General features: G+C 44.9%; 2 protein-coding genes across 3 annotated transcripts; one reads left to right on the forward strand and one right to left on the reverse strand.

Annotated features, from left to right (window-relative positions):
- Nucleotides 1-14,605: 14,605 nt before the first annotated feature.
- TSLIG1 (tRNA splicing ligase complex subunit 1) lies at nucleotides 14,606-39,204 on the forward strand. Of its 2 annotated transcripts, XM_088451216.1 has the most exons (8): nucleotides 14,606-14,781; nucleotides 14,950-14,974; nucleotides 24,525-24,646; nucleotides 25,369-25,451; nucleotides 25,526-25,578; nucleotides 25,671-25,707; nucleotides 36,409-36,481; nucleotides 38,883-39,204. In XM_088451216.1, the coding sequence occupies exons 1-8, from the start codon at nucleotides 14,700-14,702 to the stop codon at nucleotides 38,927-38,929; spliced, it is 522 nt and encodes a 173-aa protein (XP_088307342.1). In that variant the 5' UTR covers nucleotides 14,606-14,699; the 3' UTR covers nucleotides 38,930-39,204. The 2 variants fall into 2 exon arrangements, with proteins under 2 accessions (XP_088307342.1, XP_088307343.1); XM_088451217.1 differs by lacking the exon at nucleotides 36,409-36,481 and having other exon boundaries at nucleotides 14,609-14,781.
- ZBTB8A (zinc finger and BTB domain containing 8A) lies at nucleotides 38,040-54,926 on the reverse strand. The gene is made up of 4 exons (XM_088451215.1): nucleotides 54,791-54,926; nucleotides 48,212-49,172; nucleotides 41,514-41,683; nucleotides 38,040-40,031 (listed from the first exon to the last, which is right to left on the reverse strand). The coding sequence occupies exons 2-4, from the start codon at nucleotides 49,128-49,130 to the stop codon at nucleotides 39,714-39,716; spliced, it is 1,407 nt and encodes a 468-aa protein (XP_088307341.1). The 5' UTR covers nucleotides 49,131-49,172; nucleotides 54,791-54,926; the 3' UTR covers nucleotides 38,040-39,713.
- Between the last annotated feature and the right edge of the window lie 17,163 nt (nucleotides 54,927-72,089).

The raw sequence follows: 72,089 nt of genomic DNA on the forward strand, positions 1-72,089 counted from the left end.
TTAATATTCTGAATCAAGCAATTGAGAAAGCCATGAATATACCCAGGGTTGATCTTCTCAAAACAGGGAGAGTTAAAGAAAGGAAAATGAGCAAGTTACCATGGGTCAACCACTACCATACTCAAAGCAATGAGGTTAGGAATTTAACTAAAAAATTTGGGCCAATTGTAAGGACTGACCCAGAGTTAAATCTGCAGGACATTAATATCATGCCCTGTTATACTAGAGGTCGAAATCTTCGCAACTGGTTGGTAAAAACCGATATTAGCAACATGTGTAAGATTGATAGGGGATGTTTTTTGCGTCCTAAATTAGGATGTTTCAAATGTCTCAATTGCATGACCTGCCATTCGCTAACAGTAGGTAATAGTTTTTGCCATCCATGTAGTGGTTATAGGTATACCATTAGGCATCGTTTAACATGTACAACTAGGTTCATCGTATATGTAGTCACCTGCCCCTGTGGGCTTGTTTATGTCGGCAAAACCGATAGAACTTTGAGGGAGCGGATGGCGTTACACCGGTCGGCCATAAGGGCCGCCATTTCATCTGGTGGTAGTGACCACCTGTGGCCCGTCATTTCGCTGCAAGTGGTCACAGTGTTGCCTCATTAAAATATATGATCATAGATCACATACCGAAATCTTCAAGAGGAGGTGACAGGTCCCGCAGATTACTCAAATGTGAATCCTATTGGATTTTTACATTGGATGCTTTGGCACCTCGCGGGTTAAATGAAAACTTGGGGCTTCATTGCTTCCTCTAAAATTATGATTGATAGTATAGATAATGATTATATTATATATAACATCTATTGTAGTATATAGTTTAAATATTGCTGCTGTCTGGTATAATGATATAACGGAGTTTGTATGTTCTCCTCAAACTGTCAGTATGCTCTTAAAGTATGGTTAATGTTATTTTTTTCAACTTTCTCTGCACAGAATTATTCTGTTTATACCCTAATGTCTTGTTGATTACTAATTGGAATGATATTGCTATCCCTTTTGAGGTTTGGAGAATGATAGAAGGATAGTCATGTTGCTTCTCTGGGTCTATAAGGTCTTTTTGCAGTGCTTGTAAGGAGATAAATGATTGCTTTAAATTGCATATTTTTATGTAAGGTATTATGCTCTTTAATGGTATTTATATTGTAATATGGGGGTCATTCAGACCCACTCGCGAGCGGCAGTACGCTCGCAAGTGGGTCGATGTTCCCCACTGCGTATGCGCATGACGGAGGGAGCTCCGTCGTGCGCATGCGCGAGACCCGGCGAGCGACGGGCTTTCCATCGCTCGGGGTCTCGCACCAAAGGGGGCGTGCTGTCGATGTTGATTGACAGCACGCCCCCTTTGGTGGGCGTACCGGGGGCGTGCCTGCCAGACGGAGGCGTTCCCATGGGAACGCCTACCGTCTGAAGCCGGCCCCACTGACATCACTAGTGATGTCAGTGGGAGTGATTTTGGCTCTGATAGAGCCAAAATCACTCCAGGGCTTGTGGTTGGGAAACCCGACTGCAGGGTTTCCCTTGCAAGTCCGATGGTCGCGATGGTCATCGCGACCATCTTTTTGCACGCTCGTATATGCTGTGGGTGGTGACCCACAGCTATACGAGCGTCCAGGAGGACGCTCCATTTTAATGGAGGAGGGCCCTGATTCAGAGCGAGTGCTCTGGTCAGAGCGTCCGGCTCTGAATCAGGCCCTATATGTGCAATTGTATATGTCTTGGTGTTTGTACTGTGGTCCGGTAACTGCGCGTTGCCATGACAGCAGGGAACTAGGCTGTGGGCGTCTCCACTCTCTTAGGACTGACGATGTTGAAGCGCTGGTGTGGAGGAGAGGCAGGGGACCCGGCCATGGACAGCGTGCGGCACGGACCACACACGTGGGGCTCAGTGAGTATAAATGTTTGTATTCTTGGGTTGTACCTTGATGAAGGGGCTGCAATAAAGGCTCCGAAACATCGGTGATATTCATCACACCTCCTGTGTTGTCATTTTTAGAGGACAGAGTGCCGCCTGTGTGGACTTATATATGAGAGGTCATCTGTGGCTGACCTTTCCTGGAGGGCACCTGCTACATTACTTTTTGATTTATGGGAGTGCCACCCTAGAGGACATTATATATATATATATATATATATATATGTATACATACATACATACGGGTAAGTAGCACCTGCTTTTGTCTATAAAGAGCTTAATGTATAACATTAGTGGTTAATGTTGGATAAGGAGTACTGCTGCCCCCATCCTCAGTGCATACAGGGAAGCTGAGCAAATGGTCTCCAGGACCTGTGGCATTTTAAGAGAGGAGGGGGCCCGTGTGCAGACTCAGTGCGTACCCCCTCCTTTCTCTTGCGGTGCCGCAGCAGATGTTGCGGTAGTAGATTCTGACTTAGTGCCAGAGTCTACTGTGCATGCGCGGGTCTCCAGCAAAATGGCGCCCGTGCAGTTTTCCAAGGGACAGCAGTACTGCGCTACCATTTTCCCAGTGACTTTTGCTGCTCTGCAGCAGAGGTCCAGCGCTGCAGAGCAGCACTACTGGAGACAACGAACAGGTAAGTAGAAAGAGATAATGGGTGCAGGGTGTGCGGTGTGGGCCCCCCACCCTGCACCCATTATTGATACGCATGCACGGAGTCTCTGCACATCTTTCTTCCTGGTATTCATGCGGACTAGATGTGACTCCAAGCCTCTCCAACATTATAGTCCTGCAGAGCCTATACAAACACCACAAGTACACTATATCACCACCACTATAGTGTACGAGCATACTGCTAACAGCCACCAATGCATTTACCACTCAGACACCCAGCGCACTACAACGTCCAGTGATACCCTAAAGCTCCAGGCTACTTCTATATGCTACAGCTATACCTGTCTCATCCCTGAGTCTTATGCTACTTGTTGGTCTACCTGGCGCAATGAATCTAAGAACTGGTTAAGCTGTATCATGTTTACTAACCGCCACCAGCACCAAACAACTGCGCTACACACTCAACATTATATATACTTTGGCCAAGTGTATTCCCTCCTGGTGGATAAATTATTTAGGAAACGACTACATTCAGCATCACTGCTGTGCTCCGCACTGTAATACAGTTCTATAGGTAATTATTGGCCCAGAAGTCTCAAGCTAATAGTCTCTGGATCAACATACACCTACCAATACTCTGCTATTGGTTGAAAGCTACACCACACAAGCCAAGAACTTTCAGCTCCAGCAAAATAAAAAATATGAAAAGGTGTAACTGGGCTGTGCTAAGCAATCTCATGTTAGGGCATGCTGACAGATCTGCAGCCACAGAGTTGGTTGTAAGTGTAAAAATATGTCTGTTACCATTTACATTTTTTGCAACAAGTGTAGGCTGATGCGGATTGATGATGATTCTTAGAAAGCCAACCATACATCTGGCTACACCCATAGGCACCACTTGTAGCCAGGGCACTGAGTATCCCTACCCTCCAGACAGTGCCAGATTAAGGTCCATATAGGCTTGGAGCTGAGATTTATGATGGGCCTATTGTGTACCGCTCAGGGGCGCCGAGAGGGGGGGGAGCGGGTACAGTTTACCCTGGCTTCCAGAGGGGCCCGGGTCTGGCGCTGCCCCCCCTCACTTCCTCCCTCCCTCTGCAGCAGCCCAGCGTGTGCTGGGCTGCAGTGGGAGATTGCTTGCAGCCACAGCAATCTCCTATGCCTGAAGGGGGGAGTGATCACACTGATCGTGCCCCCCACTGGCTTTGCGCCAGGCTGAGGGGATCACAGCGCTGCAAAACACAACTTCTTTTTTCAAGGGGGCGTGGCCACGCCTTCTGCAATTAGGCCATGCCCCCCTCTTTACCGGGGCCCCGCGTATCTCTCTACGCCCCTGGTATCGCTGCAGAGGGCGTGACCAGTGCTCCGGTGGCGTGACTAGTGATGTGCTGTGTGTGTGGTCTGCATAGGGCTAGTTCTATTGAGGGTATAGATAGCGCCTACCTTCAACCACATAACCCTTTTTTTCTTTGTAAAAAGGTGTGAACTGTATTGTCTGCCTTTCCTTTCAGATATCTGCCGTGGTTCCTCCATTTCCGACCAGAAAGCAGCCCCTGTAAGTTTGTATGGGGGTTTGAAGAAGGATCCTCTTACCGTCTGCTCCTCATGATGCATGCTCAGGCTGATAGCGGCACATGCACAGTAAGCGCACAGATGGAGCCCATGTCCCGGAAAGAGATTCTTCCTAAATTTGCATGAAAAGTTTAATAGTCACATTGCTAATTTAGCCAATAATATTATATCCTATCCACTTTTAAAATATGGGATATGAAAAATTGTCCCCTTAGCTCGCAGTATGTCACTGCCAATTACAGATATTACGCCTGCACGGAGCTGCTCTGCCCCTGCGTGCTGTTCCCTGGGTGCGGTGGGGCAGGACATTACACAGTGCAGAGGAGGTGCTGAGGTGCTCTATACGGCGCAGGGAGGACTTGTGAAGCTTTCCATATTGCCCGCCGAAAGTCCCCTCTGTGACGAGCTTCAGTGCCCTTACGTGCGCCTCAAATACCTGTACCCTCCCAAGTTAGCACTGTACCCTTGGGGCACCATTATTATATTAAATAGCCCACCATCATATAAATATATGTTACTAAATAAGGTGAGTCGCCAGCTGATGTTCTTGTAATAAAGACATAACCTGAAACCAGTTATAACCCCAAACACACTTTTATGTCATCTTACAAGGAAACAGACAGTCTGAGACATACATAACGGCATGACAGGTATGTTCTTAAACATTACATTGGTTATGCCACCCTACGCAACTGTCATCATTAGTATCTGTACTTGCGCCAGGCCCATGCTTGCTGCAAGAGATCCATCAGAGGTGGGATTCCCATAGCTGTACGTATGACACAGAATCGCACAGGGCATTAGATACATGCCTACGACACTCTCACGTCAGGGTGATTACGTGCAATCTCATTGTTACCGCCCAGTTCCCACTTCATAATGGCCTACTTCATGGATAGGCAAATCGGGCAAAGATTCCGCTGATTCAGAATATGACGTAGATACTCAAAAGCGTAAATTTACATCTGTGCAACATGCCATCTCTGCTCATGAACAAAGATCTGCCTGTCTGAGAATCAGGCCCATTATATGGATGGATGGATAAATAGTTGATATGAATAAAAGTCCAAGGTATGATTCAAAAGGGTTTGATATATTAATTTTACAGTTACAATGACATTCATTATGTAATTCATTATGTCAGCATGTAAATTATGTCAGCTTGGACTATGTCGACGTTTAGCTTGTTGACGTGGATATTATGCCGATAATATGAGATATGGTAAGAACTTACCCTTGTTATCTCTATTTCTACGAAGTCCATAGGGTTCCACAGGATACCTTGGGTGGTATAGGTGATGACGTCAGTCTTCAGGCACCACAGAGTTAGTTTTCAGCCTCCCAGGATGCATCTGGGTCCCTCTCCTATACCCCGCCCCCGGGCCAAGGCATCTCAGTTACGTCACAAGCCATAGGCCGGAGGAGGAGAATAAAGAGAGAGAAGAAAAAATCTGGACACTCACAAGAATCACATTCTCACCATAGGGAGACGGAAAAAACGGTGACCAGAATAAAGCCCATCTGTAGTACAGGTGCGACAGGGCGGGAGTCCTGTGGAACCCTATGGACTTCGTAGAAATAGAGATAACAAGGGTAAGTTCTTACCATATCTCATATTTTCTACTTCAGGGTCCATAGGGTATCCACAGGATACCTTGGGGATGTCCCAAAGCAGTATCCTTTAAGGGTGGGGATGCTCCTGTGCTGAGAGGAGAATCCGCCGCCCGAAGGAAGCATCCTGGAGGCAAAGGTGTCAAAAGCATAATACCTCACAAAGGTATGGACAGAAGACTACGTAGCAGCCTTGCAGATCTGAACTGCAGAGGCACCACGTCTAGCTGCCCACGAAGGACCCACAGACCTAGTGGAATGAGCCCTCACCAAGGAGGGAACTGGAAGACCTTCATGAAGATAAGCTTCTGAAATTGCCATACTAATCCAGCCTGCCAAAGTCTACTTTGAAGCAGGCCAACCCTTTTTACGGAAGCCATAGAGGACAAACCAGGCGTCCGACTTCCTAAAAGAAGAAGTGCGGTGAACATAAATTCTCAATGCCCGCACAACATCCCAAGTGGCGTCACCCACTGAAAGTCCAGGTGAATTGAAAGCCGGCACAACAATTTCTTCATTGATGTGAAAACTGGATACCACTTCGGGAAGGAATCCCGGACGAGTGCGAAACACCGCCCTATTCCTACGAAAAATCAGAAAAGGGGGTCTACAAGAGAGAACCCCTAAATCCGAAACCCTTCTGGCCGAGGCAATGGCCAGAAGGAATATGGTTTTAGCTGTAAGCCATTTAAAGTCCACTGAGTCCAGTGGTTCAAACGCCGGTCCCTGGAGAACTCTCAAGACCACAGCCCAATTCCAAGGCACCACCGGTGGAACAAAAGGTGGCTGAATGCGAAGAACACCTCGCATAAAGGTGTGCACATCAGAGAGCGCAGCAATCCTACGATGAAACCAGACTGACAGGGCAGACACCTGCACTTTCAGAGAAGCCAGGCGAAGCCCATGATCCAGTCAAGCCTGTAGGAAAGCCAACACCCTAGACAGGCGGAACTCCCTAAGGGAATACCCTCTAGGTCTACACCACCGGAAAAAAGTATGCCACACACGATGGTAGATTCTTGCCGAGGAAGGTTTACGAGCTCTTAATATGGTTTGTACCACGGAGCTAGAAAAACCCTCTGGACCTTAGCATGACCGTTTCAACAGCCACACCGAGTCAGGTCCGGGTGAAGACAAGGACCCTGTGACAGCAGATTCGGTCGTAATGGTAACCTCAGAGGAACGTCTACTGACAGACTCTGGAGGTCGGAGAACCAGTGCCGTCTGGGCCACTCGGGAACTATCAACAGTAGCGTACCTCCTTCTTGATTTGAATTTCCGTATTACCCGCGGAAGGGAAAACGGAGAGAAAAGGTAGGCAAACTGGAACGTCTACTGGACGGACAGGGCATACACCAGAGACGCCTTTTCGTCTCTTGTTCGAGACCCGTACACCGGCAACTTGTTGTTGTGCCGGGACGCCATGAGGTCTATCTCTGGAAGACCCCACTTGTCCACCAGACTCCGAAAGACGTCCTGGTGTAAAGACCACTCTCCCGGATGCACATCCTGCCTGCTGAGAAAATCCGCTTCCCAGTTGAGGACTCCCGGGATGAACACTGCCGATAATGCTGGGAGATTGCGCTCCGCCCAGACCAGAATACGGAACACTTCTGCGAGTGCTGCTCGACTTTGAGTTCCTCCTTGCTGGTTTAAATAGGCCACCGTGGTGGCGTTGGCCGACGGGACCTGCACAGGGTGACCCTGGAGAACCGGCTGTGCCAGCTGGAGAGCTCTTGACACCGCATGGAGCTCCAAAATGTTTATTGGAAGCTCCGCTTCCACCCAAGTCCACCTGCCCTGAAACAAGTGTGGACCCGTGACAGCTCCCCAGCCCCGGAGACTGGCGTCCGTTGTTAACAGGACCCAGTTCGCCACCCAAAACGGGTGACCCTTGTTGAGGTGGGTCGTCTGCGAACACCAGGTTAGAGACAGGCGAACGTCTGGAGTGAGCCCCATCATCTGGGACTTGAGACACTTAGGCAATCCATTCCATCTGGACCGGATGAATAGCAGCAGAGGTCTGGAGTGAAATTGGGCGTACTCCACCATGTCGAATACCGACACCATTGAGCCCAATAACCTCATTGCCGAGTGTATCGACACTCGACGACACTGCAGACAACTGCGCACCCTCAACTACAAAGCAAGGATCTTTTCCTCCGTCACAAAGATCCACTGCTGCCTGGAGTCCAATAAGGCCCCGAGGTGCAGGATCCTCTGAGACGGGATGAGAGTGGACCTCTGCCAGTTTGTCAACCAGCCGTGACGTTGCAGTACCGCTATCGTCAGATCCAGATGGTGTAAAAGAAGCTCTGGAGACCCCACTATCAACAGGTCGTCCAGATAAGGCAACAGTCGGACTCCCTGCGTCCGCAGGAGAGCCGCCATGACCTTGGTGAATACCCGTGGAGCAGTCACCAGGCCAAAAGGCAGTGCCCGGAACTGGAAATGTTCGTTGCAGATTGCCAATCTGAGGAACTGCTGATGGCGCAAAAGAATAGGGACATGCAGGTAAGCGTCCTGGATGTCCAATGACACCATGTAGTCCCCAGGTTCCAGTACCAGAATAATGGACCGCAGGGTCTCCATCCGAAACAGAGGCACCCTCAAGGACTTGTTGAGGGCCTAACATGCACTGAAACTCCAGCCTGGAGTATAGTGTGCAAAACCTTCCGCAGTTCCGAGGCTTTGCTCCGGTCTAGCGGAAGGCCTGTGGTAAAGAACCGGGATGGAGGCCTGTGCCGAAAGGAGAGGACATACCCGTGAGAGACCACCTCCTGAACCCAAGTGTCTGTCGTAGTCCTCGACCAGCACTGGGTGAACCGAAGCAGGCGCCCCCCACTTTGGGGTCCCCCAAAGGGAGGCCCGGACCGTCAGGCCGCAGGTTTGTTATCTGACCTAGGAGCCGGACGTCTGGTACTCTAGACCTGTTTCTTGGGTTTGGACAATTTCTTGGTCCCAGCCTGCCGTGAAAAGGACTGTACTTTAGGCCTCCCTTGGGCCCTGTGAGGCCGAAAGGACGACCCACCAGCACTAGAAGGAATCGTAGCAGACGTAAGACATGCAGATTTTGCTGCTGCCAACGTAGCTACTATTTTGTCCAGATCTGGACCAAATAGTACCTGTCCAGACCTGCTAATCCCTTTTTGGAATCCGTGTCCGCTTTCCAAGAACGCAACCATAAGGTGCGACGAGCAGCCACGGCTGCAGAGGAGATCATGGAGGTGAGCATACAAATATCTAAGGCCGCTTCATTAATGTAAGTGGCCGAGTCTCGGAGATTGCCCACCAACTCGGTCTGTTCAGCCGAACAGTCAGAGTCCAAAGACGCCTCCAAATTATCCGCCCAGCGCTCCATAGCTCTGGCTACCCAACACACGGCCAGAGCCGGTCTGGATGCTTCCCTGCAAGGGAATAAACGGATTTGAGGCAGATCTCCACCTTGCGGTCAGTGACATCCTTCAAGGATGACATCGAAGGCATAGGCAACGTGGCACTTTGACTAGGCGTGTGACATGTGAATCCACTTGCGTAGTGGATTCCCACTTAGAAAAATAATTGACCGCAAACGGATAAGCCACGGCTAAGCGCCTCTGGGGCTGAAACCGTTTACCTGGATTTTTCCACGCCTCCTCTAAATGATCCACTAATTGATCAGAAAGAGGGAACACCGTAGCCTCACCCTTAAAAAGGCATATATGAATGTGGCCACCAAAGGATCAATATCCTCAATAACTAAAGCCGAGCGGACCGCTCGAATAAGACCAGGGATATACACCTTGGACTTAGCGTCCGGCTCTTTGGTACGGAGAGGTTCTTGGTCAAATAGATCCAGAATCTCCCCATCATCTGACGTCTCATCGTCATCCCCATAAGGAGCAGATAAAGACGCCAATAGCCGTTTATGAGGCCGCAACACAGACTCCCCCTGTAAAACATCGGACAAATGCTGAACCGATGTAGTTAGAGTATTAACCCACGCAGGCTCCGGAGAAACCTGGGAAGGGACAGGGAGACTGTGGGGTACCATCAATTGTCTCGGGAACTCCCGCATGGGTGACGACACCACTGACTGCTGGGTAAACCCGTCAGGGTAAACACAGGTGGCGGAGCTAGCTGGCCCACAAGGGTTGTAAGCGCCTTAGCGAAACAAGCCCAGGGAGGTTCCTGTACCGGGACCATAATCGGCCGTGACAGTGCCAGGCACTGGGGACATAACCCCTCCGCGTTACCCTCCCCCTCCGCTATTGGTACCTTACATTTAGTACACATGAGCTGGAGGAAAGTCAGTCTCAGACATGATGGTAAGTATGTGACACTCACACCTATACGTATTGGTATAGTGTGAATAACGCCCTGCACACCGCGCACCGCAAGGGCTTTGAGCAGAGCAAGATCAGGGACAGTAATAAGGCTGACAGTAGAAAGTGAAAGTACAGACAGCAGGCTAGCAGATTAGTCACATACAATGCAGAAGAAACAAATCCCTGCACTATTAGCGCTGGTTCTCAACTACTCAGACCCTCAGGCTGGTAGGACTCAGCGCTGCATACACTGACCTGTGACAAACAGAGGAGAGGTATGCTGGGGGACCCAGACCGCAATGCCACCGCTCACAGGCTTCCAGCAGCGTTCACCATGCTTCAAAGATGGCCACCGAGGAGCAGAGTATGAAGGAGGCCGGCCTGGGGGAGGAGCGCTGACACACTATGGCCAATCAGACAGAGCAGAGAGGCTGTGTGCAGCAGGGGAGGCGCCGGCTGTGAGACAGGGAAAGCGCGCTCCCCTGGCATGCATTTAACCCCTGGGATGCCGCAGTGCATGCCGCTCAGCAGCGGCCCGCTGTCCCAGGGGGTAGTGGAAGCGCAGGTTGGTCGCCTGGCTCCACGCTGCAGCCAGTCCCCTGGGAGCCCCCTGCCTGGGGACTCAGGACCATGTGATCAGCGGGGACCCACCGCGGGACCCCGCTGCTTACCTGCTATCCCCTGGGATCCGGCCATGGTCCAAGACATCTGGGGGCACCGCTAGCCATGACCCCAGATGTCTACCAGCATCCCCGGATCAGTACCGGCGTTCTGGTACCGGCGGGTTCAGGGGCTCTTCATAGCCCCCCTCTGCACAGTGCCTCCGACTAGGCACCGACGAAACTGAGATGCCTTGGCCCGGGGGCGAGGTATAGGAGAGGGACCCAGATGCATCCTGGGAGGCTGAAAACTTTAACTCTGTGGTGCCTGAAGACTGACGTCATCACCTATACCCCCCAAGGTATCCTGTGGATACCCTATGGACCCTGAAGTACGGCGCCATTCAGGTTTTCTTCTGCTTCTGTCCCTAACCTTCCCGGCAGCCCTAACTCTAACTGAGAACCTAACACCCTAATGCCGGGTACACAATAAACGTTGTGTCCACAGGGGCGTGGCCTAGAGTAACATGGATTAGGTTGTATTCTGGCTCTCCCTCGAAAATCCTGTTTTTTATCCTGATAACTTGGAAGTTCTTCCCCTGGTGTGACTATTTTGTTGGGGCATCCTCTCCTGTCTCCTCGGAGTCTGGTGCTGGGCGGTGTCTACTTGCTATTTCTCCGATAAATTGTCTGGCCGGGTCCTCTGCCTCTCTATTCCTGGTATCCTCGCCTCTGCGGCTGGGCGCTGAAGTCTCCTTACCTGCGAGTCTCCTTACCTGCAAGATTTGTCCGGGCTGTTGGCTGTCCTCTACGGTGCCCTGGGAGTGAGGGTAATTTAGAATAGTTTAAGTTAGGGGTGGTAACTTAGAGTAGTATATTTAGGGGGGGATCCAGGTACAGTGCATCCGGAAAGTATTCATAGCCCTTCATTTTTTCCACATTTTGTTGTTACAGCCTTATTCCAAAATGGAATAAATTCATTTTTGTCCTCAAAATTCTACACACAATACCCCATAATGACATGTAAAAAGGTTTTTTGAGATTTTTGCAAGTTTAATAAAAAAAAACCCATAAGAAATCACATGTACATAAGTATTCACAGCTTTTGCCCTGAAACTCAAAATTGAGCTCAGGTGCATCATGCTTCCACTAATCATACTTGAGATGTTCCTACAGCTTAATTGGAGTCCACCTGTGTTAAATTCAGTTGATTGGACATGATTTTGAAAGGCATACACCTGTCTATATAAGGTCCCACACTTGACAGTGCATGTCAGAGCACAAACCAAGCATGAAGTCCATGGAATTGTCTGTAGACCTCCGGATTGTCTCGAGGCACAAATCTGGGGACGGGTACAGAAAATTATATGCTGCTTTGAATTTCCAAATGAGCACAGTGGCCTCCATTATCTGTAAATGGAAGTTCGGAACCACCAGGACTCTTCCTAGAGTTGGCCGGCCGTCTAAACTGAGCGATCGGGGGAGTCAGGGAGGTGACCAAGAAGGCGCTGATGTGGACACTGGTGCGCCCATGACTCCACTAGATCACTGGGGCATTAATATACTGGCGTAGGGATTGTTAGAGGCCAGGGGACCCGGTGGTTAATGTCAGCACGGGGAGAAGGCGCTCTCCCTGCAGCCCCTCCCCCAGCTCAGGGCACCAATTCCACTGCGGTCTAGCCGTTCCAAGCTGCTCCTCCCTCACCCTCCGTGACGCGCAGCAGCCATTTTCTGCTTCACAGGTCCCTGGGAAACGCTGGGTCCGGTCTCCCTGTATAACTCTGCCACAGGCCAGGTTATACAGCGCTATATCCTTCCAGCCACTCCGGTATGTGTAGTTGATTGTAGTGCCAATTTATAGTGTTTTTTTTCTGCGTTTGTATGTGACTTAAGCTAGCGCTGAGCTCTACTTTCTGTACTGTCCAGCTTATACCTTTGCATTTATTCTACTATACCCTGACATACTAAAGTATAGGGGGTTAATTGTATCTACCATCTATATAATTGTGAGGGCTATCACATACTATATAGCACGGTTGCACACTACACTGTGCCATATTACACGTACTGCAGGGTGCACACTGCACTGTAACATACTGTGTATTTTATTCTTGTGGCTATGTCTGGCAGAGGAAAAAATAACAAGCAGGCTGATGCTGCTGCTCCTACTCTGGTATCTTGCAAGTCCTGCTCAGTGGGCTTAGCCCCAGAGGACCTCAAACAGGATAGTCTTTGTACTAATTGTTACAGAGCCCCAGGCCCCTCAGCCCAGGTGCCTCTCCATCAGGACCCATCCTGGACTGCCTTTTCACAGGTGCTAAAAATATTGCGGACCACTTAGCAGTCCCTGTAGTAGCTCTCCCTGTGGGATGGCCACAGCAGGTACTCTGCAAATCCTTTGCCTCCCCCATGGGTAGACATACTGTCTTCCTCAGTACAGAGTTTGGGAAATGCAGGTAAGTCCATCCTCATTTTACCACCTTTGAGCCACCACTATCGAATGATCAGGCGAGGTGCTTGCATGGTGTCCAAAGAGTAAAAAATATCTAGGGACAAAGGAAAGCAGCATTGTCATTTTTGAGTTTCATGCAGAGCCGGAGTAACAAATAATGGTGCTAACTAAGGGCCTGATTCAGACCCACTCGCGAGCGGCTGTCCGCTCGCAAGTGGGTCGATGGTCTGCACTGAGCATGCGCACGACGGAGGGAGCTCCGTCGTGCGCATGCGCCAGACACGACGAGCGAAGGACTTTCCTTCGCTCGTTGTGTCCGATCAAAGGGGGCGTGCTGTCAATGTTGATTGACAGCACGCCCCCTTTGGTGGGCGTGCCTCCCTGACGGGGGCGTTCCCACGGGAACGCCTCCCGTCAGAAGCCGGCCCACTGACATCACTAGTGATGTCAGTGGGAGTGATTTTGGCTCTGATAGAGCCAAAATCACTCCGGAGCTTGCGGTTGAAAACCTCAACCGCAGGCTCCGGCTCGCAATTTCGATGGTCGCGATGGTCACGACCATCGCGGCCATCAAAATGCACGCTCGTATAGCCTGTGGGTGGTGACCCACAGCTATACGAGCGTCCAGGAGGACGCTCCATGAAAATGGAGCCCGGCCCTCATTCAGAGCGTACGGCTCTGAATGAGGGCCTAATACAGCTACGTCATATGTCTTGCCAATACACTGGCAGATAGTTAACAAAAATGCCATGCAACTGGATCTATGTCCAATTTAATGAGACCCAAGCTTTTTCCTCTGCTTCAATCTTCACTAACATGTTCCATTGTATTGAGCAGTGCCACCAGTTTTGTTTTTGCATTATATGGTGCCATGGCCCTGATAAAGCTAATCTAGGTACACTATCGTGTAAAGCAAAGTGCATAGCAAGTACGCTACATTTTGTCAATCTAAGGATGGTGGACGCCTATAGAGGATGTTGATGGTTACTGTAGACACATCTAGCATGAGCTGTAAAGCAGTTTCTCAAATTTTACAGCTAGAGATAAGTGTATGTTCCACTGTATACTTGTCCGAACTATTCATATCATTGGGCTAATTGTTATATCTTCGCTGAATTGATCTGTGAATTCTTTGTTACTGGTTCAAATTGAAAAATGTATTTAAAACGTAATCTGCAAGTAAAAATAAGTTCCTTATATCACAAATCTGTTTGATTGGTATTGCTGCAGACCCATTTAGCCCCACAAAGAGCACGACGCCAAAAATATCAGATATAAAAATAGTCGTTATCAGGCACACCAGCATTGGCCACCTAGAGTACTGGGGGCGCCAGGAGGGTAGCATGGGAGGGCATGCCAATATTCCTCTGCCCCTAGAGACACAAATGTAGGACTTTCCACAGCTGTCAATGCACATTGGAAGAGATGGCGAATTCATCAACAAAATTGTCTCGTAGGTGGAGACTGACTACTATACGCACATCATTCATGACAGAGGAAGATGATAATAGGACGAATGAGCCTGAGGGAGAGATCGGCATCTGGACATCCGGTCACATGACAGGAAATGAGAGTGGTAACCCGGAAGACGCCATTGACAGGCCAGTCGTTTCAAAGCAATGGATGAGCGCTATTACACCGTCACGGATGAGCAGGCCGCCGTGAAAGCGAAGTACCCTGCTGTAATTAAAAAACATGAGTGTACGTACCTGTTACCGGGGCTGTGTATGTGGGCTCTGGGACTTGGTAACCTAGCAGCGCGTTCCTAGGGTTGTTGTGTAGAGACACGTAGTACGGTAGTGGGCAGCAGCGTGTGTGTGGGGAGCCGGGAGTGAGCATCCTATGGTAATGCTACGTTTTGTCTTTCAGATCTGGATCACACTGCGGATGTCCAGTATGTACTTCTCAGTATTTGCTATGTCTGCGGGTGTAAAGTTGTTGTTTCATCTCTCTGTTACATGGGAACTAAACACTAAAAATATCTGTATTTAGTTGAGAGTGATGCATTGCAATGTATTCCCATTCGTTGCAAGCTACACTATTTATGAAACCTACTATGTCTAAAAATCATGCAATATATGCCATTTACACTTGATCTAGATATCACGGCTATGTAGCAAGTGTCTGGCGTGAGAAATACTGTTAGTATTAGCCTTTATATGGTGCCACAAGTGTGTTTTTTTTTTTTTTTTTGTTCAAGGGGGTGTGGCGTTGCCTCCCATGATTAGACCATGCATCCTCTTTACCAGGGCCCGGCGGCGCTCTCTACGCCCCTGAGTACAAGAACATGGTTAATACAAATATTAGAGAGATCTCCTGTCTTAGGCCAACTAACTGGGCCAGGGGTGTAACCCATAATTTCTGAATAATTGCACTATAAAATAAATAAGTACCTATAATGTCTCCCCAGCCAGCCCCCATGTTTTATCCGCCAGCAACTCCATCTGTCTCTCCAGCCCCTAGCCACTCGTGTACAGTCCCCACAGCCCACACACATACTAAACATGCATATCTTCTGGGTTGTGTATAGATCTCCTTCAGTCAGTGGCTGACTCCAGTGAAGCAATGCGGAGCGCGTGTGATGTCTTGTGCGCTTGTGTAAAAAAACCAAAAAACTTTATTAATTGTACATGCCAGGCAGCTGCCGGCAAGCGCCAGCGGCTATCTGGCCCTGGACATCTAGTCCGGGTATGAGCCAGGGGTGTACCCGGGACTGCAGTCCTGGTAGTCCCGGCCTGATTCTACCCCTTGGCCACTGGTGGCACCGCCAGACGGCACCCCTGGCGAGTGATATCCTGGCCAATGAGTAGATACGCCTCTGAACTGGGCAGATTTCTACATTATTCATAATGGGGACTGCAGTACGGCTCTATTTATCAACCATGGCTTGGTGCCATAGGCTAAGGTCACCAGAAGATGGCGTCAGCCTTTTTGCCCCTATGCAGGCATTAATGCAGGATCTTACAATCCCTCTATAGCAATTCTCCATACACTGATGCAAATATTTTCAAAAAGTAGCTGTGCGCATGCAGACTTTATGACCATGCATGTGCAGTGTTTTCATAGCTATCGCTTCACTGTTAACTTCATCGGGATGGCCTCCGATCGGAGCTGCTGTCCTGGAGCAAAATGGTTGATAAATAACAATCCAGAAGTTAACGTAATGCAGATATTTTTGTAAAAGCCCGTAGAAGTACACCTGACATGAATGAATAATGTGTATCCAAGACTAGTTGCTCAGAGGCATCGAAAATAGACTATGTATTTTTTATGGGGCACACTTAAATGATTGCAGTTCTGAGTGAGTCTATGGTCCCAGAGAATGACTGCGGGATCTGAGACACCGGAGCCATGTTTCTGTATCGCAGATATATATATACCAAATCAGCAGGCGGCACTCAGAGACTTCCATAAACAAGTAGCAGATTTATTTGTTTATGGAAGTCTCTGAGTGCCGCCTGCCGATTTGGTTCTTATGTACTTGGAGGAACGTCGATTCCAGTGGGAACCTTTTTCAAGACCGGCAAACAATGCAAAAATTCACCATGTGTATAAAATTCAAATTACATCTAAAGATAAAAATACAAAAAGAACAAACAAGCATAATCAGTATACATACTACACAATATCACAAATACCAATCGAGCAGAAAATATAATGCAAAGTGACAGTCTCTCAGGCTCCATGTCCAATCCTTAAAAATCCAAATATATACTAGAGATACAGAGTCATTTAATGTATATATACATCCATACATACCCAGTAATTTGTCAACGAAGGAGGCTATAAGTAATCTTAGAACTTCACAAGTTTCAACCACCTGTACACTGGGGTTATACTGCATAATGGTCTCAATGTGAATGCACCACAGATACCTATGTAATGACATATCAGTAAAATAAGCACCTTCTAGTGTCAGAAGTTGTGCTATAAAAAAATATATATACCCAGCTGTAATAACCTACAACAGGTTCATAATCAGCCTCACATAATATCCTACTAAAAATACAGGCACATAAAATAGACAGGCAGCGCTTACCAGATTAGTGTGGCAGACAACTTCATATATCAAAGCCTCACATCGAAGCAGAGCTACACCCCACATGTGTCCTAATAGGCATACATCACAGATACCTGTGCAAAAATATCAGTGGTATGAGCACACTGTACAGAGGACCAGCGTTGCAGCCATACTTATTCATATATAATAATAAAGGCAATCAGCGGTCACAGTTAACTACAAAATGGCTGCAGGACGATCTAAAATAGCCATATAGGACTGACCATAAATATGCTACATATGCGCTTACCAGGTCCATGAGTACACCACACTGACAAATACTCTGGAAGACGGCTGAGCTCCGGGACAGCGGGCTGCTCAAATACCCGTCCTAACGGAAGTGGTCACAGAGCAACAATGGGTCACATGATCTTAGCCGGGCAGGAGTATAAACAACCCCGTCAGACTCACCGCGTTCAGCAGGTTACCATGGAAACATGGTACACAATTAACGCAGTCCATGCAATATTGTTAACCCGTTCAAAGACATGGTTATCCAAATAGTGGGACACCTTGGGAGTGTAGCTCTGTATGAATTCTAGATATATATAACTGGATCAAATGAAATAATGTAAAAATGGATTGCTAGAGCCTGTATAGACGCAGTAATAAGTACAAACCAATATTGCAAATAAACAACCATATAAAGAAACACAATGTAAACAAACTGGACAATAATAGAAAACAATTGTAATAAGCTCAAATCAAATAGAGGAAGTATTCGATAATAGATGAATATCAAAGATTGCATGCACAGATAGATAAGATGTTGGAGTTCTATCCAAACTATAGTGTGCATACCCATATGTGAGCCTCAGCGTATTCCCACAAGTATAGGTCCAAAACTCCTATGCTGGACAAAACCTACCAGTGAGATGTTATTATAAAAATAGATCGTGGGGATACCATATGTGCAGTGCTGGTATAAGTGCCATATCCCAATATGGAAAAAGCATTCCGACAGTACCATACATGAAAGTGGGCACAAACAGGAGATATGAAACCCAATGTTTATCCACAAGCCACCCGGATACAAGTGATGATATATTACATATATCACCATAAAATTCAAGCCGTGTGATCAAAAGCCATAACCACCAACCACCAAATGTGAATTAACCCACATCAGCACTAAAATTTACAGAAACACATTAAGATGATTATTCTCATTGAGTCCACGTGGAGCTACCGTATCCAACGTACGGATCCAAAAGCTTTCTCGCTTCTTGAGAGCTGCGATCCCATCACCCCCAAGGGTGGATGGTGGTATCCAGTCAATTAGCCGACACTTGAGACTCGCCACTTGGTGGCCTCGTGACAAAAAATGTCTGGCAACCGGTTTATCTGTGTGTCCAGTCGACAGGGCCGAGCGAATAGATGCCCTGTGATTGGCCATTCTATTTCTGAATTTTCTAGACGTAAGGCCCACATAATATAATCCACAAGGACATGTAAGATAGTAGATTATAAAATCCATTATACAATGTAATTTATATCTAATGTGGATCTTTTTACCAGTGTGGGGATGGGGGAACATCGGTCCAGTTAACATAGACGCACATGCAATGCAGCTCCCACAAGAATAACAGCCAGGTTTCTGTTTCATGAGTTCAGGTAAAGTTTTACCTTCTCTAGGATACACAGTAGGTCTCATTAATAGTTGTTTGAGGTTTGGTCCAAGTTTATAAGCCATCATTGGTGGATCATAGTTCTTAAATGGAAGCATGTTGTCAGAGGCTACGATGTGCCAATGGTCTTTTAAAGCTTTTGATGTTTTATAGGCACCCTTATCAAATTTCGTTGTAAAAATGAGACGTTGTTTATTTTTACGCTGCAGTATATCTTTATCCATTTGCTTTTGGTAGATACACCGTGCTTTAGCTAGGCATCTGTTCAATTTCATCCGACTATATCCCCTTTCAAGGAATCTAACAGACATTTTATCTAGTTGTTCTTCCCTAGTGTTTAAGTTGGAGTTTATCCGCATAACACGTAGAAATTGTGAAATTGGTAAGTTGTCCTTAAGTGCTGGTGGATGGTGACTAGTCGTCAATAAAGCCATATTCCGGTCAGTATCTTTTCGATACAACGATGTATTGATGGTCCCCTCAGTGTTCTTTATTGTCACATCAAGAAAATGCATAACTCTATCGTTAACCTGATGAGTAAATTTAATTGGACTCTGTAGTGCATTGAGCTGGATCACCATATCCTCAAACATCTCTGGGGTCCCTTTCCACATTAGAAAGATGTCATCTATAATCTATAAAACGCCGATAGAAAACTATCCATTGACCATAATTCGGAAAAATATGCGTTTCTTCATATCTGGCCATATATAGATTGGCGTAAGATGGTGCCAGATTCAAACCCATTGCGGTTCCTGTTAATTGGATGTAAAACGCATCTTTATAATGGAAGTGATTGTTATAAAGGACCAAAGCAGCCAGTTCTAACACAAATTCTGAAGGGGTATCACCACTTGGACCATGCTCAATAAGTACCTAGTTTACCAACCATTAGGGAAGATTAAAGCACCAACTGGCTTGATTGTCTACAAAGTCAAGTAGAAACATATAAGAGAGATCTAACTTCCTTTAAGAGAAAAACATTGGTGACTGTCACAGCTGACTATCAACAGGTAATAATATGCCTGGTAGAACAACCTCCCACACTGGCAGGTTTCAACGTAGACGTGCACCGGTATTCCCTATGGAGTCAGGCTCTTCTATATCCACATCAGAAACAGAGGCTATTGAAGGTACCCAAATTAGTAAAGATTTTTTAGATCAAGGTATAGACCAGGACTCTACTCACCAAGAGGTTGGGGATCGAAGGGGGAGACACTCGAAAACGCGGCCGAAGGAGACGAGTTTAAACTCTGTGTTTAACCTTTCTGATACTCATCTTGACCAATCGGACTTAAATCTTTTGTCAAAAGGTTTGACATTTGTACCGACGTGTAGGAATAGTAAGTTTGAGAAATCGATTGATATATATCGTTTTGGCAGGTCTATGAGGCTTAAAGAATTTTTTAAGAGTGCTTCGACTACATCTGGGCATAAGTCCTTCAAGAAACCTTCATTCGATCCACCATCCTCAAATGCCAGCATAAAAACATACTTAAGGTTAATTAATACTGACATCAATGTTTGTGATAATGTTAAGGTCTATGATAATCTACCACCGGACGAGAAGAAGGCATTACAAAAGCTAAGGGACAACCCGCATATTGTACTCAGGCCCGCCGATAAGGGTGGGGCCATTGTTGTCCAGAATTGGACTGATTACGATTATGAAATAATGAAACAACTCTCAGACACAAATTATACAAAAGGTCTGATAGTAATCCTATCCCTGAGATTAAGACCAAGATTGATTGTGTTGAACACGGCCTTGATGCATAGGTGGATTGATGAAGATCTATACAATTATCTGTCGGTTGATAAACCACGATGTCCTATCCTGTACACTCTCCCGAAGTTCCATAAAACCTTAATAAGACCCCCTGGGAGACCAATAATCTCGGCCCAAGGTTCCCTTCTACAACCCCTTGCGATTTATATCGATAGCATCTTACAACCAAGCGTGCTGGAAGGAAGAAGTTATATTCGTGACACTGGAGACTTTTTACAACAATTGAATGACCTAGGTCCAATTGATGTTGTCATGGCAACAATGGACGTTAGCTCATTATGCACGGTGATTCCACATGGCGAATGTCTGGACACGTTAAGAAAGATACTTATTGAGCATGGTCCAAGTGGTGATACCCCTTCAGAATTTGTGTTAGAACTGGCTGCTTTGGTCCTTTATAACAATCACTTCCATTATAAAGATGCGTTTTACATCCGATTAACAGGAACCGCAATGGGTTTGAATCTGGCACCATCTTACGCCAATCTATATATGGCCAGATATGAAGAAACGCATATTTTTCCGAATTACGGTCAATGGATAGTTTTCTATCTGCGTTTTTATAGATGACATCTTTCTAATGTGGAAAGGGACCCCAGAGATGTTTGAGGATATGGTGATCCAGCTCAATGCACTACAGAGTCCAATTAAATTTACTCATCAGGTTAACGATAGAGTTATAAATTTTCTTGATGTGACAATAAGAACACTGAGGGGACCATCAATACATCGTTGTATCGAAAAGATACTGACCGGAATATGGCTTTATTGACGACTAGTCACCATCCACCAGCACTTAAGGACAACTTACCAATTTCATAATTTCTACGTGTTATGCGGATAAACTCCAACTTAAACACTAGGGAAGAACAACTAGATAAAATGTCTGTTAGATTCCTTGAAAGGGGATATAGTCGGATGAAATTGAACAGATGCCTAGCTAAAGCACGGTGTATCTACCAAAAGCAAATGGATAAAGATATACTGCAACGTAAAAATAAACAACGCCTCATTTTTACAACGAAATTTGATAAGGGTGCCTCTGACAACATGCTTCCATTTAAGAACTATGATCCACCAATGATGGCTTATAAACGTGGACCAAACCTCAAACAACTATGAATGAGACCTACTGTGTATCCTAGAGAAGGTAAAACTTTACCTGAACTCATGAAACAGAAACCTGGCTGTTATTCTTGTGGGAGCTGCATTGCATGTGCGTCTATGTTAACTGGACCGATGTTCCCCCATCCCCACACTGGTAAAAAGATCCACATTAGATATAAATTACATTGTATGATGGATTTTATAATCTACTATCTTACATGTCCTTGTGGATTATATTATGTGGGCCTTACGTCTAGAAAATTCAGAGATAGAATGGCCAATCACAGGGCATCTATTCGCTCGGCCCTGTCGACTGGACACACAGATAAACCGGTTGCCAGACATTTTTTGTCACGAGGCCACCAAGTGGCGAGTCTCAAGTGTCGGCTAATTGACTGGATACCACCATCCACCCTTGGGGGTGATGGGATCGCAGCTCTCAAGAAGCGAGAAAGCTTTTGGATCCGTACATTGGATACGGTAGCTCCACGTGGACTCAATGAGAATAATCCTCTTAATGTGTTTCTGTAAATTTTAGTGCTGATGTGGGTTAATTTACATTTGGTGGTTATGGCTTTGATCACATGGCTTGAATTTTATGGTGATATATGTAATATACTATCATCACTTGTATCCGGGTGGCTTGTGGATGAACATTGGGTTTCATATCTCCTGTTTGTGCCCACTTTCATGTATGGTACTGTCGGAATGCTTTTTCCATATTGGGATATGGCACTTATACCAGCACTGCACATATGGGATCCCCACGATCTATTTTTATAATAACATCTCACTGGTAGGTTTTGTCCAGCATAGGAGTTTTGGACCTATACTTGTGGGAATACGCAGAGGCGCACATATGGGTATGCACACTATCGTTTGGATAGAACTCCAACATCTTATCTATCTGTGCATGCAATCTTTGATATTCATCTATTATCGAATACTTCCTCTATTTGATTTGAGCTTATTACAATTGTTTTCTATTATTGTCCAGTTTGTTTACATTGTGTTTCTTTATATGGTTGTTTATTTGCAATATTGGTTTGTACTTATTACTGCATCTATACAGGCTCTAGCAATCCATTTTTACATTATTTCATTTGATCCAGTTATATATATCTAGAATTCATACAGAGCTACACTCCTAAGGTGTCCCACTATTTGGATAACCATGTCTTTGAACGGGTTAACAATATTGCATGGACTGCGTTAATTGTGTACCATGTTTCCATGGTAACCTGCTGAACGCGGTGAGTCTGACGGGGTTGTTTATGCTCCAGCCCGGCTAAGATCATGTGACCCATTGTTGCTCTGTGACCACTTCCGTTAGGACGGGTATTTGAGCAGCCCGCTGTCCCGGAGCTCAGCCGTCTTCCAGAGTATTTGTCAGTGTGGTGTACTCACGGACCTGGTAAGCGCATATGTAGCATATTTATGGTCAGTCCTATATGGCTATTTTAGATCGTCCTGCAGCCATTTTGTAGTTAACTGTGACCGCTGATTGCCTTTATTATTATATATGAATAAGCATGGCTGCAACGCAGGTCCTCTGTATAGTGTGCTCATACCACTGATATTTTTGCACAGGTATCTGTGATGTATGCCTATTGGGACACATGTGGGGTGTAGCTCTGCTTCGATGTGAGGCTTTGATATATGAAGTTGTCTGCCACACTAATCTGGTAAGCGCTGCCTGTCTATTTTATGTGCCTGTATTTTTAGTAGGATATTATGTGAGGCTGATTATGAACCTGTTGTAGGTTATTACAGCTGGATATATATTTTTTTATAGCACAACTTCTGACACTAGAAGGTGCTTATTTTACTGATATGTCATTACATAGGTATCTGTGGTGCATTCACATTGAGACCATTATGCAGTATAAGCCCAGTGTACAGGTGGTTGAAACTTTTGAAGTTCTAAGATTACTTATAGCCTCCTTCATTGACAAATTACTGGGTATGTATGGATGTATATATACATTAAATGACTCTGTATCTCTAGTATATATTTGGAATTTTAAGGATTGGACATGGAGCCTGAGAGACTGTCACTTTGCATTATATTTTCTGCTCTATTGGTATTTGTGATATTGTCTAGTATGTATACTGATTATGCTTGTTTGTTCTTTTTGTATTTTTATCTTTAGATGTAATTTGAATTTTATACACATGGTGCATTTTTGCATTGTTTGCCGGTCTTGAAAAGGTTCCCATTGGAATCGAAACGTCGACAATCATTTATGTGGCAACTCAATTTATTTGATTAAACGATATTATCCCTGAATTGAACAAAGACTTTTTTGATGTATTGGAGAGTGCTTCTATCCAGGTGACTGGAGATTGTGTAGGAGTATATATATATATATATATATATATATATATATATATATATATATATATATATATATATATATATCTCTATCTCTATCTCTCTCTAGTTTGTTGAAAGCACGTGTCCTTTAATGATTTATGACAGAATATTATGACTTTGGGGAACTTTCATAGACTAAAACAGTGGTTCCCAAACTTTTTTGAATCATGGCGCCCTAGAGTAACAGTATTGTTTTCACATCACCCCTATGTTTATTTTGTCACTGAGAGATTCAGAAAAAAAAATTGTGAAGTATATTGTGCTTACCTGTATTTCTTAGGTTCAGTTATGTGGTGGTGGAAAGGTTTGCGCTTCTGTTTGTCCACATATTTACATTACAATTACCATAAATAATTTGATTTGGTGCTGGACCACCCACCTGAGGCACCCCTACAAGGTGTCCCAAGGCACCCCAGGGTGCCACGGCGCACAGTTTGGGAACCACTGGACTAATAGATGGCTTCTTGTGTATTGCTTACGCAGGCTACATGCTTGGGGTGACACTTTGGAAGAAGCTTTTGAGCAATGTGTCATGGCAATGTTCGGTTACATGACTGATATTGAGACAGTTGAACCTATCGATACAGTGGAGGTGACATCTGAAGGTGAGTGTTTTGTAAATCATACACTATATTATCAAGAAAGAATAAAGCTGTTGGTTTGTAAAACATTCTGTCAACAGTGTATTAAGTATCTTATCTATCCCTAACCTTTCCCCCCTAACCCTCCCTTAGGGGTGCCTAAACCTAACCCTCCCGGGGGGGGGGGTGTCTAGACCTAACCTCCCCCAGGGATGCCTAACCCCTCCTTCCCCTAGCCTAACCCTAAGTTTCCCCCCAGGAGCCCCTAACCCTCCAAACCCCCCAGCCCTCACGGCTGTCCGCTGCCCGGCTTACCTTTGTTCGGTATGCCAGGAGTCTGTTTTGCAGCGTAGGGCTAATAGGCGTTGGGATTTCAACATCTATCATTAGTACCTTGCCTGTAAATGACAGTTGGGAAGGCGGCGGACGGCATTTTGATCGTCGGCTTCCTGACTGTATACCGTTGGTCGCAGCTTAGAACCTCTGTGAGACTGAAGGAGTGCTATTTCAACACATGGAGAAAGCAGTCTCAGACATCGCTATCCCGTTGTGTTATAATGCCACCTCTGGAGATACCTAAAGGGATAGTAGATCCATTTGGCAACTTAAGTTGGCTGATAGGTTTTAGAATTCTTTATAATTGTTTTCTACCTTTTGTTTTAAACCTTCTATATACTTGGCTGAAGTGTTAAACTGTTTGCCTGATTTTCAGTGTCTAACTGTTTTTTGTTTTTTTTTCCCCTAAGGGCATGATATGCTTTCCCTGCTCTATAATTTCCTGGATGAATGGCTGTATAAGTTCAGTGCTGACCAGTACTTTGTACCCCGGGTAAGTGTTTACGAATACTGTACTTGATTTGCTGTGGAACATCCTGGAGAGTAATCGCTTTTGCTTTTATGCAGGAGGTGAAAGTGCTGCAAATAGATCGAATGAGGTTCAACATCCGTTCTATTGGGTAAGAGCGGCCATCTTAGCTTACATTTTTTGTGAACTTCATGGAATCGCTATAAGATATTGAGAAGCTAGTAAAAAATGTTTACTTTTTAGATGGGGAGAAGAATTCAATTTACACAAACACCCCCAGGTAAGCAGTATCTATATAAAAATCGAGAAAGCCAGCCTGTGTGTCTGTCTGCCTGTCTGTTCTTTATGCACGGCCAGAGTTTTGGACCTAGCTCCACCAAATTTGGCATGGTGGTGTAGTTTGACCAGGATTAGGTTTTTGCCTAGCTTTGACCTTCGTCAGGGCCACACACTGTCACACAATCCCCGAAAATGGGGACACACTTAAATTACACAGGTTCTGGGGCTGGCTCTAGTGGAAATTGGCAGTCTTCCAAAAACCTGTGAGATAGCTACAAAAACAAGAGATATGGTAAGAACTTACCTTTGTTATCTCTATTTCTACGAAGTCTATAGGGTCCACTGGGTTGGCCTTAGGCTAAAGCTGGATCTGGATCCACGGGCACCACGCAGTTAAAGCTTTTGCTACTCCCAGGATGCACTGGGTCCATCCTCCTCTATACCCAGCCACAGGCACCTCAGTTGGTAAGTAGCCAAGGCCGGGGGAGGAAAAAACAGATAAGGAAGACTGGAACACACAAGAACCATACTCACAGAAAGGGAGACGGAAAACCGGTGACCAGCCACATAGCCCATATGAAGCCAGGTGCGTAAGGCCGGGCATCCTGTGGACTTCAGGGTCCATAGGGGTTCCACAGGGTTGACCTTGAGGATGTCCCAAAGCAGTACAACTAAAGGCGGGGACGCTCCTGCGCTGAAAGGAGAATCCGGCGCCCGAAGGATGCATCTTGAGAGGCGAATGTGTCAAATGCATAGAACCTTAGTAAAGTCTGTATGGAAGACCAGGTGGCCATCTTACACAGCTGTACAGCTGAGGCGCCACGGCCAGCAGCCCACGAGGGACCCACAGACCGAGTGGAATGAACCTTAACAGAGGCCGGAACAGGTAAACCTTCCTCTGAATAAGCCTCACAAATAACCAAACGAAGCCAACGGGCCAAAGTTTGTTTGTTGGCAGGCCAACCCCTCTTGTGAAAACCAAAGAGGACAAACAAAGAATCAGACTTCCGAATAGAACTAGTCCGGTCTACATAAACTTTGAGAGCACGGACAACATCTAAGGAAGCCTCACCAGCCGAGAGATCAGGTGACTGAATTGCCGGCACAACTATTTCCTGATTAATGTGGAACTTAGAGACCACCTTAGGAAGAAAACCCGGACGGGTGCGAAGCACTTTCCTGGTGAAAAATCAGAAAAGGAGAACAGCAAGAAAGGGCGCCTAATTCTGACACTCTTCTGGCCGAAGCAATTGCCAGGAGAAAAACAGTCTTAAGTGTCATCCACTTGAGTTCCACCGACTCAAGAGGTTCAAATGGAGGACCCTGTAGGGCCTGAAGCACCACTGCCAAAGCGATCCTACAATGCAACCACACAAAGTGCAGACACATGAACTTTCAAAGAAGCTAGGCATAAGCCAAGGTCCAACCCAGACTGCAGGAATGCCAAAATCCTAGAAACACGGAACGCTTGAGGATCGTAGTTTCTGGACTCACACCATTGAAAATAGGTATGCCACACTCTGTGATAAATCCTAGCGGAAGCAGGCTTGTGCGCCTGTAGCATTGTGCTGATGACTGAGCTGGAAAAACCCCGGGACCTTAAGACGGAAGTCTCAAGAGCCACGCCGTCAAGACAGCCTACCCAGATCCGGGTAAAGGCAGGGCCCCTGAGACAACAGGTCCCGACGTTGAGGCAGAAGAAACGGAACGTCGATGGATAGGCCCCGAAGAGTACCAAGGACGTCTGGGCCAAGCCAGAGTCACCAGCAGAAGCGTGCCTCCGTCCTATTTGAATTTCCGAAGGACCCGAGGCAGCAGGGCTATCGGAGGGAATAGATATGCCAGCTGAAATGTCCATTTTCACTGACAGCGCGTTCACCAGGCTTGCGCCGGCGTCTCTTGTCCTGGACCCGTACACAGGCAGCTTCCGATTGTGACGGGAGGCCATGAGGTACACCTTCGGCAGTCCCCACCTGTCCACGAGTAGTTGAAACACCTCTGGGTGAAGGGACCATTCCCTGGGATGCACGTCGTCCGCTTCCCAATTGAGAACTCCTGGAATGAAGACTGCCGAGATGGCCGGAAGGTGGCACTCCGCCTAAGACGGGATGCGTGACACCTCTGACATTGCTGCCCGACTGCGAGTCCCCCCTTGACGGTTGATGTACGCTACCGTGGTGGCATTGTCGGACTGAACTTGCACTGCCCTTCCTTGAAGAGGGAACACGGACAACTGGAAGGCCCTGTGCACGGCCCGAAGTTCCAGAATATTGATAGGAAGAACTGCTTCTTCCGCCGTCCAACGGCCCTGAAGTGAAAGTGGACCCGACACTGCCCCCCAACCCCGGAGACTGGCATCTGTCGTGAGCAGAACCCAGTCCTGGTTCCAAAAGGGGCAAGCCTTGGTGAGATGTCTGAAGCCACCAAGCAAGCGACAGGCGCACCTCCGGAGACGACAACACCAGCATCTGAGTCCTGATCCGGTGTGGTAACCCGTTCCATTTGGATAGAATCCGCCCCTGAAGGGGCCAGGAATGAAACTGGGCATACTCCACCATGTGGAATGTCGACACCATGGACCCCAGGACTCTCATTGCCAAGTGAACCGACACCTGGGAAATCATCAGACAACTGCTCACTTGTAGTTGTAGGGAGAAAATCTTGTCTGGAGTCAGAAAGATCCTTTGCTGACAAGAGTCCAGAAGGGCTCCCAAATGAACCATCCTCTGTGACGGAATGAGGGAGGACTTCTTCCAGTTTATCAGCCACCCATGCGCTTGCAGACAAGCGAGCGTCTGGTGCAGATGTTGCAAAAGTACCTCTGGAGAACCTGCCAGCAATAGGAGGTCGTATACCCTGGCTGCACAGATGGGCAGCCATGACAGCCATAATTTTGGTGGAAAAGGCCAAAGGGCAGAGCCTGAAACTGGAAGTGAAGCTGGCATATAGCAAACCTCAGATACCGCTGGTGTGAAGGTGCTATAGGAACATGGAGGTAGGCGTCCTGGATGTCCAGGGAGACCATATAATCCCCCAGTTCCATAGCCAGAATGATGAAACGCAAAGTTTCCATCATGAAAGTGGTCACTCTGAGGAACTTTGAGGCTAGGTCGATAAGACCCATTGGTTTTCGGAACCAGAAATAGAGAAGAGTAGTAACCCGTCACGCGTTGAGAAAGCTGAACGGGAACAACAACCCCTGCTTTCAGCAAGGACTCTATGGCTTCCTGAATCTGCAAGGCCTTGGTCTTGTGCTGAGAGACTCGTGCAGAAGAACTGTTGGGGGGGGGGGGGGGGCTGTGACGGAAGGACAGGGCGTACCCCTGAGAGACCACTTCTCGTACCCAAGCATCCGTGGTGGTATTGAACCAGCACTGGGCGAATTGAAGAAGTCGGCCTCCGACTCTGGGATCCCCCCGTCCCATCAGGCTGAAGGCTTCTCCTCTGGCTTGGAAGCAGGGCGTCTAGTGCTCCAGGCCTGCTTCTTTGGTTTAGGGGCCTCGGGAAGGACTGACCCTTGGACTTACCCTGAGTTACCGAAAGGCTGAGGTCCTAGCCTTAGAAGGCGCAGCTGCTGAAGGCAGAAACGCCAACTTAGACTTTGCCAAGGTATCCACAATCTTGTCCAGGTCAGGACCGAACAAAATCTACCCATTAAAGGGTAAGGCCTCCATGCCCTTCTTGGAATCCACATCCGCTCTCCAAGAATGAAGCCACAAAGACCGGTGAGCAGAGACCGCTGCCGCCGAAACTCTGGAAGTCAGAAGACTGGCATCCAAAGACGCTTCTCCAATATAGGAAGCGGCAGCCCTCATATGTCCAACCAAAGCTCTCCTGAACCTCCGGAGCTTCCTCAGGAAAAGTACATTGGCCCAGCTATCAATGGCTTTAGCCACCCAAGAGATGGCCATGGATGGACAGGCCATCGCCCCACAGAGAGAATAAATGGATTTAAACAAGTCTCCACTTTTCTGTCCGTGGGATCCTTTAGGGATGAAATGGACGGCATAGGCAAGGTAGCACTCTTAATCAAGCGAGTGACATGAGAATCCACTGCAGGCGGAGTTTCCCACTTTTTGCAATGATTTGCAGGAAACGGATAACTAGATGCTAAAAGTTTTTGCGGCTGGAATCTCTTACTAGGCGACTGCCAGGCCTCTGACATATGATCAGTCAGCTGGTCAGAGAGAGGAAAAAACAGCCGAAGTCACTTTTGCCTGCTTAAAATTTGGATACTTGGACTTAGGGGCCGGGGCGTCATCCTCTATATCAAGAATGGACGGCACCGCCCACACCAATGCCGGCACATTAATGGAAGATTTCTTCTCCACTTCCCGGGCAGGGGAATCCGAATCAGAGTCCTCAGGCAATTCACCCTCATCCGAGGGTGCATCTGAGTCTGATAGCTGCGCAGACTGGGATGACATAAGTGCGTTTTGACACCTCCTGAGGCTTGTCACTACACAACATAGTTTGAAAGGCTGAAGATGAGGCCGCCAAACTCTGGACTGAACTGGAGACACATCCACCCATGGTGGTTGACCTGCCTGCGCAAGACCCTGGAAGGGAATGATGGACTGCTGCGTCACCGGAGGAGACTGAATATACATAGGGAACCCCGTATATGGATTAACAGTCTGAGGCCCAGGGGGATAATTGCGGTATACCCAGAGAAGGGGGGGATGGCTGTTTGGGGTAACCCCCTATGGGGGAGAGCAGTTGGGACCGCCAGACAGTCCGCGATAGAAGCCAGTACCTGAGAAAACGCCGCCCAAGGAGGATCCCGTCCCGAAGTTGGGAGGTTAGAGGGACCAGGTAACTGACGGCGCCTCACACACAGCCCATCCTGTGATATATCCTCCATATTCGCCCCTGCAGCACAGCGTCTGCAGGAGAGCAGAGTGGGAGCCGTAGAACGCTCAACTTCCTCATCAGACATGATAAAATATGTATACAGAGAGATATAAAATATATATATATATATATATATATATATATATATATATATATATATATATAGCAACACAACAGGAAAGCTCAGTATATACTCTTGGCGCACCCACAAGCATGCAGCACACAAGCCCACAAATATGGTACCCTAAAGCACACAACAGTATGTGACTGACCTCACAAATACATTAATTTATATGTGAGATCCAAGAAAAGCCCTTCCCACACACACCTGTCAGGGCTGTAGGAGAAGGAAAGGGATAGTCATAGACTGACAGTAAGTAGAAATAAAGCACAGTCAATCAGCACTAGCAAAAGTCAGCACTAGCAAAAGTCACATACAAAGTTAATACTCACTGCACCTTGTCACTACAATCAACCGCCCAGATTCAGAGTCTGGGAGGGCTATAGTGCTGTGTACGCTGTCCTTTAGCAGGGGAGAGGTACACTGCCTGCGAGATCTGCACTGCCACCGGATAGAAGTTGGGCGCCGGAGACCTCAGAGGAGGAGTGGCCGCAGGAGGAAGCAGCTCAGCGTCGCCAGACCTAAGCAAAAATGCGCGCTGAGCTTGAGGGGAGGAGCCGCTAAACAGGGAAGGCTGCCTCCCCTGGCTAGCAATTAACCCCATGAATGCTGGCTCCCGCTGTCGCATAATACCCTGGTGGCCTAGTGGTCCCACGGGGTATGCCTCCGGAGAGGGGAAGCCCGCCGCCAATGCTACCGCCTCCTGTCCGTCCCCAGAGACCGGAGGCATGCGACTGCAGTGACCCGCGTCTTACTTTATCCCTGGCTCTCTAGTAGCAGTCGTGGGAGAGCCCAGAGCCCGTACTAGTACAGACTCTGGGGTCCCGCCGCGATCCCCAGATCTGTACTGGCGTTGCGACGCCAGCGGGGTGTAGGAGCGGCAGCTTGGACGTCCAATGGACAGTCTGATGCTGCCGCTATGATTGAAAACTCTACAAATAAGCTTAGCAGCCCCCCTGCGCTAAGGTGACCCGACTCCGGCCGGGCACCAACTAAAACTGAGGTGGCTGGGGCGGGGTATAGAGGATGGACCCAGTGCATCCTAGGAGCAGCAAAAGCTTTTAACTGCGTGGTGCCCGTGGATCCAGATCCAGCTATACCACAAGGTCAACCCTGTGGACCCTGAAGTAGAAAGTATCCTTTTAACCGCAGTCTGAGCAAACTTGATGACTCATCCGGAGCCTCTGTGTTTGCATGCAAGGGAGTACCTAGAACTTTGTGGGCCACAGAGCAAGATCTTAAAAGGACTTCCCCGAGGTAAAAAAACACACATTTGCCCCCATTCAGGTAATGCCACACAGAGCCCATTCTGGTTATGCCATACAGTAGTACCCCGTATACACATTATGCCACGCAGTAGGGCCCTTTATACATTATGCCAAACAGTAATGCCCCTTACACAGTAATGCCCTTTACAGATTATGCCACATAGTAGTAGTGCCCTATATAAAACATGATTCCACACAATAATAGTGCACCTTACTCATTATGCCCCCAGTAACTCCCTTCCTCGTGACCCTCCAGCAGCCTCTTGCTTCCCCCTGTGTGCCATCAGCAGCCAGCAGGTGTGGATTCGGGGCCCGACCGCCAGCTAATTACAGACGGCATACATGGACAGACAGGGCTGATGTAATTTTATGCTGGCACCGGTTGTAAGCCAATCAGGAGCCGTCACTGCTGATTGGCTGCAGGTCTGCGAGCTCTGATTAACTCGCGACTGGCGGCGCTTTATCTCCATGACTGCCTGCCAGTGCGCTAGCTGTAATCAGCTGGTGGGCCGGTACCAAATAAACATCGCTGACACCCTGGCACCCCTCGATGGCCCTGACTGGACCAGCACACCTTGTGTGCAAGACTGGGTGCAAGGGGAGCGGCAGGTTACAGAGGCAGCTCAGGCACCATAGCAGCCTCGCCCTTTGCCCCCACGGTAGTTATGCCACTGTTTGCATGCATGTTAGCAAACAGTGGGGTCCTTTTCAGGATCAATGCTGACAATGAGACACTGCTCCAGTCACTAATAGCGGGGGGTACAACATTTGGCAAGGTTGTCATTTTTGAGGCTGATAACTACTCTGAAATTGATTGATGTTACTGCTAGCATTCTAAAGGGCAAAATGTGGTCTAGAACCTGTTTTTTGTTTGTTTTTTAGTTTTGTTTAAAAACGTTAGCAACATTATAAAAGAGAGAAAGTAAAACAATATTACAGTAGACAAAGTTGTTGAGTTATCTCTTGTAACAATAGAGCAGGTAGTAAAATACAGTAATAAGTGTGAGAGTGCGGTAACATGGTAACCTCTTCATGTATCCAGGTTTTACATACCACTTGACAAATCAATACATAACATAACATACTGCAATGTAAAGTGAGGAATAGAAGTATAGCTATGACAGATATATATAGGATTAGCCTGGCGCTAGCGAGGACCAGCAGAGAGACACTAAAATCATACGAATATTCTAGCCATCTAGAGCACATTCGGTCAAATTTGAACATAGTGTTTCCATTAAGTTTTACATAATTTTAACATCAAACCATAGTGTTAACCAGGCACCTTTATTCTGAAAAACCTATGTGAGCCTTCCAAGTCCTGACGATAAATACTTTGGCCTACATTAAACTAGCTAAGACCTACTGCATGATAGATCTAGCTAAAAGCTTTTTCTCAAAACCACCCAGTAACCGTGTCATCAGAGGAAGGGACTCTCCCGGGGAAGTCATGGTGTTCACCAATCTATGCCAGAATTTGCTAACATTATCACATTCCCAAATAAGGTACTAGAAAGAACCCCTGGGGTGCATACATTTAAGACACTGGGAAGTGAGACCCCCCCCCTAAATTTGTGAAGATGTTCGGCTGTTAAATTCTATGAAGAAGGAACAAATGGATTTGCTGGGAACAAATTGAAGCAGTGGACTCTTGTGGGTGGCTATCCATTGACGTCCCTCACACCTTGTTCTGACCTGATAAGCTTTCAGCACTGTCTAAAGGTGGGTACACACCTGGCAGATATATCTGTAGATGATGGTCATTCATACACACTGAACGACCATCATCTGGCCTCCCCGCGACCGCCCATACACACTGTTCAGCACAGCCAATGCGATATGTCTGTACACATCGTCTGTATACGCTCGCCAACTGGCAGCAAATATATTGGCCGATCAAATGATCGGCCAATATATCAGCCAGTGTGTACCAAGCATAAGATGTGATGGGGCATCTGACTGATAAGAACCCAGGATAAGAGTGTGTGTGGGCTCATTATCAATCAGGCGGCAGCGATCAGGGGGTCGCAGTGGCATCACGGCGCATGTGCAGTCCACCTATCGTCTGACTTGGATGCAAACCATTGGGTTTCAGTGCAGGCATCAGACATTGTACTGTATATAGAGCAGGGAGGTTGATTTCTTTTCCTTTATGCTTTTCAAGTCATTCATTTTTATCCTGATCTCAGTGTACAGTGCTATTTAATTTTGTCAGTTTAGAAATAAAAGATACTTAATTTGGATGTATGGAAGGCAGTGATGTGCGGTCAGGTGAGGTAGATCCTTTCTTACTTAGCTATACTTAGTTTTGACAATAAAAATTCCAAGAAAAATATAAAGAAAATATTATAAATATCTTCTTTGTATTATTCTAATCATTTTTATAGTCCTAACTCTGGAGTAAAAAGTGTTTGACAGGTGAGGCACTGCCTCCCCTGTCTACATTTTCCACACATCACTGATCAAAAATACACTAAATTTCCAGCATTATACACCTTTGTATAATGCCCACATGAACCATTGGGTTCATATATGTATCTATAAATCTGGCTCTGATACTAGCCAGTGCCTCCCCAGCCATTTACCTCACGTCGCTGATGGAAGGTTTAGATTAGTTATTTATTTCAATGTAGAGCCAATCCTAATATTTATCATTTACATCCTACATGCTGTTAGCACTACAGCATTAGTGTACAGGGGAGATAAACCAGATATTATTCTCTAAAAGATTTTTCACATAAGAAAGAAAGAACCTGAAGGACAGTTTGGTCTAAAATGAACTAATATAGCATATACAATTCATAGGATGTGTAACAAATATAGCTTGGGCATGATATAATGCAAAAGAAAAAAGTTTTGAACATAATTGTCTATGTAAGTAAAAGCCTGCAAATGATACATGTATGACACTTTTTACATGCTTTGATTCAAGTTTCCTTCGTCCTGCACTGAAGAATAGAATAATGCCACCAGGAGGCACTAGAGGATTTTATTGACTGACATCCATGGGGTCCATTCCTGTCCCAGTACACACTGTGCTACGCCTTCCCTCATAGAGGAATCATTTTTAGCGTGCTTTGGGCCTGATTCAGATGTGGACGCTATTTTGATCACACAGTTGAGTGATTTACGGTGGACTGTGCATACGTCTTAGCCGTGCGGTGATTGAATTGCAACTGGGGCCGTTTTGTGGGAGTTAACATTGAGTAGCAGCAAAAACGCAGGCATGTCGGGACTGTTTTCAGGGCGTGTATCTGCCTACCTCTGTGATCCCGTACACAGAAAATATGGCGTCAGCGTCTTCGTTCCCACGGCCATTCTGCGCGATTATAGGATTACTCAGACGGTTGATTATCAAAGGATCTCCAGCCACTGCGCATATTTGTATGAATTTGCTTGGTTCGGTGAGGCCGCCTGTGGGCATCTCAATAGGTTTCCAGGTGGCTGTAGCAATAGCATATTTTTGCATGACCACTGCGTACAAAATTGGAGCTGCTAATGCATTAGAGTCCACATCTGAATCGGGCCCTAGCTCTTCTACAAACAGAATAACTCAAGCGTGGCCTGAATACCCAGTGAAGCCTTTGGTGAATGAAACCTGACATTGTTAGTCCTGTTCCCAGTTGAGTAAAGCTGGCCACACATCTAAAGATTATCTGTCCAACCAGCCAACTAGTTGATTGGTTGGAATGAAAATCTGGTAATGTATTAAAACAAATGACAATCAGCAATTTGCTTCCAAACACCTGAAAATGGACAAAAACTGTTTGAACAAATTGTTTAGATCAAACATTTAACAAACTTGTCTGACGACCATTTTCATCTGTTTTCTGGCATTTAGGAGCAAATTGCTGAACAACATTTACTCCCATACATTACCAGATTTTCATTCCAACCAATCAACTAGTTGGCTGGTTGGATGTAGGTTGGTCTAGTGTGTGGCCAGCTTAACAGTATAAAATTCTCAAGCGTTTCTTCATCTCCAGACTACATGACATCAACCTAATAAGTTGCGCAATCAAGCTTTAAAAAAAGAAGACAGGGAAGCCACTAACCTTTTTTTATTACTTTTGTAAATGTAACGATGGTGATAATCTGGAAATGTTTTTGGGCTTGTAAAGTTGAATGTCTGACACCCAAAAGGGGGGAAAAAAAACCAACCACATTGCCTACCCCTGGCTTAATGTATGCATTCCCCCATCCTAACCGCAATTAAGCACAGAACATGTGACAATAATGTTGATTTAGTAGAAGCTGTGACTGTCTGCCAAGCTTTATGTGAATACATAAGGCTAGATACGGAGGTCCCAAACAAACCACATTAACACATGGCTTAAGATCACAAGTAAATAGATTAACAGCACCATTAAAATAGACCTGCCCCCTATACAGCATAGAGGCATCCATCCAGCTAGTAACTCAGGCAGATTCTAAAGGATTATCACTGGTTCCTTACTAGATCAGCCCAAGAAGGGGATGGCTCCACTTTGTGGAATGGATCTCTCACCTACAAAGTATCTTGCTATGTTCAGGTAACCTTTATATATTGGCTCCTATATGCCACCCTGCTACTTTTAATAAATCAGTGGTTCTCAAACTCTGTCCTCGGTACCCCACATAGGTCACCCAGCAGGTGCACTGATTACTCACTGATGCATTTGAAAAGATTCACAGGTGGAGCTAATTATCTCACTTGCGTTTCTGTGAGGAGACCTGGAAAACATGCAGTTTGGGATCCTGAGGACCGAGTTTGAGAACCTGTGTACTAAATATATTGATTTTTCTTTCTAGCTTCCTTCTGTGCTTTTAACCCAGAGGTTCTCAAACTCTGTCCTCAGGACCCCACACAGTTCATGGTCTCCAGGTCACCTAGCAGGTGCACATGTGTAGTCATTACTCACGGACACTTTTTAAAAGTTCCACTGGTGGAGCTTCTTATTTCACTTGTGATTCTGTAAGGAGACATGGAAAACATGCACTGTTTGGAATCCTGAGGACAGAGTTTGAGAACCTGTGTTTTAACCAATTCTTCAGTGGTTTAATTGCATTGTCCTGGGATAAAATGGAAATCTGCTTCCTGGTTTGCACTGGATACAACACACCTGTGCTGAGCTTTCTGCATTTAATATAGGTGCACTACATACAACTGTGTCTGTTTGTATAAATGCATAGCAAAAACGTTAATATGAGAAGGCACTACAAAGAAAAAGCTTACCATTTATTAAAAGTGGCACGAGGGCCTTAATTAGATTTTAAATTATAGTTGTCTTATGGCACAGGTTCTCAAACTCGGTCCCCAAACAGTGCATGTATTCCAGGTCTCCTCACAGCATCGCAAATTAAATAATTAGCTCCACCTGTGGATCTTTTAAATGTCAGTGTGTAATTAGTGCACCTGTAGGTGACTTGTGAACTGTGTGGGGTCCTGCGGACTGAAGGTCCCCATACATCAGACATTGATGGCAGAAATCGTGCAATTTGCAATCGATTGTTTATAAAAGTCTTTCCCTTTTTCAATCGAATGCAGAATTGCCACAATCGATTGAAAAAGAGAGAGATTTTTATAGGCAATTGATTGTGGCAATTCTGCATTCGATTGAAAAAGGGGAAAGATTGTGTATAAAAATCGATTGATTGCAGCAATCGTGCAATTGATTGCAATCGATTGTCTATAAAACTCTTTCCCTTTTTCAATCGATTGCAATCAATTGCACGATTGCTGCAATCAATCGATTTTTATACACAATCTTTCCCCTTTTTCAATCGAATGCAGAATTGCCACAATCAATTGCCTATAAAAATCTCTCTCTTTTTCAATCGATTGTGGCAATTCTGCATTCGATTGAAAAAGGGAAAGTTTTATAGACAAATCGATTGATTGCAATCAATTGAAAAGTGCACGATTGCTGCAAAGGGAAAGATTTTTATACACAATCGATTGATTGCAGCAATCGTGCAATTGATTGTCTATAAAACTCTTTCCCTTTTTCAATCAATTGCACGATTGCTGCAATCAATCGATTGTGTATAAAAATCTTTCCCTTTGCAGCAATCGTGCACTTTTCAATTGATTGCAATCAATCGATTTGTCTATAAAACTTTCCCTTTTTCAATCGATTGCAGCAATCGTGCACTTTGCAGCCTCTGATGTATAGGGGCCTTCAGTTTGAGAACCACTGTCTTATGGTGAGAGCATGTGGATAATTCCTCAATTGACAGTAATATATATTTTGCAGTTGATGGGATTTACAAGCAAGACCGAATTGATATTTGTATGTGTACTTGAAACAAAATATCTAATAAAAATAAAAAACCTAACTGATCAACATTTACTGTCCTTACCCTATGTTACCTTCTTCAGCTGTTGGTCTTGACTGTACAGCAGCTCAGAGAAACCAGCTTTCACTTAAAACAGTGGATCACAAACTTTTTTGAATCATGGTGCCCTGTAGTATCAGCATTTTTTTAAGTGGCCTCTGAGCAGCAAGCAGTGTTAGGGGGAAGATGGAGACTGTATGGGTGACCAGCATCTGAACACATGCTGATCAGGGTAAGTATTCTGTTCTTAATACAGAGGTTTTCAACTCCAGTCCTCAAGCATCCCAAATAGGTCATGTTTTCTGGATTTCTTTACCCAGGTACAGTAAGTTATTCTATGTTGCTGTGTCAATAGTAAGTATCCCACAGGCAGCAATCCTGACCTGTTAGGGGTACTTCAGGATTGGAGTTGAAAACTATTTATAAATTTGTCTAATCTGTTGGGGGCATGATATTTTTTAAGTTACTTTTACACAGATACCAAAACAGGATTGACTTCTAGTGCATACATTTCTGCTGTACCTGCTACTAATAATGAACTGCATGGTCACAATATATGCCAGCCTTATCTTTGTAACTAGCACAGCCTTTGTCCTCATTGTGCTCTTTTGGCAGGGCACAGAGGTGAAAGCCATTACTTACTCAGCCATGCAGATCTGTGAGGAGGAAAAGCCTGAAGTTTTTGTCATCATTGATATTTAACTTGTTACTACCCGAATAAACATCAGTGATTCTCTCCCATAAGTCTCAGCAACATCTCCGCTTTAGGATGAATGATCTTTTAGTGAAAGACTGTTTATGCCTTACCTTATGCACTTAACATGAGTGAAACACACACTACAAACTTGTTCTGTACTATGAAACAGAATTTTCTTTTAGCATTGTTTTGCTAGCACTGAAATGAAGATGTATATTTGTAATAAATTATTTTTGGGCACTGTGTTGTGTTTTATTTACAATTATGACTTTAGTTTTAAATTAAACATAATGACTACATGTACCACCCTTACAACATGGATCAATGGATGGTTGAATATACTTTTGTTTCAATGAGAAATTACAGCACATAAATTATGTAAAGGTATAACTTCATTACAGTAAAACTTTCAGCATTATTTGCCACCTCCAATAACAGAGTGGCAGATGCTTTTTTTTTTCTTCTCATTACATTGATTACTGCAGATTAATTTTTTTTCTGCATGATGATTTGGGCATGTATTTACAGATGAGGTGCTATAATGGGCATTGTACCAGCAAGCTGCAGCAGCCATAATGAAGCGTCATTCTTGGACATGACTACTATTAAAAAGAGCAATGGTGCACAATTAATCATTCTAATGAATAAAACAGCCATGTACATAAATAAGATGCTAAAAGTGTTATCACAATAACCCTCAGTGTGGTTTGAAAAAAGTATTTTACAGGGAAAAGCGTTTGCCCAAATATTCATTTGATTTGGGATTTCGAGTCTTCCTCATCACTGTCTTCTACTTCTTGCACAATAAGGTCTGATTCTGGGCGGTCCCCATCATTATCTTCTCTTGCATCATCCTTGAAGTGCCAGCTCTGCTCCCGCTCATTTTCAGGTGGTAGCACAAGGGGCTGATCATCACCAAAATCAAAGCTGACATTATCCAAACCAGCTTCGGAGAGACATGGGTGACAGAGACGATATCTTCTCGTCCCATCTTGAATTACACGGCCTGTCATCTCTGTGACTGGTAGCTTGCACCGTCTGCAGATGAGTTTGCCAGCTTCATGTATCTAGTTTTTAAAGGAACAAAGCATAAAAAATAAATAGTTAACATTAATAGTTTAAAAAAAAAAAAAAAAAAATTTAAGTAAGACTTCATTATTTTTGTCAGGTCAATAAATATCAAAATTAACATAATATCTAGCATAAACAGACTTAATATTAAAAGAATTGGGGTTTTCTAGCTGTTCATGAAGAGGCACTTTACAGCTATAAGTAATTAAAAGTACCTTCTCTATTAAATATTCAAATAGTACAGAAGTTTTTTTTTTTTTCTCCCGCTGGGCTTCATATGATTCGTATAAATATCAGAATAAAGAAAAACAAAGCGGCGCTATCCAGGGGTCAAAGTGTTCATTTAAAAATCTGATACTAAGATTTTTTTTCTTTATTCACTAATGAAATTACAAGGAATGCATCACTCGTATGCTCCTGTTGAAAATTCAGGTAGTGGCCACAACTGCAACAACGCTAATAGAAAAGGAATAGTGTGAATACTCATACTAAAAGATATTCTGTTAACGGTGTGATTACATATTGTGCTGTGGGTATATGTGCGTGTAGGTAAGATTGCAAGTTAGGCTGAGTTGAGCATACCCAGAGAGCAGTCTGATTCCAGACTATCACCTGTACCAGGAATAGATCTGGTTGTAATGACTGCACATTTCACAAGCAGATTAATAGGAGAGGTGGGGGCTGTAACCCTGCATACGGATTAATAGATCTGCATTTATTGCCGTGCATGCAATGCACCCACATTTGTGTGCAACTGTGAAACAGCACTATAGTGGGGGGTCTTGATTTTTATTGGTAACTATAATTCTCCAGAATTATTATTTCTGTTTCTGCATTCCATATAGAGAAATATTCCCTCTTCACACAAGGCCTCGTATAGCCAGCTAGATATTACTGTTAAAAAAAAAAAAACAGCACTTTTTAACCATACAAATGAGGCATGCAGTATCAGAAGCACTGAATTGGAAATTGAGCAGAAGGAAACAAAAGGACAATTATTACCATAGAAATTATTCTGTTTGGTTTCAATTTAACAATGTAAGAGTAAATACAGTGTGATCATTGGATACTTAATATACATTTAAAAGGGGTATATTTTCTATGCTGTGGTTTGTCAAACCTGATGATCATTGATGCCTTTGACAAAATCGTTAAACAAGCCTGGTTTTAGCATTCATTGCTACTTTAGAGCTATTGGTCAAAGCAGCCGATGATAGGGCCGTATTTAATTAGCGGCAAAAACAGCCGTTTTTCACCAAATAAACTGCAAAATTTTTGCCAAGAAAATGGAAAACAGGCGGAAAAAAAACTGGAGAAGTTCTCCATCCCAGACCAGGAGAGAAAATAAAAAATCCCCCACCCCCCCACCCCTACTGATAAATTACCCAGCACATGTTCTCACTTGACATTTGATTATTTCACTATCTACTGAATGACAAATCTAACATTGTATAACCGACCCAGTGTTCAGTACATACAGTCTGGAAATGGTTCCGCAGGTGTTCCAGCCGAGTGAATCTCTTTCCACATGCTTCGCAGGGGTATGGCCGCTCTCCTGTGTGGCAGCGCAGGTGCCGCTTAAGATCTGCTTTGCGTTTGACAGTGTGTGTACAAAAGGGACATTTAAACCGCACAGGACTCAGGTCATCTAGGAAAACAAGGAGTTGCTTATGGAGTATGCATATGAATAACAGTCAGGTACAACTCTTGCTTCAGAAACACAAAATGTATAAAACACACTAAAATATTTATATTATATATATATTACACGCACACATACATACGCGTAAAATAAGTATTGAACACATCAACTTTTTCTCAGTAAATATATTTGTAATGGGGCTATTGTAATGACATTTTCACCGCATGTCAGCAACAACCCATACAATCTACACAAGCGAAGAGATCAAACAATAGATGTCCATAAATAAGTTGTGTAATAATGTGAAATGGCACAGGGAAAAAGTATTTAACACATGAAGGGAGGTGCAAAAAGGCATGGAAAGCCAAGATACCAGCTGAAATCTATCAGTAATTAGAAAGCAATCCTGCCCCTTATCAGTGCAAATTAATATAAGCTGGTTCAGTCCCAACGGATGGCCTATAAAAAGGTGTCTCAATACCAAGGTGTCACACAAGAAACATCTCATGATGGGTAAAAGCAAAGAGCTCTCTCAAGACCTTTGCAACCTTATTGTTGCAAAACATACTGATGGCATTGGTTACAGAAGGATTTCAAAACTTTTGAATTTTCCAGTGAGCATTGTTGGAGCCATAATACGGAAGTGGAAAAAAACATTATTTCACCATAAGCCGGCCACGACCAGGTGCTCCTCGCAAGATTTCTAACAGAGGAGTGAAAATAATTATCAGAAGAGTTGTCCAAGAGCCAATGATCACTTGTTGAGAGCTTCAGAAAGACCTGGAATTAGCAGGTATAATTGGTCAAAGAAAACAAGTAATGCACTCAACTGCCATGGTATGCACGCTCACCACACAAGACTCCGTTGCTGAAGAAAAAGCAAGTTGAAGCTCATTTAAAGTTAGCTGCACAACATTTGGACAAGCCTATGAAATACTGGGAGTATATAGTCTGGTCAGATGAGACCAAAATTTAATTCTTTGTATGCCATAATACACACCATGTTTGGAGTAGAAATGGCACTGCACATCACCATACCAACAGTGACGTTTGGAGGTGGGAACATGGTGTGGGGCTGTTTTTCAGTAGACAGTACTGGCATACTTCACATAATTGAAGGAAGGATGAATGGAAAAATGTACCGAGACATTCTTGAAAAAACATCTGCTGCCATCTACCAGGATGCTGAAGATGAAACGAGGGTGCACATTTCAGCAAGACAATGATCCCAAAAACACACAGCCAGGGACACACTCAATTGGTTTCAGAGAAAGAAAATAAAGCTGCTGGAATGGCCCAGCCAATCACCTGACTTGAATCCAACAGAAAATCTATGGAAAGACCTAAAGATCAGAGTTCATAGAAGAGGCGCACGGAATCTTCAAGACTTGAAGACTGTTTGTGTGGAAGAATGGGCCACAATCACACCTAAGCAATGCATTTGACTAGTTTCTCCATACAGGAGGTGTCTTGGAGCTGTCATTACCAACAAAGGCTTTTGTACGAAGTATTAAATACATTTCATTAAGCGTGTTCAATACATTTTCCCTGTGTAATTTCATATTATTACACATAACGTAAATTTATGGACATCTATGGTTTGATTTCTTTGTATGTGTGAATTGCATGGGTTGTTACTGACATTTCATGAAAATTTCATTACAATAGCCCCATTACAAATATATTTACTCAGAAAAACACACACACACACACACACACACACACACAACCAGTCCAAAGTTTCAGAACACCACCATTTTTCCAGTTTCATTGAAATTTAAGCAATTAATGTCCAGTGAAAAACCTGAAATGGTAAAAAAGGTAAGCAGTAAACTGCTAGGGGGTTTGTTTTTCACCTTTTTTTAGTTATAAATAAAAGGCCTTTTTCAGAGAACAAGTAATGTGTTAAGAACTCATAGCTATGACACAGACATGCCTGGTCTATGAAGCAATGACAGTGCACTACCGAAGACTGCAAGAAGGTCTTTTGGACCGAAAAATCAAAATTTTAAATAGTTTATTCATCACACAGGGTTTTTGTACATCGTAGAGTAGGTACAGATGTGTCCTTACACATCTTTGTTGCAGTCACACTAAAAAGCTCCCATTGGCGCTCCAGGTCCTGTAAGACTCTGCTAGCGCCGGGCATCTTTTTTTTGCTGAAAATGTGTCTAAGTAGCAATGCAATGCGATGCAATTAGGTCGCACATGCAGACTGCCAATTAATTTGATATGCGACACTTGTATATTTTTTGGCAAAAAAGGAAGCCCGACACTAGCATGGGACCTGGCAACTCATTCACACCAGGCAAGTTGCACTCACAACGTATTGAGTACGTATTGGCGTATTGAGGCTACCTGTATGAGGACACATCTGTAAAAGAATGGATTTTCTGTGTGAAATCAACTGTCAAACATGGAGGAGGAAGTGTAATGGTCTGGGGCTCTTTTGCTGGCTCTCAAACCAAACGGGCTACCACAGCATTTTAAACCCCTTTGGTTTATCCCAGGTCGATCAAGGGTTCATTCTACAGCATGCTAATGACCCAAAACATACCTCCACACTATTTCAAAACTACCTTTGAGAAAAAGAAGACAGACTTGGAATGGCCAGGACAGTCTGAAAACCCTTCAAGCTGGTTTGGGATGAACTGGACAGAAGAATTAAAGCAAAACAGCTTACAAATGCAACACATGCATGAACTTTTGCAATAGTGTTGGGATGGGATCGGTATGAAAGACCCCCAGACCTATGTCCGACAGTTGAAATCTCAACAGCGGAAGACCAGCAGCCCTGAACATCCCGAAAGTAAGTATTTTAACTATTGCTAACCCTCCCACCCCAACCCTCCTTTAGGGGTGCCTAACCTCCCCCCTAGTGCCTAACCTCCCTGTAAGAGCCCTGAAACCTAAGCGCGGCTGTCCGAGCCCTGCTTACCTTCATTCGGAATGCCGGGCTCCCGGCGTAGGTCTAATAACAGGCGTCGGGATTTCGACCGTCGGCATCCCGACTGCATACCGTTGGGAAGACTGTCCCGAACAATAGTTGATTTGTGTTTTAGGAGGTTATAATTGCAAAAGGTGGTTCATTATATATATCTCAAATTGTTTATTTGATCTGTGATGTAATATCAGGATACACAGACATTAAACTAAATGAGTAAATGTAATTGAAAACTGGAAAAAAAAAATAGTGGTCTTCTAAAACTCTTGACTGGTGGTCTGTAGATATCTCAATAAGAGTGACAGGGTTGACCACATAAATTTCTATAATATCCTACATTGCAATTGTTCGGAAAGTCAGTTCTAATGATAATTTAGCAGATCAACATTTTTTTTTTTTTAAATATACTGGCTTTGTGGACCCTCCAAAGTTACATTGTAATCCGTAAAGCAATTGTTTTTCTTGTACATCTCTCAGTAACCAGTGTTAATTACTGTAAAAAGGCCTTTAATTTATTTTGCTGGGTGCCGCGGCACTTTCACGGAGTAGAGGTGCGGTGTGGAGCTGGAGGTTTTGGTTGTAATAACTGGTGAGAGCGTGCAGAAGCAGGCCTGTCAGTGGAAAGCAACAGGCAGTGAATCGTGAGGCTGCCTGTTGCTGAAGTGCATTGTGGGAGATCAGACAGGAAGTGTTTGATCTGAGGAGTGGAGTGATGATGCAGAACGGCGTTGGCAAATCACAACTAAAGGTAAGTGGACATGGAGTGGGGCAAAGGGTTAGGGCTATAAATACTTATTATTTTGGCATAGTGGTACCGTGAAAACATTATGGAGACCCTAAGGGTGCCTCGAACTGAGAAAGTTTGGGAACCACTGCAATAAGACATGAATAGCTGCAAACAATTTCTTGCTGTATGTATTATGTTGCCATGGTTTCAGCGATTCTTTATAGATTTTTTTTTTTTTCTTACCAATTTATTGTCATTTGAAGTACTTCGCTATACAAATAGCTTAAAGGTTAGTTAGACTGATAAAGCACTAAAATTGAAACTTGGGCTGTGCCATGTGTCCAAACTTGGAGCAGGGACAAGTTACAGCTGCAATTACTGGCCCTTGTGCTACAGTGTGTTGAATCTCCCTACCCCCACAACATCTCCAACATAAGCCATTACATGCTATTGTTTTTCTAGAAAAATTGACACTTAATAAAGAATTTGTGATAATCCACATATGGGTATTAAGGCTTTACAATTCACAATTCATATATTTTTTTTAAGTATGGTTATCACATATGGTCTGATTCAGGGATGGATGCTAATGCGATTTCCACGCAGTTCAAGCTATTGTTTGCCATTGCACATGCTTATAAGCCGAACTGCGTGTGCGCGGCAATCTCACTGTAATTACGGATGCACATTGGAATCCATCGCCAAGTGTGTGATAGGCTGTCAGCGTTTTGGGGTGGGATAGGGGGGTGGTCAGAAAAACACAGGTGTGCCTATCTGTTTAAACAATTACATGGGCATGCATAAATTAGCCACTGCTAGTGCATACGCAGCATGAGAGCCCTCTGCATGAGAGAAGAGCAGAGTCTGCAGCTTGTCAGACCAGACGCAAGGCCAAGATTGCCACCAATGTGCGTTGATGGTGGATATTTAAGCAGGTATGTGTTGTCGCATGCAGGTAAGAAGGCAGCAGTGGGTGATCTTTGCAAGCCTTAGAATTTTTTCGCAGGCGTACGAAAATGCAGCTGCAGTCACAATAAGGTCCATTTCTGAATCAGGCAGATACTACACTATGGGCTGATCTAACATCATCCCTTGACACGCCTGAAGCATCAATGTCAGACATATCAAACTGGGTGCGCGTTTTTGGCCGCAAATAAATCTGCGTACCTCGCGGCCACTTTTGAATTAGGAAGACAGCACTGCAGAAGGCAAGTAATTATGGACTAATTAAGCTGACTGAAAAACCTTCAATGGCTTAGTCAGTCATTAGGTTGGGGGTGTCCAGATAATGATTTTAGGAAAATTGAGACTTTCTCTGACGCTGCATGACAAAAAAAAAAACAAACAAAAAAACACAAAACACACCTCTCAACAATAGAAAGAAAAATCCTGCAGAAGCAAGATTTTGGCAAACTTGTACCTTAACGTTGGGCCGACATATCGGATCCTGGGTACACATCAGAACGAGTTAATGAACAACAGAAGATCCCTTGTTCCATCCTAAATAACCTGCAACGGGCCCGCTTGGGATATCGTCCGGTTGGACGTGCAGCACGGCTGACAGAGGTCGTAAGCGGCTGCGGGAGCGCGCATATTGGCTGTACACACTGAGGTTAGGGCAAAGTATGTACTACATTATACTGGATAAAGGTTTGTTTTCATTTTTCATTATGTTACAGCTTCTTTGGTAAGGACCCTTTTATTTTATGCCTATCAATGCACCTGGAGATAGATGGGCATGAGGCTGGAGAGACAGCAGATTTTGATCTCCAGGAGCCTGGCAAAGTGTGCGATTGATGTCAACTTTGCCTTTCCATTAGCTATAATGACCAGCAGAAGAGGGTAGGTTTCGGGGGGGTAGACGTCTAGCCTGTGAATGAGGCAGTGAGAACTATGTGGAATAAATGATTAATATTTACATGTTTAGAAATCTGTACCTTCTGCAAAGAGGACCTATTTCCATAGTCACTATAAAACAGTTGGGACCCCCCTTTCCTAGATAACTAGCTGTCGGTAGGGGTTGGGTTTGTAATACCGCCAGACGGAAGCCTGGCGGTTGAAATCCCAACGCCGGAAGATGAAGATCCCAACAGGGGAGGCAAGTAGGCTATCCCTACTCCTCCCCCCTAACCTAGTGGTACCTAACCTCCCCCAGGGGTGCCTGAACCCCCTCCCCACACCGTAAACCTAACCCCCCTTTGCCTAACCCTCCCGATGGGTGATGATGCCTAAACCTAACCCTCCCCCCCACGGCTAACAGCTCCCTAAGCCCGGCTTACATACGTTTGGACTGCCAGGCATCGGGATTTCGGCGAGGGGCTAATGATAGTTGTCGGTATTTAGACACCTATCTTTAGTCCCATGCCTGGCTTTCGGTGTCGGCGGCATTTCGACCACCGGCTTACTGAATACATCCCGACAGTAGAAAGCCCGAGTACACTAAATGTGATTCATCTTTCACTTACAAATGATACTTTTTTAAGAACCATGGAAGCCATCCTTAAAGTGACTGGTACGTAAGGGTAAGGCCTTCACATGAGACATTAATTCCTAATATATTGAATGAATATTCATTAAAGGTGGTATGCAACATGTTCTATTAGATTTGTGTTTGTGGCCAATGACAGTCAACGGTTTTTAAGTTTGACAAAGATGTAATGCAATAAAGGTCACCGTAATTTGGCCAACAAATATTTTTAATTTAAGTGGAGTTATGACTTATGTTCTTGTTTAATTATCCTTCACTAAATTATATTTTAAAATTGGTGTTCTCTGCAGAATATTACAATTTTAAAATGATTAATTCACACACTTGTTTAGATTATTATTTCCATTAGAGTAATATAATTAGTTTTTCTCTCACCTTCACTCCAAGTGGACATAACCCCTAAGATGGTTGGCATTGCTCTGTATAGCTCTTCCGCCTTGGAAACACGTGGAGTACCGTCCTGATCTCCAGAGTCTCCATGCTGCGGAGACTCTGGCCAGCTTTGAGCAGTATCCCCTTCATCCTCTTCTTCAGCCTTTGGACACATCAAATCTTCATGTGATTGTGGTTCTTCCTGTAGTGCACTCTCTTCATCATGGACCATGCAGTCAGCAGAACCACCTACAAGATCTCCTAGTGGTACAGGTGTGATACAAGCTGGGGTTAGAGGCTCAGGCATTAAACGCCTCCGGTGCTTGCGGACATGCTCTGGTTTACGTGGATGTTTTGAAAAAGGGCGCTGTAAACGTGAAGTGATAGGAGGGGGATAATTGTATCCAGCAATGAAGCCACCGTGTTCTGCTGTTTCGCGGGTGTGCGTTGGGCTATTCTCTGTCCTCCAACCTGCTGCGTAAAGTCCAGTGCCATTACTTCCATTGTCTTTGTCGGACAAGCTAAAGAACCCATCCCTGTCTTTTTCATTAATGTCCAGTGATGATTTTATAAACATCTTGCATACACTGATCACATCAGTCATCTGCAGATAACTAGCTGCTGACATAACTTCAATAACATTCTGCCCAGACAGGGGTAACTTGCCAGAGTACACAAAATCTAGGATGGCAGTGAAGGTGTCAGCAGAAAAAACATCAAATGTTGCTGTTGTGGGCTGGCTCACATCCTTGCAACTTTGGGACAGTAGCATTTTGAAGTACCCACTGCTGGCAAATAAGATATTTCGGTGAGCTTTGAACACCTGTCCTTCCACCATGATGTGACAATCACAAAACAGGTCCTTCTTTCTCTGTTCATCCAACTGCTGCAGAAGGCGAATATGATGAGAGGAGAAATCCATCCTTTAAAGGACACAGTGTGGCAGAAGCAAAAGGTTTGTGAGCTAGAATAAAATATAGTGGAAAATTATATACATAAGTCAAAAGTTATTATATTTGGGAAATGCATTAAGTTCTTTGAAGGTTTGCAGTAATTCAAGGAGCTGTTTTTTAACTATTTCCAAGGAAACCCACAATCTTGATAAAACTTAATATAATACAGTACCCATACCTAAATGCTGGCCACACATACTTCAACATTAGATGCCCAAGAATAATCCCTGATCACTATCCTTATCGAGCAAGTTTGTAAATGGCCATGTTAGGGTGTTGCTCTATGCGGGAATATGTGATCACTGACTCAAACTGTCCCACAAAATCAATAGAAGCAACATTAGACTGTAGAGCTGGCCACAGACATGGACATTTTACACCAGACTAGTCGGAAATTGTTATTTGTTGCCTGGTGGTTCTTCATTGTTAAATCATATAAAATGTTGGAATGTGTGGCTACAGCAAGTTCTGTAGAGAGTTGATCAAGGCTCCATTCACTTTATTAAGCTCATAAACACAGTATGTGACACACTTTATAAAATGTTATTAAAACAGGTGGAAGAATTGAAAGTGTTGCAAATTTGCATACATACATTCTATTCATATAATGTGGGGTACACACTTAAACATATACAACAAATAGATCGGCTACCCGATCTAACTATTTGGAAAAGTTATGCACAAATGACCTTGTGAATACACACTTACCAATCGACCGCCCAATATGTCTGGCTAGAAAAAAAAATTAAAAAGCTGTGATGTCATTATCGCTGGTTCCTGTGGGGCAGTTGGTTGTGTGTACATACAAGCAGATGTGAAAAGATATGTCTTTAATGCTGGGTACACACCATGCAATGGTGCAGCACAGCGATGTAATGATACATTGCTCGCGCCGTACAATAGCGCCATGCATGTTTACATGCTACATGTAACTGTACCGCGTATTTCATTGCATCATTCTATTTGCGATGCGATGAACGACGGATCGGCCGTGCACACTATACGATGTGTAAGATATATCATTCCAATCCGCACCGGAATTATATATTGTACGATACATCACATAGTGTGTACCCAGCTTTAAATATATAGCATCTGCCATGCAGCACAGTCCATGCAATATATCTATGAAAGATGATTTTACGTTGTAAATAAGTCACTTATCGGTTGATCGGATTTTTGTGTAGTGTGTAGGCATGATGGATTTGCAGAAATGCAGAGAAAACAAGCCAGAAACACTCAGCTTTAATTACCTGAACAATGTCAGCCACAATGTCACGATATTGTGGAGAGTGTAATCTGACCAAATATTTTTAGGGTGACCCCATCATCCCTGTGGTGCACGATCGATGCGCCAGAAAATCAATAAGTTGTAACATTCTGTGTAGGGCCGATATTGGGAGCTTTCACTGGCAGTAAAATCATACTAGTTATCAGAGTAGTAGGGTAATCGTTCTAGTGTGTAGCCAGTTTAAAGCTAGGCACACACCTATACAGTTATCGGGCCAATCATCCAATACTGGCTGATCGGACCGATGATTGTATAGGTGTGTATGCAGGAGCATTAGCCAATAAATGGCTTAAAACTCTCCTGCAAGTGGTTGGATTGGTAAATCGTATTTTGGGAGCAGTTAAAAATATAGGATGCCGGACCTCCCGATCCATTAAAGAATGTACACACAGAGCTAAATATTAGTTCTGTGTGGTTGATACACACTGATGGGATAACCACTCCGAGGATAGCAGCTTTTTTCTGATCCGTTGAGTTATCAGCTTAGTTTGTACCCAGCTTAAAGCACAGAATCTAATTGCCCCAAATGAAAATAGTTTCTGTGAGTAAAACGCTGTCACACAGCAATCTGATCACTGTATACAGCAATGGTTCCCAAATTGCGCCATTACAGTCCAGGGGGTCCACTCATGGGGTAGAGAATGATATCTCGGTGCTGTTGGGTATGAAATCCAGACAGCCAGAATACTGACACCCATTGAAACGCAAGGTAGGTTTTTTCCCTACCCTAACCCTCCCTCCCCGGTACCTAAACCTAACACCCCCTTCCTAGTGCCTAAACCTAACCTCCCCTCCCCGGTGCCAAAACCTAAACTCCAGTGCCTAGACCTAACCGTCCCCTCCCCACACCCTAGTCATAACCCTCACCCTAATGCCTAAACCTATCCCCGCTACCCTCCCCGTGCACCCAGACACTTACTATTCGGGATGCCGACGGTTGAGATACTGGTGCCGGGATGCCCGACATGTCGAGATTTTGGCTCCGGTATTTAGACCGTCAGCATCCTGGCATGCATTCCCAATTCATGTAGCAGTAAAAAGCCCTGTTTAGAGGCTTACCGTGGAGAATATTATTCTGTCTCCTGGAGCGCCTCTGCTTTGTTTAAGCATCACATCGCTATACTTTAGTATGGTGAGCGCGATTCACTAAGAAACGGAAAGCTTCGATTTCCAGGTTTTTTTGCTTTAACAGATTTGCCGCCTGTTGACGGCGTAATCTGTTCACTCCTATGTTAAGGACAGGGAAGTGGCATACTTCACTGTCCTTCACGCACACCTGATGGCTCCACCCCTTCTGTGCCAGCAACCAATCAAAGGAGCCCAGGGCATATGCTGAGTCACCTTCTGTTGACTGCTGCAGTGCTGGAAACCCCCCACCCCACACTTGCTCCTATCCCTACTGTTGCTGGTGACCCTAAATGACCACTCCCCTCGTGCTCTGTTACTAATCCTACTGCCCCCAGCAGGCTCGGCTCCCCCCTCTATCCCTGATCTGCCATAAGGTGCTGCCAAGCACAATGCACACACTGAGGATCCAACACTGCAAAGTCTCCAAGGACCGCAGCTGAAGACAGGATCGCAGAGGGCCTCTCTTTCGCACAGCAACGGCAGAAAGGTAAGTGAACATTAATTTATACTTACCAAGCGATATATAGACTCAAACTAAAGAGATAGTGAAAAGTAGCAATTCAGTTTTCACTTTCTTCATTAAAAGACCCCCAGGTTTTAAGGATATCCATGCTGGAGTAAAGATGGCTAAATTAAATTGACTGAGGCAGTAGTTAGGTCACCTCAAGCATGGATATCCTTAAAACCCAATGGCGTAAGTTCATCCCCCCTCGAGTCACAGCCGCTGACATTGTAATGTAGCATTTCGCAAGCATATACACCCGCAGTTGCACACAGAATATAGGTATGCCATGGAGGAGTGAGACAGAGTTGTGGGTGAGGCGGGCACCGGACGTGTCACACTGACAAAAGAAGCTGCTGAGGAGCAGCAACACCAATGAGCAGGGACAGGTTATAGGTAGACAGAGGCGGCAGCTGATGGTCTGACACAGAGCTCTCCACTAGTGTATAGTAGCTTCTCAGGTGCCAGGAAGGGGTGACATGTATTGGGCGGCCATGATGGTACACTCCGGGTACATATTTACAGCCCTAAGTGGGGTGAATATATAGTGGGAAATGGAAGAGGTGCCCATCCAGTGCTGGAGCCCGGCGGCAGGCACCTGCATTGTCTCCCATGGTTCTGCCTTTGTTAAAACCTGAACTGTAATGATGGAATTTGGGTACCTCTGGTACAGTTTGGAAACCACTGACACTGACTGAGCATTAGTCAAGAGTCTAAAGAGCACCAAAAAAATCCACTTTCTAAATGAAATCCATGATAGAGCTTGTGTGACACCACCCTTATCTCAGCCAACACCAGCCCATTGGCTGTGTGACTGTTCAACGTGATTAAAAAAAAACAAAACACGATTTTACTGTACTTACAGGACACCAGCACAGCTGTAACTACTGTATGCTTTGCCATTTTACATGTAATGGAGCATACACACGGTCAGATTTGTCAGACTTGTCAGATGAACGATTAAACGATTTGAACGAGTTGAACGATTTTACCAAAGTTTTGAACGATTTTTGACTGCATTAAAGTGAATGGAATCGTCCAAGTCTGACTGCAAACACATCAGATGTCAGAAATCGTTATCTGACCATCGGGAACGCGCATCGTTGATCGTCCATCGTTCAGGCATGTCAGATATGAACGATTTTCCTTCAGATATGAACGACTGAACGATTTTTAAATCGTTATCGTTCACATCTGAAGGAAAAATCTGATCGTGTGTATGCACCATTATGGAGCGTACACACGGTCAGATTTGTCAGACTTGTCAGATTTGTCAGATGAACGATTGAACGATTAAACGATTTTACCAAAGTTTTGAACGATTTGAACGATTGAACGATTTTTGACTGCATTAAAATGAATGGAATCGTCCAAGTCTGACTGCAAACACATCAGATATCAGAAATCGTTATCTGACCATCGGGAACGCGCATAGTTGATCGTCCATCGTTCAGGCATGTCAGATATGAACGATTTTCCTTCAGATATGAACGACTGAACGATTTTTAAATCGTTATCGTTCATATCTGAAGGAAAAATCTGATCGTGTGTATGCACCATAATGGAGCATACACACTGTCAGATTTGTCAGATGAACGATTGAACGATTTTACCAAAGTTTTGAACGATTTGAACGATTGAACGATTTTTGACTGCATTAAAATGAATGGAATCGTCCAAGTCTGACTGCAAACACATCAGATGTCAGAAATCGTTATCTGACCATCGGGAACGCGCATCGTTGATCGTCCATCGTTCAGGCATGTCAGATATGAACGATTTTCCTTCAGATATGAACGACTGAACGATTTTTAAATCGTTATCGTTCATATCTGAAGGAAAAATCTGACCGTGTGTATGCACCATAAGACCCGAGGCATTTATGGAAAGCTGTCATATGCACAACAGCAGGACTATTGGCAAAATTTCCCTTTGAAATGTTAACATAAACTATAAAAAGTTACCATAGCGTTAAATGGCCAAACAGTGCATTCTGCCTGGTCGTATTATTATCATATAAAGACTAGAGAGACGCTCACTGCACACAATTCTTCTCAGTGAGCATCACGGAGAGTGCACAACTGCACATCCATCACACATGTATGTACATATATGTAGCTGCTGCTGTCAGCCCCATCCCATCCCAGCGCTAGTGTTTCCGAGCAGAGCGGCCGCCTGGTTGGCTGGCCGATATGTCAGTCACAGCGGCACTGGCCTAGAAAGAGTCGCTCCTATTGGAGCTTTCCCTCGCCGGTAAGGGTGGAACCGTGTCGGAGCTCGGCGATTCGTCCCGCTGCCTGCCACTCATGGGAGGCGGGATATTCGCCACCGTAGCCATGTAATTGGCAGCCCCCGGTGCCCGTCATGCTCCACACCCCTAACGGGAGACTCGATACCGGCCCACCTGACACCTCTTACTGCATTAATAGCCGGTATCTAACGTGCGCCACACCCGTTCTATCAGCCCCCCTTGCCTCTTGCACAAGCCTGGCCATAATCCTAATGTTTAGTGACCCGAGAAGGGTGCCCGTGCCCCGTGTACATCTCAAGTAGCTCTCCACATCGGCAAGACCACAGCCATCACGGGCCCTGCAAACGCCGGACTGCAGATCTCATGCACACCCCGCCCGATGGCGGGTCACCTCTCGGTTGGGGCACAGACAGTTCTGCTGGTTGCAATATTGAATGCAGACAACGTATATACTTACCGAATACGCCACCCTCTTTCGGGTGTTCATCGGTTTCTGCTTTACTTCTCACCCGCTTTTGATTTCTCCGGTGCTGCTTCCGTCACCCGAATGTCCGGACAAAGGCCCGTCACGTGACGACGCCCGAGGGCTGAGACTGTCTTAAAGGGGCCGCGCCTTGGGGGGTGGGGGTGTTAGACACCCGGAGGAGTGACAGGAATTTGCTGAATGTATTTGGAGTGACCCGAATAGGATATTACTTAAATACTTGTATATATAAAATATTCTACCTGAATATTCAACTGTATAAGATTAAACATTCTAAGTTAATGATACCACTGTGGGAATGTTCTGTATACCTTTATTTCATACAAATGCAAAGTTTAATACATCATGTAAAATAACATATCAAGATAATAAAACAAGACATATATATACAGCACACAGTACATTTATTTAACATCCAATGTACAAATCTGCAATAACACAAAGGTATAAAAATATCTTTCAAGACCATTATTTTACAATAGTACACTAAGGTATTGTTACCTGAACAAGTTGTCTAATTATGCTCCATGTTAATGTAATGGCAGACATGCATACACATATACAAATTATCCTACTGTACAATACATTATATACAGCATGTATTTAAATAACATTTCTTTACAGTTATGCAATTTGTTACTGCAATTAATTTGTTGGACTCACAACATGTCACTAATATTCTTCAAATTGAATCGATTAGGCCTAGGTTCTACTACAGTTATTGTCACTAAGGCTTCATTTTTAAAGAACATTTATTTTAATCTTTCTTGTGAATAATCAAATCTATTAAATCTGGCCTTCCAAGGATGTGTAGTTCATTTGTACATACTCAAACAACTAACATTGCCTTTTGTTTACAACCATTCTCAAATAAGTGAAACCTACATACTGCATATTCTCACAAAACTACAAAATGTTTGTACATTACAGCATTAGCCCACACAGGATTCATGCTCACAGGTCTATGGAATGTGGTCAGAATACTGACAGTGGAATCCCGATGCCTGAAGGTAAGTGTCCTAACCCATCTTTCCTGCAGCCTAACCATCTCTCCCTGCAGCATAATCCTCCCCCTAGTGCCTAAACCTAACCCTCTCCCTTTGGGATGCTGGGGATCAGGTTTCTGGAGCCGGGATTCCGACTGCTGTCAGGTTTCTGGCGCTGGTATTCTGAGCGCTGGCATCCCAACTGCTGGGATGGTGACTACATCCCTCTCTGTGTTCACTGTAGGTGGAACATGGCTTGATCTGATGTAAAATTAGGCAACATAGCTTTCTCCTCCCTGTAATTAAGCATTATGAACAGAGGTGTGCGTGGTCCCCCATGTTTTGGTTTTGACTCTGAAACCATTTTCCTGTTGTAGTTTTTGCCCAACATTCCTTGTGTGTTTTGTATTTGGTATTGGTGGATTTCAAAAATACATAAAATCATGTAATTTGTAATTTTTTTGTTCTTACATTACTATTAATATCAGTGTTCATTCATAGTCATGTACTGTCAATTTTCTAAACTAGTACCTCAAACCTTACAGTATTTTCATTTTTGATCAATATTGTCCAAACCCTGCAGGAAGCTGGCTGTCTAAACTCAGTGATAGAGCAGCAGCACAAACACACAGCAGTTTAATATCAGATCCGACCCCTAAAGAATACAATACAAATAGAAGCCAGCTTCTTTTGTGCAACTCACAGAAATTAAATGGTGGCAGATTGAGAAGCTAGTTCCTTTTAATAAAGTAGAAACAGATGATGTTGAAAAGACTATCACGGAGAGATAGAGGCCTCGGCGCTGTGTGAGGGTTCCGTGACAGTGGGCATCCTTAACAGATAGATGATTATTATTATTATCCTTTATTTATATGGTGCCACAAGTGTTCTGCAGCGCCTTACATAGTACATAGACAAATAAGTGAACAAGAAACTAGTGACTTACAGTACAATACAGGACAAGGACATGGTTTGTACACTTTGCTGCATTAGCTATTATAACACTCAAAATAAGCAGCAGGGAGTTAGCAATCAAGTGTTAGATGTCCTTGTGGGGAGTAAGGGGTAGAAGAAAGTATAAGGAGGAGCACATGAAGAAAGAGGGCCCTGCTCGTGAGAGCTTACATTCTAAAGGGGAGGGGCAGAAAACAGGCATGACACAGATGGGGTAGACAGGGAGGAAAGAGCTTGTAGCGGGTTAGGATGAGAGCTGATAGGCCTTGATGAAGTAGTGGGTCTTGAGAGCCCATTTGAAGATTGAAGAATATGAGGGCGATGAGCAGTTTAATTACCCATAGTTCGATCGTAGAAGAATTGGACATTTTAGAATCAATTGAAGCTTACAAAATATATCTGTGTATTAGTGAACTTAACGAGACAGGTCTGCATTGATGATCCATTGGAGAGCAAGGCTGGTTCCTGGAGTCAGGAGCTGCCTATTTTGGGATGCGGTCAATATCCCGACCGCAGGAATTCCGGTGCTCAGAATGCCGGCGCCAGAATCCCGACATTTTTCTGAATCCCAGTGCCGCCATCCCGACCGCCGGAATCCTGAAGGTAAGTAGCGGGGTTGGGGGAAGGGTTCGATTTAATGTGAGGGGAGGGGCAAGTTAGGTTTAGGAACTAAGTGGGGAGATTAGGGTCAGGCATCGGGTAGGGGGAGGGTTAGAATACTGATCAATAAAAGTCGGCATTATAACTCTGTAGGGATGCCGGCATCAGTGGCAAACGCAGGATTTCTAGAGGGGGGTTTCCAAATGCTTGATTTAAGAGTGTGGCCAGTCCATGAAAAATTTGCACTTAACCAACTTTAATATGCGTCATACAAAGTGTATTGTGTGTCATAATTCCAGCATATACAGGGCCAGCGATCACAGTAATCCATTAGATGCGGCAGTCGGGCCATCCTGCCTGAGCTGAATGTTTTTATTTCAGATGTGGGCACCATTCCAGAGCATTGGAGCAAGTCCGGGAGTCTGGAGGAGCAACAGAAGAACCTAGCACTGCCCTGGACATATATGTACATATTCGTCTCGTTATGCACTGGATTGTGTATGATTATACAGTATTAATAATTAACCATATTGATGGTCTATAGCAGTGCACCCCTAACAGTTCATGTTTTCCAGATCTCCTAGTTGATGCACAGGTGTATTTATCACTGCTGGGTACACAAGTAAAGATTTTCTGTCCAACCATCCAACTAGTTGATTGGTTGGAATGAAAATCTGGTAACGTATGAGAGTAAATTATGATCAGCAATTTGCTCCTAAATGCCAGAAAACAGATGAAAATGGTCGTCAGACAAGTTTATTAAATGTTTGATCTAAACAATTTGTTCAAACAACAGTTTTTGTCCATTTTCCGGTGTTTGGGAGCAAATTGCTGATTGTCATTTGCTTTCATTCCAACCAATCAACTAGTTGGATGGTTGGACAGAAAATCTTTAGGCGTGTACCCAGCCTAATGCTGGGCATGCACTATACAATTATCTGTCCAATCTGGTTGGTTGGAATGAAAATCTGGTAATGTATGGCAGCAAATTACAATTGAACATTTGTTCACAAACACTGGAAAACAGACAAAAAAATGGACGTTCAGACAAATTGGTTAAATAAAACTAATTTAACCAATTTGAACAATCATTTTAATCTATTTTCCAGTGTTTTAATCCATATATAATCGATTGTCATTTGCTCCCATACATTACCAGATTTTCATTCCAACCAACCAGATTGGACAGATATCTGACAGATATTTGTATAATGTATGCCCAGCATGACTGACATATGTTAAAAGATCCACAGGTGGTGCTAATTATTTCATTTGTGATACTGAGAAGAACATGCAGCACTAGTTCTATTATATTACTGTTTCTATTGTGGATATGGTTTGGGCTGGGGTGGGGTGGGGTATTTCCAGGCAACCAGACCCCCCCCCCCTGCGTTTGCCTATGGCCGGCATTGGGATCCTGAGCGCCACCATCCTGTACCCATCCTGCCTATTTTTAGTGTCCCTGCCTATAATTGTAATTAGTCCACTTTAACTGAAATTTATATAAATTGATACTAACACTACATCTAAGGACAATAGTCACCTGCTGTCTGGATGTCAATTTAATACTTTTCTTTTAGTTGATTTTTTGTTTTGTTTTTGGGTAAAAACCTTCCACATAGTGGGAAAGGTGTCCATAGCAACCAATCAGCTTCTACCTTTATATTTTATAGAACGTACTTGATAAATGCTAGCTAGAGCTGATCGGTTACTATGGGGAACGCCTCCACTCTGTCAAAGGTTTGATACATGTCCAGGTAGTATAGGTTGTTTGTGCACTAATGCTGCCCATCCACGAGGCGATTAAATTGAGCGATAACGATATTGTTCAATCGTTCATAAATCGTTTGCAAATCGTTCACTAAAATGTCTAAAACAACCAGAGATGCACGCTCCTGCTGGCCGTTTTAGACATCTATCAACGGGCAAACATGCTGGACAACCTAACGATATCGTCAGGTTGAGCATGTTAGCAGATGATTGGTGTTCCTATACTGAACAACTGCGCATTCAGTGTAGGCACATCACAGACTGACAAACGACTTCACGATTACAATGTCCAGCTGACCGCTGCACTGCCGATTAGAACTGAGGGGGTCAGTTGCGCACGACGGAGGGAGCTCCCGAGGCGTCGTTATGGGTCTCGCACTAAAGGGGGCGTGCTGTCGATGGCGAGTGGGCGTGCCGGGGGAGTGGTTGCCAGACGGAGGTGTTCCAATGGGAACGCCTACCGTCTGAGTCCGGCCCCACTGACATCACTAGTGATGTCAGTGGGAGTGATTTTGGCTCTGATAGAGCCAAAATCACTCCAGGGCTTGCGGCAACGAGACCCTACCGCAGGGTCTCGTCGCATGCCTGATGGTCGCGATGGTCTTGACCATCGCGACCATCTTTTTTGTACGCTCGCATATGTTGTGGGTGGTCACCCACAGCTATGCGAGCGGCCAGGAGGCCGCTCCATTTTAAGGTAGGAGGGCACTGATTCAGAGCGAGCACTCTGGTCAGAGCGTCCGGCTCTGAATCAGGCCCTGAGTTCCGATCGCAGCAGCGGCTGGGGCGATGGATTGCAGAGTTGTGGAATGCCCCTAGGCATTCCAGATGCCCCAGGCATTTGCTTAGAAAGTCTGTGCCTAGGGCCGGCTCTGTAGCCCTATGGGGTAAATTTACTAAAGTGAGAGTTTTTTAGAAGTGGTGATGTTACCCATAGCAACCAATCAGATTCTAGCTATTATCTTCTAGAAGATGCTAGTAAAATGTTAAGTATAATCTGATTGGTTGCTATGGGCAACATCTCCACTTCTAAAAACTCACTTTAGTAAATATACCCCTATATGTGAATGTATAGCATAGTTGGGCTGTGGTAGTAGCAGCACTGAAGGATGTACAGCCAGGAACTGTGTACAACACAGCAGCATACTGTAAGGGAACCATTACTTTGTCCTGAAGTTGCGGGTGACAATATAAGACAGTATGATCTGCACAGGGTGTTGGGGCAGACAGATAACAACGTACTCCCCCACCAAGGGCATAACTAGAACTTTGCTGGCCTCGTAGCATGCTTCTAGAAAGGCACCTCTCTGTGCAGGGATCAGCTCCCGATTAACCATTAGGCTGATCAAGCTGGACCTTGGGGGAGCCCCCAACCCATCTACCATATTGGGGTACAGCAAATGATCAGCTTAGTAAGATAAACACGGTTTCCAGCACTATTTGGGTTGCAGACATCTTCTAATGATGCCACAATGCACAAAGGAACAGTGAGGAGCGTTTGGGGCTACATAGCAAAGAGTGTTTCAGAGTGGACAGAGCAATGATTCTTGAAAGCTCACTTAACATACAAGTGCGGATTTAGGGGCTGATTCAGACACGCTCGCAAGTGGGTCAATGTTTGCCCCCTGCGCATGCGCCGCCTCCGGCGTGCGCATGCGCGAGCCCTAGCGAGCGACTGAAGTTCCTTCGCTCTGGGGCTCGCTACAAGACGGAGCGGCTGTCGATCGTGAGTGACAGCTCGCCCCGTTTTGTGCGCGGGGAGGGGGGGTGATTAGACAAATGCAGGCGTTCCCTTAGGAACGCCTGGCGTTTGTGGGCGGCCCTACTGACATCACTCGTGATGTCAGTAGTGGACTTCCTGCTCTATTAGAGCAGGGAGCCCACACGGGCTTGCGAGAGCTGAGACCCTACCAAAGGGTCTCCTCGCAAGCCCCATGGTCACGATAATCGTGCCCATCTCCAGCACGCTCGCACAAGCTGTGGGTGGGCACCCACAGCTTAGCGAGCAGGCAGGGGGAAAAAAAAATCCCTGCCCTGATTCATAGCGAGCGGCTCTGAATCAGGCCCTTAGTTTTGTCATTGTGGTTGATGGTTGTGGGGTTTTGTGGGTTGAATTAGTACTTTTTCCAAAAGTTTGCATTTTATTTGCATTGTAGCCACATAAAATATCACTCATAGGGCCTGATTCAGCTTTGGAAATAGAGTGAGATTTAGCACTTAACTGATCATCTAGGTGAAACCATGCTGCACTGCAGGTGGGGCAGATTTAAAATGTGCAGAGAGATTTAGATTTGGGAGGGACGTGTCCAAACTGACATCTAAAGTGCAGTGTAATAATAAAGCTGTGCAATATTTGTGAGCTACATACAAAAGCAGCCAGTATTTACCCTACATGCAAAAAAAATTATGTATTTACACCCCTTGCATTGCAACATGGTTTGTCCAGGTACACAGTTAAGTGCTAATTCTCACTCTATTCCCAAAGCTGAATCAGGCCCATAGTGTACACCAGGGACACTAGATTGTACTTCTGTTGCAAAGGAATTGGTATAAAGTCGCAGACTAAGCATAATAAAGCATAATGATATATGGCGCGGGTCGCTCGTATGGGACTTGTATCTTTTGCTTTTATACCCAGATTAGTGACTGAGTCACACACAGAAGTACATAACATGCCAGAATCAGTAGTCATGGTCACATGCAGGAATTTTTGGGGTCACTGAGACCAGCCACTGAGTAGCGAATGCAGCCTGTTGTGAGAGCCAGTGCTGGAAAGAGAAAGGTAACTCCAATAGGGCTCCTCCAAGTGTCAGTGAGTACCTGGTGTATGAAAACTTCTCCACTATCAGGAAGCAAAGTCTGTCATTCAGGGAGAGTGTGTGAAAGCAGCAGTACAGCTCCCCGCCACTGACGTCCGGTTGTCATTCAGAAGTAGATGGCACCAGGTACACACAGAGGGGAGGTCTGCAGGACGCTGGACTTGGAGTGGAAGACTGCGCACAAAGCCGTTGCTGTGCAGAAGTGCCAGGTTAAGGTCTCTGACAGGCTGGCCACATGTGAAATAAAAAAAAGATCCAGATCGAAAGGTGGCCCCACAGGCACATCGGCCCACACGGAATCTTCCCATTCAGCCGACACCCAAGCTGCTCCTGGTTAGAGGAGCCGAGACTGAGGAGAGCACAGTAGCAGGAATTAGGCGGCCTTTCTTAGGTAAGTAAACTACTGGGGGAGCACGATCCAGAAAGGGGATAGAGGAGCACGATGAGGAACATATCACAGTGGATGAGGTTTAGGAGTTGATTGATTCCAACCCCAATATCCAGAAACTCTTTACCAAATTCAATGATGCTTATTTCAGAGGGAAGTTGGCAGTTGTACCCCTTGCATCGAGCTCTAGACTGAAGCTAGATCAGTTTATTATAAAATATTCCTGCTAATAAATACACTATTAACATTTATTATTATAGGGCCTGATTCAACAAGGAATGTAACTGCAATTATGCATGCAATTGTCCAATTTTTGCTTTCTGTGCATGCGTATGTATCGCAGTGCGTGTGCGCAAACCAGTCACTGCGATCGCAGTGCGAGGTGACAGGAGGGTGGTCGGCGAAATGCAGGCGTGCCAGTGCGATTGAACGCTGTTACAGGGGCGTGCATAAGCCTTACGCAGCTCGATTACTCAGTGCATGTGATGAGGTTAGCAATTCCTGAGTAAGGTCAGAGCTTGTGCAAGTGTGTGTGAGGCTGCGATTGTACTCGATGTTACCGATGGTTTTGCAGTCTTATTAAGTATTACGAATGTGTGTAAGGTAAGGTGGATGCTCTTATGTTGTGCTGCGACGGCATAGCGATCGCAGTGGATTAGCATATCTTCATAGTGAGACTAAGGGCCATATTCAATTTGAAGCGAAATGTCCGAGGTCGGACTTTTCGCCATCATTGCCGTTTTAGGAGGGGATAAAGTATCGGGCGCGTGCCCGCTGATCCCCGTATTCAATTAGGAATCAGCGAAAACGGGACCCGGCGGAAAGGTAAGTATCGAAAAGTCCTGTCACTTTTGGGGAAATTAGCCTGTCATCCCCGAAAAGATGGTCTGACATGGGGGATCACTATGGGTCTGCTAAAGATAATTGGGGTTTTTAAACAGCCGCGGCAGGTGCATAAATGCGTCTTTGAAGAAGTGGTGAAGAATAGCCTTCATCTTTATTTTTTGGGAAAAATAACAAGTCCCATCAAATTTGGTGTACATGAAAATGGCATATTTTTAAGTATCTAAAAATTCTTCAAAAATTCACCTGCCGCAACCACCGCATTCTAGAAAACACCTGTCGCATACTTAGGGACCCCCTCTGAGTCAATTTTGCTAGTTTTTAAGTGTGGCCCCAACTTTTTTTTCCATCCCAAAAACGAAACCACTCTTTTAGGGGTGTCCTATGTTAATTTTTTTTTACACAGATTACTTTAAGGGGACATTCCAAAGGCCAATTCTGCACTTTTTTTCGTCACCTATGCAGTGGTGAAAACTTATCCCCGTTTTTTTACAAAGACTTTTCGCACCTGCGAAAAGTCTTTGAAATTTAATATGGGGATAAGTGCAAATGGCGAAAATGACGTCATCTGCAATAAATTATAGCCGATAACTGACTTTTTGCTCCAAATTGAATATGGCCCTGAGTGCGTAATCACTATTGCATTCACAGTTGCGATCTGTAATTAATCAGGCCCATAGTCTGCAGTACCTGGCACTATGATGACATTTATATTATAATAGGGTTGCCCTTACAGTGCAGATAACTATACATTAACATGATCTTTACAAAGTTTAATTAAATCCACATATTGACAGCATTGAATACTTAATGTCAGGGGAGTAACTAGGTATTTGAAGGCCCCATAGAAAAAGATTGTAACGTCCCCTATGTACCACCCAATGGTGAAAAATTTATATAACACCTGTGACTTTGACAAGGAAGATGGACCCCCTCAGCTCTGGGCCCCATAGCAGCTGCACCCCTTGCACCTATGGTAGTTACGCCCATGCTCTAAAGATGTCACCTCAGCCACTCCCACATCCTCCATTTTGTCTTCCTACAGTCGGAAATTGTTAAGATGGATGTATGGTTTTTAAAAAACAAACGATATATCGGTAACAATTTAACAACCAAATGATGCAACATATATCGTGAAGTCATTTATAAGATTGCAGAGTGTGTATGCACTATGGGCCTGATTCAGGTTGGATCGCAACTACGATCGCGGCTGCGATTCCGCACGCAGTCTCACTGCGCTGATATGCTAATCCATTGTGATCGCTATATCATCGCAGCACTACATAAGGACGCCCACCTTACCTTACACACATTCATAATACTTTGCAAGACTGCGAAAACATTGGTAACATTGAGTACAATCGGAGCCTCATGCACACTTGCCCAAGGTCAGACCTTACTCAGAAATTGCTAACCTTCCGGTACGCAGTGAGACCTCAAGCTGCGTATGGCATCACAGTGGATGTTTCACTGACCATCCCCACACCCCCAAATGGTACTTCCTGTCAATTACGCTGCGATGGGTATGCATAGTCACTGCGATCACAGTCCTGATCGCAGTGGCTAGTATGCACAATGCGATGCATACGCATGTGCAGAACACAACAATCAGCCGATAGCATGCGTAATCGCAGTTGCAATCCAACCTGAATCAGGCCCTATATTGTTTTTTCTGGGAATAATGGGAAATCGGAATGACCAACACATCGTTTGCACGTTGTCTAGGGTGTACCAAGCTTTAAAAACTGGGGACAATACTGTATATTTCTAGGCTGGTTATATGTCCCTGTCAGTCTCTAGGTCTCATTCAGACCCGCTCGTAAGCGCCTGAGCGCTCGCAAGCGGGTGGATGTTTGGCTCTGTGCACGCGCAGTGGACGCACTGCGCGTGCGCAAGCCCCGGAGCGAGAGAGAAATTCTCTCGCTCCGTGGCTCACTACAAAAGGGAGGCTGTCGATGTCGATCGACAGCTCGCCCCATTTTGTAGGTGTGGCAGGGGGGTGGCTTCACATACGCAGGTGTTCCCAAGCGAACGCCTGCCGTTTGTGGGCGGCCCCACTGACATCACCAGTGATGTCAGTGGGAGAGCTTCCAGCTCTATTAGAGCCAAAAGCTCTCTGGGGCTTGCGGCAGACGAGACCCTACCACAAGGGTCTCGTCGCAAGCCCCGATGGTTGCGATGGTCCTCTATTTCAAGTACAACAGCGATGCTGTGCCTACATGCACAAGTTTCAAATGGCAGATGAGTGTCTTCACAGTGGCATTATATTTGATAAAAAAACGCAAGCACAGAGAATTACAGGAAAATTCTGTTTAACCTGCGACACCTCGGGATAGAGTACATTATGTGATCAGAAACATGTAAGATCCATGATTTCTTGGAAATGGTGTTTTGCCTCGTTACACCATTCTGGTGCGAAAACTCAAGTCATGACTCGGTGCTTATCCTAATTTCAATCATCTCTAATAATCAATACCCATTGTAATTTTCCCTAAAGGCGTAGGAAACAATTAGTGTTCATGGCTGTAATTCAATTAAGAATAATGAGCATGTGTGGTACCCCACTAGAACTCTGTGGTGATCTGGCCACCCAAAACTTTCCCCTTTACTAATGGGCTGAGACGACTCTGGGCCTGATTCAGAGCCGCTCGTAAGCGGCCGCTCGTTCGTTCCGAGCGATGTTAGCCCAACTGCGCATGCGTACGGATCGTTATACGCATGCGCTAACCAGTCAGTGCGGCCGAAATTCATGTGCTCGCAAAACAGCGAATGCCTGCTATTTTGAGTGACAGAAAGAGGCGTATGTGGGTGGTAACAGGGGAAGGTGCTTGAAAATGGGGAGTGGAAATCAGAACGCAGGCGTGCTTAAAGGTCAAAACGGGCGTTTTATGGGTGTGCATATTTAAAACAGCAGCGTCATTGACCACGTCACTGGGTTATTTTATAGTCAGAACTGCTCGCAAAATTGTGGTAGCAAACACCAACCCCAAGAATAGCGAGCAGTTCATACCCTTGTCGATGTACTCGATTAATCTAATAAATAGCGGACATGACGTAGGATGCGAGTGGCCAGGGGGCGTATTTTTCCAAAAAACGAACGCAAGTGTTGTTCGCTCGTTCAGACATAGAGGCGTGAACAGACCGCAAACAGCGAACGGTTCATTTGAATAGCCACCACTTGTTTTAGAACGAACGACCGCAAATAGCGAGTGGCTCTGAATGAGGGCCTCTGTTTGCATGGAGCTGCAGGTGTTAATAATTCCCCGTTGTTTGGTGACGTCAGCAGGGAGAACCCAGGAGGCATTATTAGAACCCAGAGGACGCAAGTGGCTGTGCTGGGGGAGCGCGAAGGAAAGAGTCCGTGATTGGCTGCTCCCTGATGGTCAGAGGGGTGGACCCTAGAGAGCGGGGATGGAGAGGGAGAGAGCGTTCTGAGGGGGTTGGTTCCGGTGCTCCATTGTGTGAAGTGAGCCTGAGAGGGTCCGCGTGGACTGCGCTGAAGGACGAGTGCCGCGGAGAGAACTACCTGGTAGCATTTGGTAGAGTATCTTCCAATGCCCCCGTCCATTCTTCAACAGCCTTGGATACCCTGGCCGGGGCTATAACCGGCCGAGTAACAGCTCCAGACAATGAAAACACTGATTTAAGACGGGTTTCAAGTTTTCTATCTAGGATCTTTAAGAGCAGATACGGACGGTATAGGCAACGTAGTGCTCCTGACTAAATGTATCACATGAGTATCCACAGTAGGAGGGACTTCCCACTTAGTACATTCAGTAGGTGGTAAAGGATACAAAGATGCTAATCTTTTTGTAACATGAAATCATTTATCCGGAGTACTCCCTGCTTCTCCCATAAGTTCAGTGAGCTGCTCAGACTTAGGAAACTCAACTTTTTCCACCCTCTGGTGTTTAAACACTGGAGCCTTAGGTCTAGGAGCTGGCTCATCATCCTCTATATTTAGGATTGATTTGATTGGCCTCACCAAAGAAAGGACATCCACTGTAGAAGGATGGTCCTCCTCTCCTGAGATAGACCCTGGAGAAGAACCTGGCGCATCATCTGACTCCTCTGATGATGTGTCTGAATCTACATGCTGGGCAGACTGACAAAATTATATTGTCCACTTCGGCACTTTAATGGCTACTAGTCTGTTTGCATGCAGCATTAGTTGAAACTCAGCAGCTGACTGAGCCGTACTCTGACTTTAGTGGGTATAAACATCCATCCAGGAAAGATGTATAGGGGGGACAAACATAGCAGGCTGGAACTGCTGTGGGTATCCCATTATGGGAGGCAGCATGCGAGTAGCCAAATGGTCAACTAGCTGCATAATAACCTGAGACAAGGAGGACATGCAAGATGGCTCCTGTACAGGGGCTGGTAGACTGGACTGGTGATGTGGTGAATAGCACACAAACAATCCTGTATAAAATCCTGAGAAGACAAGCCCGCCAAACAGCTTTTACATGAAATCAGCACCGGGGCCTCCGCTTCCTGTTTACCCTTACCTTTAGACATAATAAATAAGTGTAAATGTGACTGCCTTCACAAGTATCAATCAATGTGAAGTACAATAGAGAGAGAGAGAGAGAACACGCACACACCTGTTGCAAAGGGTTGAGGAGAAAAAGCAGTGATAGATATAACTGACAGTAAATAAAATAATGGCAGTATATCAATACAGCAGAGCTAGCAGCAGTCACATACAATGCATATACAATATACTTGCAATGGGCCCTGGATCAACTACTCAAAGCACAGGGCTTGGTAGGATTTTGAGCGCTGTATAACCTGGCCTATGGGGAGAGGTATACAGGGAGACTAGACCCAAAACCTCCTGAGACCAGAGCTTCAGCAGAGCACTAATAGTGGTCGCTAGGTATCTCATATACAGAGAAGGGTAGGAGGAGCAACTCAGATGCTGGAAAACCTCAGCTGGATCGGCGTCTTGGATGGGGGAGGGGCTGCTGGGGAGAGCCTACCTCCCCTATGCTGTATTAACCCCCTGGATGCGCTGGACTTATAACATAGCCGCCGCCACTGTCCCCGGCACCAGACTCACTTGCCCCGGTGGTCTAGTGGGGGAGCGAACGATGCGGTCGTCCCACTACAACAACCTCTGACAGGTTTCCAACCGCCGGAGGTACGGACTGCCACGTGGTTCCCCGCGAGCGGGGAAACACCTTACCTGCGTCCTCGTGCTTCCGGCTGCAGTCGGGACCCAGCATCGCCGCTAGCCAAGCTCTGCTTGTGCCCACCGAAATCACCAGTCTGGGTTACTGGTGTTGCGGTGCCGGCGGGGGTAGGTGGAGCAGCAGCACAGGCGTCTTTTAGGATACCTAGCGCTGCTTGCTCTAAAGTAAAAATAGATCAAATAAAACATAAAATAAAAAGCTTGGGACAGCCCCCCTTTTGCAAAGGTGAATCTGAATCCAGCCACACCAAATGAAAGACTGAATGCCTGTGGCCAGGGGCGGGGTATATGTGGAGGAGGAGGGCCTGGGGCATCCTGGGAGCTGAAAGCTTAACTGTTTGGTGCCTGGATCACTCCAACCACATTTCCCCATGGTACCCCTGTGGACCCTGAAGAAGAAATCAGTTTTCATTAACACAGCACCAGTCTACAGGAACGCTGCTCCCCTACAGGTGTGCTTACTGATAAAGATGCAAAGAGACAGACAATCGAAATGTCTGATGTATTACATGTTTTCCAAGTTTTTTTTTATGCAAGGCAAATTATTTTTTAAATATTTTTGATAAATAAAAGTACAAATAAATAGAAGGTTGATATTATCGGTCTACACCAATGATGGGTATACTAGATATGTTTTGGCCTGAGGAAAACTCCATGACTAGTGTAGAATGAATGATATATCCTCTGCACTATCCACCACTTCATGTATTACTACAGTATGTCAGAAGAGGTGTCCTCTATAACCTGTGCTTCAGATATCTGCATTTTACCTGTGAGGTCCTCATCCCCTGACAATATTATAGGGGCATCATCATCAATCTAATGCAATGGAAAATTAGCAGAATCCAACTTACCCTCCTGGACCACCTGGCCTGAATCATCTGTCACATGTTGCTAGCACTTCCTGCAGATAGGCTTCCCAGCTTCAATGATCTGAAAAACAACATTTATATATATTTAAAATTTAAACTGTAAAAGTCTATCAAAGCAGTCACTGTCCTGCTTGAGCTGAAGAATCTCTCTAGGACAGTTATGCTGGGTAGATACGGAACGATCATCAGCGATAACAATATCGCTGAACGATCTCCTTTTAAAAATCCTGGTATGCTGGATGAACAATGGTGTTTTGGATGAACACCAAAACACCATCAACGATCAATGATCGCAGACCCCATGGAGAGATAACAATATTACAGATAACAAGTTGGCCTGCATGCATGGACGATGGTCGATATCGTTATCGTCCAGTGGGAGCGTGGATCGTTGGTCGTTCATTGCATACACACGCAACGATATGAGCAATATATCGTTGAACGATATCGTTCATATAGTTGAAATATATCGTTCCGCGTGTACACACTAAGATATATTGGGGATCCCACAATTTCAGCAGAGATCAAGTAAGTAACATTATAAATCTTATTTTAATTAAACTAAGGACCATATATAAAATAACTGCAAATGACATTCACAGTTATGGAGTTTACTTAGAGTTAGGTGCAAGTCAAGAGGACGGTGAAAACGGCCACGGAGGGAACCAGCCGGTAGCTGCAGAATGCAACAGAGAACGTAGGCAGAAATAGGGCTAGCTAGTTAGCACCGATCTGCAACCACCTGAGTGTGGCTATCAGCCAGCACTATTGGAACCCCCTCCCAGTACGGCCTATGAACTTACAGCCAAAAATTTATCATTACTATATTAACATAACTTTTTTACAGGTATTGCGCACTATATACATGTTTTAATCACCACAAGCGCTCCTTATTTCACTTTAAACAGAAAAAATCAGGTGAAATAAAATGTAAGAACAAAAAGCAGATTTTTTTTTTCTTCCAGATGGTTTTATTACATGGACTACAAGATGATCATTAAATTGACTGGAAATAAATGGCTGAACAAAGAATAAAAATGCTGCATGCTGCACTCCAAAAAGTGCACAGCTCCTGTATGTAGATGGCAATGTACAGTATAAACAATGTTATAGATATCCATGTATTTATGGTTCCAAAATGTATGACATCCACAAAGGTGTGAATGAACCCTAATTCTATGGGTTTACAGCGCATATTCTCTGCTGACAACTTACTGTTTGAAAATGACTGCACACATGCTGCAATCTAGTGAATCTTTTCCTACAGACCTGGCAAGGGTATTAGGACCTCATTCAGAGTCGGTCGAAGCGGCCGCTCGGTCGTACGGGAAAAGGGGCCAGATATGCAAATGATTCCCTCGCAAGTTGCGTCCCTAAGTTCGGATCGGTAGCTGGCCGACCAAGGGGAGGAAGCGGCCGGAAGACAGAAAAATACGCCCCCTTCTCGTACGCATTACACGTCATCTCCGGGCATATAAGGATTAATCGAGACCATCGGGAACCATCGGAACTGGTCTTAGAGCTTAAGGTTGACCATACCCTCTCTTAAGCTCTACGATCATGTCAGTGTAAAAACCTCCCATGTCACATGTGCCATGACGCTACTTTGTTAATTATGCACTCCCATAAACCGTATGCACTCCCATAAAACGCCGTTCGCATAATTAGGCACGCCTGCGTTCGGATCTCCACTCCCCCGTTTTCAAGCACCTTCCCCTGTTACCACCCACAAACGCCTCAATATGTCACTCAAACTACCGACCTGGCTGTGTTCAAGGAGAGAGAAATTTCTGATCATAGCGGCTAGTTTGCGCACGCACATTGCGAACTTCACAAATGCGCAGTATAGCGAACATCGGTGGCGTACGACCGTGCGGCCTCTTCGACCGACTCTGAATGAGGTCCTTAATGCTCTCGTAGATGGCATCGCAGGTGACGTTTTAAATCCGCCTTTCTCTTAACCATATGTGCACAGAATGGGCACTTGAAATGCATGCTAGGCAGAACATCTGTAAGACAGAGTCATTTTAATGGCTACAGTAACCAGTCTGAGTTAAAAAGTCACATGATTTATACTCATTAGTGGCATTACATAATCTCTTTTTTATGTGTGGTTCATGTATGTGCTGTTACGTATCAAAAAGTACTGATGGAAGCAAGAGCTTTGGTACTAGCAAACTGTCTTTGATGCTGTCTTTTTTTTTTTTAAAAGGTACATTGCTTTACGGAAATTCACATCAAATATATATATTTTTTTACAGCAGACAATTTATATGGATATCAGAATTTGGCCCACTATTTAATTTAAGACCAATGTGAGCCTTTGGACCAATGTGCAGGAGAGCCACGATTGTGTGGGATCATATATTATGGGGTAGAATGGTGTGGAAACATGTGACAAGGGCTGATTGGAGAGGCCATATGTGACATATGTGTTGTGGCAAGCCCCAGCCCAGGACTGGATAATTAGTAACCCCCTCTACGCCCCTGCATGTTATCACAGATTAGTCCCAGGGGCATATTTAGGAGTCAGGCCACCCGAAGGCACAAAATGATTGGTTGTTTCCCTTTCACGCCACTGCCCCCTTCATTGCTAACTGTAGTTTCTTTCTACCCGTAGTAAATCTCTGGCTCTTGGAAAATACCCCAACACGTCCCAACAAGTTGATCCCTCGATTTGTCTTGGACTGATATAACTTTCGATTGCTGATTTGAGCACAGCCACCCTTCAAATTAAATCACGATAAACAGAAATACATTTTTTGGTATCTTTTTGAGTAAGAATCATAGGAAGGGACTGGAGCAAATACATCAGTTTTGGGAATGAGACCATTTTAATTAGA

The sequence above is a fragment of the Taudactylus pleione genome, unplaced genomic scaffold (genome assembly GCF_031769625.1).
Source record: "Taudactylus pleione unplaced genomic scaffold, aTauple2 ptg000541l, whole genome shotgun sequence".
Lineage (NCBI taxonomy): Eukaryota > Metazoa > Chordata > Amphibia > Anura > Myobatrachidae > Taudactylus > Taudactylus pleione.

Bases quoted from the DNA above. Each gene is read 5' to 3' on its own strand.
- ZBTB8A (XM_088451215.1), bottom strand. From the start codon at position 49,130: ATGGATTTCTCCTCTCATCATATTCGCCTTCTGCAGCAGTTGGATGAA. The intron at 41,684-48,211 runs GTGAGAGAAAAA...TTGTTTTCCTAG, and splicing joins TATGTCCACTTGGAGTGAAG to ATGACCTGAGTCCTGTGCGG. The intron at 40,032-41,513 runs GTATGTACTGAA...TTTAAAAACTAG, and splicing joins TGCGGAACCATTTCCAGACT to ATACATGAAGCTGGCAAACT.
- TSLIG1 (XM_088451216.1), top strand. From the start codon at position 14,700: ATGGATGAGCGCTATTACACCGTCACGGATGAGCAGGCCGCCGTGAAA. The intron at 25,452-25,525 runs GTAAGTGTTTAC...GCTTTTATGCAG, and splicing joins ACCAGTACTTTGTACCCCGG to GAGGTGAAAGTGCTGCAAAT. The intron at 25,579-25,670 runs GTAAGAGCGGCC...TTTACTTTTTAG, and splicing joins TTCAACATCCGTTCTATTGG to ATGGGGAGAAGAATTCAATT.